The sequence below is a fragment of the Hordeum vulgare genome, chromosome 3H (genome assembly GCF_904849725.1).
Source record: "Hordeum vulgare subsp. vulgare chromosome 3H, MorexV3_pseudomolecules_assembly, whole genome shotgun sequence".
In the NCBI taxonomy this organism is placed as follows: Eukaryota; Viridiplantae; Streptophyta; class Magnoliopsida; order Poales; family Poaceae; genus Hordeum; species Hordeum vulgare.
This window is the reverse complement of record NC_058520.1, coordinates 532533587-532605675: the sequence shown is the minus strand read 5'-3', so window position 1 is coordinate 532605675 and position 72089 is coordinate 532533587. Positions and strand designations below refer to the sequence as shown.

Genomic DNA, 72089 nt, shown 5'->3' with positions numbered 1-72089 from the left:
ATTCTAGTTGGATTACTTGGTGGAAGAGTTTATGTTCAGATCCTTGATGCTACTCATTACCTCTCCGGTCATGAATATGATTATGCTTTGTGAGTAGTTACTTTTGTTCCTGAGGACATGGGATAAGTCATGCTAATAGTAGTCATGTGAATTTGGTATTCGTTCGATAATTTGATGTGTTGTATGTTGTTTTTCCTCTAGTGGTGTTATGTGAACGTCGACTACATAACACTTCACCATTATTTGGGCCTAGAGGAAGGCATTGAGAAGTAGTAAGTAGAAGATGGGTTGCTAGAGTGATAGAAGCTTAAACCCTAGTTTATGCGTTGCTTCATAAGGGGCTGATTTGGATCCACTAGTTTAATGCTATGGTTAGACTTTGTCTTAATTCTTCTTTCGTAGTTGCGGATGCTTGCGAGAGGGGTTAATCATAAGTGGGATGCTTGTCCAAGTAAGGGCAGTACCCAAGCGTCGGTCCACCCACATATCAAACTATCAAAGTAACGAACGCGAATCATATGAACATGATGAAAACTAGCATGACAGAAATTCCCGTGTGTCCTCGGGAGCGTTTTTCCTCCTATAAGACTTTGTCCAGGCTTGTCCCTTGCTACAAAAGGGATTGGGACACTTTGCTGCACCGTTGCTACTTTTGTTACTTGTTGCTTGCTACGAATCATCTCACCACACAATCATTTGTTACCGATAATTTCAGTGCTTGCAGATATTACCTTGCTGAAAACCACTTGTCAGATCCTTCTGCTCCTCGTTGGGTTCAACACTCTTACTTATCGAAAGGACTATGATAGATCCCCTATACTTGTGGGTCATCAGGCACCAGAACGTGCCCCAGATGGGATCTTGTGGAGACAGAAGCTTGCGGCGGCGGAAAAGTATTTTCGTGGCTCTCTGACGTGGTTTTGGATTTTTCGGGGATTTATAGGCGGAAGAAGTAGGGCAGAGGAGCCACAGGGGGGCCACAAGCCTCCTAGGCACGCCCCCCCCCCCAGGCCGCGACTAGGGGGCTAGTGGCCTCCCCTGGTGCCCTCTGCCTTGGTTCTCAACTCTCCTGCGTGTCTTCTGTTATGGAAAAAATTATTCCCCAGGTTTTATTCCGTTTGGACTCCGTTCAATATTCTCCTCTGAAAAAGGTCAAAAACACGAAAAATACAGGAACTGGCACTTGGCACTGAGTTAATAGGTTAGTCCCCAAAAAGATATAAAATAGCATATTCATGCATACAAAACATCCAAAGATGACAAGATAATAGCATGGAACCATAAAAAATTATAGATACGTTGGAGACGTATCAAGCATCCCCAAGCGTAACTCATGCTCGTCCTCGAGTAGGGAAGTGATAAAGACTGAATTTTTGATGTGGAATGCTACCTAACTTATTTGTCCTTTGTAATTTCTTTCTTGTGGCATGAATGTTCAGATCCGTAAGATTCAAAACAATAGTTTGCTATTGTCATGAAAACAGTAATACTTCAAGCAAACTAGCAAGGTAATCTTGAACTTTTGAAATAACAAGGCCAAAGAAAGTTATCCCTACAAAATCATATAGTCTGGCTATGCTCCATCATCCCCACACAACGAATTTAAATCATGCACAACCCCGGTATTGGCCAAGTAATTGTTTTTGCACTCTTACTTTCTCAAACTTTTTCAACTCTCACGCAATACATGAGCGTGAGCCATGGATATAGCACTATAGGTGGAATAGAGTGTGGTGGAGGTTGTGAAGCAAAAAGGAGGAGATGGTCACATTGACTCGGCATATTAATGAGCTATGGAGATGCCCATCAATAGATATCAATGTGAATGAGTAGGGATTACCATGCAACGGATGCACGAGAGCTCTAAGTATGTGAAAGCTCAAAAGAAGAACTAGTGGGTATGCATACAACTTGCTTGCTCACGAAGACCTAGGGCAAATTTGAGGAAGCCCATCATCGGAATATACAAGCCAAGCTATATAACGAAAATTCCCACTAGTATATGTAAGTGTCAAACCAAGAGACTCTCTATCATGAAGAACATGGTGCTATTTCGAAGCACAAGTGTGGAAAAAGATAGTAGCATTGTCCCTTCTCTCTTTTTCTCTCATTTTTTTGTTTGGGCTCTTTGGCCTCTTTTTTTCTCATTTTTGGTGGGAATCTTTGGCCTCTTTTTTTATTTCCTCGCATGGGACAATGCTCAACTAATGATGATCATCACACTTTTATTTACTCACAACTCAATACTTAGAACAATGATGACTTTATAGGAAATGCCTCCGGCAGTGTACCGGGATGTGCAACGATCTAGCTTGGCGTATGACGTTGAAACATCTCGCTAGCTATCTTACAACCATGAAATGGCAATATGAAAGTGACGGCACATGTCATGAGACAGAACGGTGGGAGTTGCATGGCAATATATCTCAGAATGGCTATGAAAATGCCATAATAGGTAGGTATGGTGGCTGTTTTGAGGAAGGTACATGGTGGGTTTGTGCACCAGCGAAAATTGCACGACACTAGAGAGGCTAGCAATGGTGGAAGGTGAAAGTGCATCTATACCATGGACTCACATTAGTCATGAAGAACTCATATACTTATTGTGAAAGTTTTATTAGTAATCGAAACAAAGTGCTAAACGCATACTCCTAGGGGAAGGGTTGGTAGGTGTTAACCATCACACGATGATGACAATCAATAAATAAATTATGCTTCGACTTCCTAACATAGCGGTTCACCATACGTGCATGCTACGGGAATCACTAACTTCAACACAAGTATTCCTAGATTCACGACACCCTACTAACATAACTCTAATATTACCAAATCCATGTCTCAAAACTAATTGAGAGGAATCAAACTTCTCTTTATAATCAATGCACAAGAATATGGAAGTTTTTAGTATATCCTCTTTGGATGCCTATCATCTTTTGGACTACTTTCATAGCACAAGCCAATTACCAAGTTACTCAGAGAGAGCACTCTGAAAAAGATATAAGTGAAGATCGAGAGTTCTTATTTCTCCAAAATATGACACCGCCGTGCGCTAAAAATATCTAAGTGAAGAACTAGAGCAAAGTTATCTTGCTCAAAAGATATAAGTGAAGCACATGCGAGCTAAATTGCCTAACTCAAAGGATATAAGTGAAGCTCAAAGAGTATTCTAGCAAAATCACGATGAGTGCATGTCTCTCTCAAAAAGGTGTGCAGCAAGGATTATTGTGACACAACAAAAAGAAAAGACTCCTATAATACACGACGCTCCAAGCAAAACACATATCATGTGGTGAATAAAAATATAGCTTCAAGTAATGTTATCGATGGATTGAAGACGAAAGAGGGGATGCCTTCCCGGGGCATCCCCAAGCTTAGGCTTTTTGGTGTCCTTGAATTTGGCTTCGGATGCCTTGGGCATCCCCAAGCTTGAGCTCTTTCCACTCTTTGTCCCATTGTCCATGAGAACATCACCCAAAACTTGAAAACTTCAGAACACAAAACTTAAACAGAAACTCGTGATATCATTAGCATAAGAAAACAAACTACCAACTCTTTAGGTACTGTAGCAAACTTGATTTCTATTTATATTGGTGTTAGATTACTGTATACTCACTTTTCCATGTCTGGTACCCTCCGATACTATCCATCGTTTCATCAAAATAAGCAATCAACACAACAAAAACAGAATCTGTCAAAAACAGACCAGTCTGTAGCAATCTATATACTTCGTATACCTCTGGTATCTCACTAATTCTGAACAATTACGAGAATTTGGGCAATTGGCATATCAACCAGCACCAAAAATAATCAACTCAAAAGCTTTTTCTGGATAAAAATGAAAAATAATTTTGTGAGCGCAAAGTTTCTGTCTTTTTCAGCACGATCAAACAACCATCACCAAAACTGATCATAAAGGTTCTACTTGGCACAAACATAAAAAGAAACATAAAAACACAATCATAACAGAATTATGATGGTGTGGACACAACAAAACAGAAAGCAAAAAGCAAAGATAAATTCATTGGTTTGCCTCTCAACAAGCGGTATTGTTTAACGCCCTTAGCTAGGCATTGATAAATCAGTGATGCTCACATAAAAGACAAGAATTGAAGCACAACGAGAGCATCATAAAGCATGTGAAAATCACATCTAAGTCTAACATACTTCCTATGCATAGGCATTTTATAGGAAAACAAATTGTCAAGACAACCAATAGTTACCATATGCAAGGAAGAAGAAAGAGACAATATCAATCTCAACAAAACGAGAGGTAATTTAGTAACATGAAAGTTTCTACCACAATATTTTCCTCTCTCACAACAATTACATAATCAAATTCAACAATATAGCTATCACATAGGATATTCTTTTCATGATCCACATGCATGCAAAGTTGACGCTCTTCAAAAATAGTGGGATTATCATCAACTGAAGTCATGACTTCTCCAAACCCACTTTCAATATTATTGCAAATACCATATTCATCATGAGGCTTAAACAAATTTTCAAGATCATAAGAAAAATCATTACCCCGATCATGATCATTGCAACAAGTAGTGGGCATAGCAAAACTAGCATACCCAAGCTTAGGGTTTTGCATATTTTTAGCATGACTGACACTAATAGGATTTATAGTGAAACCATTGCAATCATGCTTTTCATTCAAGGAGCCCTCGTGAATCACTTCATAAATTTCTTCATCACAATTTTCAGATTCACGCATCTCAAGCAAAACTTCATAAAGATAGTCAAGTGCACTCAACTCACTAGCAATTGGTTCAACATAATTGGATCTCTTAAAGAGATTAGCAAGTGGATGAGGATCCATATCAATAGATTTTCAGCAAGCGAAGATGCAAGCATATTGAAGGCACATAGCACACAAGCAAAGGAAAGGCAAACGAAAAAGGCAAATATTTTTGTAAATTTTTGTTTTCCAAAAGTGGGGGAGAGGAAAACGAGAGGCAAAAAAAGTAAATGCAAGAGATGAGTTTGCGACAGTTACATGGATAAGCTTCACTTAGAATAGTCCCCGCTGCCAGAAATTGACACGTTGGAGGAAGACTATTCTTGACTTGATACTCCCCGGCAACGGCGCCAGAAATTGGCACGTTGACGGGAGACTATTCTTGACTTGATCCTCCTCCCCGGCAACGGCGCCAAAAATTCTTCTTGCTACCTCTGGAGCTTGCGTTAGTTTTTTCCCTTGAAGAGGAAAGGGTGATGCAGCACAGTAGCAGTAAGTATTTCCCTCTGTTTGAGAACCAAGGTATCAATCAAGTAGGAGTATCAAGCCAAGTCTCCACTGTACCTGCGCAAAAACAGCAAACTTGCACCCAATGCTACAAAGGGGTTGTCAATCCCTTCACGATTGATTGCAAGGTGAGATCTGAAGGCGGAAAGTGCAACAAAGTAAAAGTGTAAGGCTGAAAATATGATGTGAAGTAGACCCGGGGGCCATAGTGTTCACTAGAGGCTTCTCTCATGATAGCAAATATTACGGTGGGTGAACGAATTACTGTCGAGCAATTGATAGAACCACACAAAGTCATGATGATATCTAAGGCAATGATCATATATATAGGCATCACGTCCGAGACAAGTAGATCGATACTTTCCGCATCTACTACTATTACTCCACACATCGACCGCTATCCAACATGCATCTAGTGTATTAAGTTCATGACAAACAGAGTAACGCCTTAAGCAAGATGACATGATGTAGAGGGATACATTCATGCAATAGATATAAACCCCATCTTTTTACCCTTGATGGCAACAACACAATGCGTGCCTCACTACCCCTTCTGTCACTGGGTGAGGTCACCGCACGGTATGAACCCAAAACCAAGCACTTCTCCCATTGCAAGAATCATAGATCAAGTTGGCCAAACAAAACCCACAACTCGAAGAGAATTACAAGGATATGAAATCATGCATAAAGAGATCAGAAGAAACTCAAATAAGATTCATAGATAATTTGATCATAAATCCACAATTCATCGGATCTCGACAAACACACTGCAAAAGAAGATTACATCAGATAGATCTCCATGAAGATCATGGAGAACTTTGTATTGAAGATCCAAGAGAGAGAAGAAGCCATCTAGCTACTAGCTATGGAACCGAAGGTCTATGGTGAACTACTCACGCATCATCGGAGAGGCAATGGTGTTGATTATGAAGCCCTCTGTATCCGAATCCCCCCTCCGGCAGGGCACCAGAAGGTGCCCCAGATGGGATCTTCTGGAGACAGAAGCTTGCGGCGGCGGAAAAGTATTTTCGTGGCTCTCTGGTGTGGTTTTGGATTTTTCGGGGATTTATAGGTGGAAGAAGTAGGGCAGAGGAGCCACAAGGGGCCCACAAGCCTACTAGGCGCGCCCCCCAAGGCCGCGGCTAGGGGGCTTGTGGCCTCCCTTGGTGCCCTCTGCCTTGGTTCTCAAGTCTCCTGCGTGTCTTCTATTATGGAAAAATCATTCCGCGGGTTTTATTCCGTTTGGACTCCGTTCAATATTCTCCTGTGAAAAAGGTCAAAAACATGGAAAAAACAGGAAGTGACACTTGGCACTGAGTTAATAGGTTAGTCCCAAAAAAGATATAAAATAACATATTCATGCATACCAAAACATCCAAAGATGACAAGATAATAGCATGGAACCATAAAAAATTATAGATATGTTGGAGACGTATCAGCCTATGGGTCCATAGTCAATATAGGTAGCAAAAGTTTCACAGAAATAAGCTACTATCTGAGTGTGAAGGCCATATTTGTTGGTAAACTCATGAAAAGGTGAAGTTTCCATAAAGGATTTGACACAATCATGTTGGAATTATGCCCTAGAGGCAATAATAAATGTATAGTTATTATTATAATTCCTGTATCAAGATAATAGTTTATTATCCATGCTATAATTGTATTGAATGAAGACTCATTTACATGTGTGGATACATAGACAAAACACCGTCCCTAGCATGCCTCTAGTTGGCTAGCCAGTTGATCAATGATAGTGAGTGTCTTCTGATTATGAACAAGGTGTTGTTGCTTGATAACTGGATCACGTCATTGGGAGAATCACGTGATGGACTAGACCCAAACTAATAGACGTAGCATGTTGATCGTGTCATTTTGTTGCTACTGTTTTCTGCGTGTCAAGTATTTATTCCTATGACCATGAGATCATATAACTCACTGACACCGGAGGAATGCTTTGTGTGTATCAAACGTCGCAACATAACTCGGTGACTATAAAGATGCTCTACAGGTATCTCCGAAGGTGTTAGTTGAGTTAGTATGGATCAAGACTGGGATTTGTCACTCCGTATGACGGAGAGGTATCTCGGGGCCCACTCGGTAATACAACATCACACACAAGCCTTGCAAGCAATGTAACTTAGTGTAAGTTGCGGGATCTTGTATTACGGAACGAGTAAAGAGACTTGCCGGTAAACGAGATTGAAATAGGTATACGGATACTGACGATCGAATCTCGGGCAAGTAACATACCGAAGGACAAAGGGAATGACATACGGGATTATACGAATCCTTGGCACTGAGGTTCAAACGATAAGATCTTCGTAGAATATGTAGGATCCAATATGGGCATCCAGGTCCCGCTATTGGATATTGACCGAGGAGTCTCTCGGGTCATGTCTACATAGTTCTCGAACCCGCAGGGTCTGCACACTTAAGGTTCGACGTTGTTTTATGCGTATTTGAGTTATATGGTTGGTTACCGAATGTTGTTCGGAGTCCCGGATGAGATCACGGGCGTCACGAGGGTTTCCGGAATGGTCCGGAAACGAAGATTGATATATAGGATGACCTCATTTGATTACCGAAAGGTTTTCGGAGTTACCGGGAATGTACCGGGAATGACGAATGGGTTCCGGGAGTTCACCGGGGGGGCAACCCACCCCGGGGAAGCCCATAGGCTTTGGGGAGACGCACCAGCCCTTAGTGGGCTGGTGGGACAGCCCCAAGGGGGCCTATGCGCCAAGAGAAGGAAATCAAAGGAAAAGAAAAAAAAAGAGGGAAGAAGTGGGAAGGGAGGGGGACTCCTCCCACCAAACCAAGTCCAACTCGGTTTGGGGGGGGGAGTCCTCCCCCCCTTGGCTCGGCCGACCCCTTGAGGGTCCCTTGGACCCCAAGGCAAGGTCCCCCTCCCTCCTCCTATATATATGGGGCTTTTAGGGCAGATTTGAGACGACTTTCTCACGGCTGCCCGACCACATACCTCCATAGTTTTTCCTCTAGATCGCGTTTCTGCGGAGCTCGGGCGGAGCCCTGCTGAGACAAGATCATCACCAACCTCCGGAGCACCGTCACGCTGCTGGAGAACTCTTCTACCTCTCCGTCTCTCTTGCTGGATCAAGAAGGCCGAGATCATCGTCGAGCTGTACGTGTGCTGAACGCGGAGGTGCCGTCCGTTCGGTACTAGATCGTGGGACTGATCGCGGGATTGATCGCGGGGCGGATCGAGGGACGTGAGGACGTTCCACTACATCAACCGCGTTCTCTAACGCTTCTGCTGTACGATCTACAAGGGTACGTAGATCACTCATCCCCTCTCGTAGATGGACATCACCATGATAGGTCTTCGTGCGCGTAGGAAATTTTTTGTTTCCCATGCGACGTTCCCCAACAGTGGCATCATGAGCTAGGTTCATGCGTAGATGTCTTCTCGAGTAGAACACAAAAGGTTTTGTGGGCGGTGATGTGCGTTTTGCTGCCCTCCTTAGTCTTTTCTTGATTCTGCGATATTGTTGGATTGAAGCGGCTTGGACCGACATTACTCGTACGCTTACGAGAGACTGGTTTCATCGTTACGAGTACCCCCTTTGCTCAAAGATGACTGGCAAGTGACGGTTTCTCCAACTTTAGTTGAATCGGATTTGACCGAGGAGGTCCTTGGATGAGGTTAAATAGCAACTCATAGATCTCCGTTGTGGTGTTTGCGTAAGTAAGATGCGATCCTACTAGATACCCTTGGTCACCACGTAAAACATGCAACAACAAAATTAGAGGACGTCTAACTTGTTTTTGCAGGGTATGATTGTGATGTGATATGGCCAATGATGTGATGTGATATATTGGATGTATGAGATGATCATGTTGTAATAGAAATATCGACTTGCACGTCGATGGTACGGCAACCGGCAGGAGCCATAGGGTTGTCTTTATACTAACTTATGTGCTTGCAGATGCGTTTACTATTTTGCTAGGATGTAGCTTTAGTAGTAATAGCATAAGTAGCATGACAACCCCGATGGCAAAACGTTGATGGATGATCATGGTGTGGCGTCGGTGACAAGAAGATCGTGCCGGTGCTTTGGTGATGGAGATCAAGAAGCACGTGATGATGGCCATATCATGTCACTTATGAATTGCATGTGATGTTAATCCTTTTATGCACCTTATTTTGCTTAGAACGACGGTAGCATTATGAGGTGATCTCTCACTAAAATTTCAAGACGAAATTGTGTTCTCCCCGACTGTGCACCGTTGCTACAGTTCGTCGTTTCGAGACACCACGTGATGATCGGGTGTGATAGACTCAACGTTCACATACAACGGGTGCAAAACAGTTGCGCACACGGAACACTCGGGTTAAGCTTGAAGAGCCTAGCATGTGCAGACATGGCCTTGGAACACATGAGACCGAAAGGTCGATCATGAATCATATAGTTGATATGATTAGCATAGGGATGCTTACCACTGAAACTACTCTCGACTCACGTGATGATCGGACTTGGGATAGTGTAAGTGGATCATGAACCACTCAAATGACTAGAGAGATGTACTTTTTGAGTGGGAGTTTAGCATATAATTTGATTAAGTTGAACTCTAATTATCTTGAACATAGTCTAAGTCCACTTTGAATATATTTGTGTTGTAGATCATGGCTCACGCAAGTGTCATCCTGAATTTTAATACGTTCCTAGAGAAAGCTAAGTTGAAAGATGATGGAAGCAACTTTGTAGACTGGGCTCGTAATCTTAAGCTAATCTTACAAGCTGGGAAGAAGGATTATGTCCTTAATGCTGCGCTAGGAGATGAACCACCCGCTACGGCTGATCAGGATGTTAAGAACGCTTGGTTAGCGCGTAAGGAGGACTACTCAATAGTTCAATGTGCAGTCTTGTATGGCTTAGAACCGGGACTTCAACGTCACTTTGAGCGTCATGGAGCATTTGAGATGTTCCAGGAGTTGAAGTTTATCTTTCAGAAGAACGCCCGGATCGAGAGGTATGAGACCTCCGATAAATTCTATGCTTGCAAGATGGAGGAAAATTCGTGTGTCAGTGAACATGTGCTCAAAATGTGTGGGTACTCAAACCGTCTAGCTGAACTGGGGATTGAACTCCCACAAGAAGCTATCACTGACAGAATCCTTCAATCACTGCCGCCAAGCTATAAAGGCTTTGTGTTGAACTACAACATGCAAGGGATGAACAAGTCTCCCGGCGAGTTGTTTGCGATGCTGAAAGTCGCAGAGTCTGAACTCCGTAAAGAGCATCAAGTGTTGATGGTAAGCAAGACCACTAGTTTCAAGAGAAACGGCAAAGGCAAGAAGGGCAATTCGAAGAAGAGCGGCAAGCCTGTTGCCAATCCGCCGAAGAAACCCAAGGCTGGACCTAAGCCTGAAACATAGTGCTTCTATTGCAAGGGTATGGGTCACTGGAAGCGCAATTGCCCCAAGTATCTGGCAGATAAGAAGGCGGGCAAAGAAAAATCAGGTATATTTGATATACATGTTATTGATGTGTACTTAACCGGCTCTCGTAGTAGTGCCTGGGTATTTGATACCGGTTCTGTTGCTCATATTTGCAACTCGAAACAGGAACTGCGGAATAGACGAAGGCTAGCGAAAGACGAAGTGACGATGCGCGTAGGAAACGGTTCCAAGGTTGATGCAATCGCCGTCGGCACAGTGTCACTTCAACTACCATCGGAATTAGTGATGAACTTAAATCATTGTTATTTAGTGCCTGCGTTGAGCATGATCATTATATCTGGATCTTGTTTATTGCGAGACGGTTACTCTTTTAAGTCAGAGAATAATGGTTGTTCTATTTCTATGAGTAACATCTTTTATGGTCATGCACCGAATGTGAGAGGATTGTTCATATTGAATCTTGATAGCGATACGCATATACATAACATTGAGACCAAAAGAGTTAGAGTAAACAATGATAGCGCCATATTTTTGTGGCACTGCCGCTTGGGTCATATTGGTGTAAAGCGCATGAAGAAACTCCATGCTGATGGACTTTTGGAGTCACTTGACTTTGATTCACTTGACACGTGCGAACCATGCCTCATGGGCAAGATGACTAAGACTCCGTTCTCCGGAACAATGGAGCGTGCAAGTGACTTGTTGGAAATCATACATACCGATGTGTGTGGTCCAATGAGCGTGGAGGCACGTGGCGGATATCGTTATTTTCTCACCTTCACTGACGACTTAAGTAGATATGGTTATGTCTACTTGATGAAGCACAAGTCTGAAACATTTGAAAAGTTCAAGCAATTTCAGAGTGAAGTGGAAAATCATCATAACAAGAAGATCAAGTTCCTACGGTCTGATCGTGGGGGTGAATATCTGAGTTTCGAGTTTGGTACTCACTTAAGACAATGTGGAATTGTTTCGCAGTTAACACCGCCTGGAACACCACAGCGTAATGGTGTGTCCGAACGTCGTAATCGTACTTTGTTAGAGATGGTGCGATCTATGATGTCTCTTACTGATTTGCCGTTATCATTTTGGGGTTATGCATTAGAAACAGCTGCATTCACTTTAAATAGGGCACCATCGAAATCCGTTGAGATGACACCATACGAACTGTGGTATGGCAAAAGGCCAAAGTTGTCGTTTCTTAAAGTTTGGGGATGTGATGCTTATGTCAAAAAGCTTCAGCCTGAAAAGCTGGAACCCAAAGCGGAAAAGTGCGTCTTCATAGGTTACCCAAAAGAGACAGTTGGGTACACCTTCTATCTCAAATCCGAGGGCAAAGTGTTTGTTGCTAAGAACGGAACTTTTCTCGAGAAGGAGTTTCTCTCGAGAGAATTGAGTGGGAGGAAGATAGAACTTGACGAGGTTGTCGAACCTATTATCCCTCTGGATGGTGGCGCAGGGCAAGGGGAAACCTCTGTCATTGCGACGCCGGTTGAGGAGGAAGTTAATGATGATGATCATGAAACTCCAGTTCAAATTTCTGTTGAACCACGCAGGTCGACGAGATCACGCGCTGCTCCAGAGTGGTACGGTAATCCCGTCTAATCAATCATGTTGTTAGACAACAATGAACCTGCAAATTATGAACAAGCAATGGTGGGCCCAGATTCCAACAAATGGCTAGAAGCCATGAAATCCGAGATAGGATCCATGTATGAGAACAAAGTGTGGACTTTGGAGATGCTACCTGAGGGCCGCAAGGCTATTCAGAACAAATGGATCTTTAAGAAGAAGACGGACGCTGACGGTAATGTGACCGTTTATAAAGCTCGACTTGTGGCAAAGGGTTTTTCACAAGTTCCAGGAGTTGACTACGATGAGACCTTCTCACTCGTTGTGATGCTTAAGTCTGTCAGAATCATGTTAGCAATAGCTGCATTTTTCGATTATGAAATCTGGCAGATGGATGTCAAAACGGCGTTCCTTAATGGTTTCCTTAAGGAAGAGTTGTATATGATGCAACCCGAAGGTTTTGTCGATCCTAAAAATGCTGACAAGGTGTGCAAGCTCCAGCGATCCATTTATGGACTGGTGCAAGCATCTCGGAGTTGGAACAAACGCTTTGATGAGGTGATCAAAGCATTTGGGTTTATACAAGTGGTTGGTGAATCTTGTATTTACAAGAAAGTGAGTGGGAGCTCTGTGGCGTTTCTAATATTATATGTGGATGACATATTACTGATTGGAAACAACGTAGAGCTTTTGGAGAGCATAAAAGGTTACTTGAATAAGAGTTTCTCTATGAAGGACCTAGGAGAAGCTGCTTACATTCTAGGCATTAAGATCTATAGGGATAGATCAAAACGCCTGATAGGACTTTCACAAAGCACATACCTTGATAAAGTTTTGAAGAGGTTCAAAATGGAACAGTCCAAGAAAGGGTTCTTGCCAGTGTTACAAGGTACGAGATTGAGTAAGACTCAGTGCCCAGCAACTGATGAAGATAGAGAGCATATGCGCTCCGTCCCCTATGCTTCAGCCATAGGCTCTATCATGTATGCGATGTTGTGCACTAGACCGGATGTTAGCCTGGCCATAAGTATGGCAGGTAGGTTCCAGAGTAATCCAGGAGTGGATCACTGGACAGCGGTCAAGAATATCCTGAAGTACCTGAAAAGGACTAAGGAGATGTTTCTCGTGTATGGAGGTGACGAAGAGCTCGCCGTAAAAGGTTACGTCAATGCAAGCTTTGACACAGATCCGGACGACTCTAAGTCGCAAACCGGATACGTATTTATTCTTAATGGGGGTGCAGTAAGCTGGTGCAGTTCCAAGCAAAGCGTCGTAGCAGATTCTACATGTGAAGCAGAGTACATGGCTGCCTCAGAGGCGGCTAAGGAGGGTGTCTGGTTGAAGAAGTTCATGACGGATCTTGGAGTGGTGCCAAGTGCACTGGATCCAATAACCTTGTTCTGTGATAACACTGGTGCCATTGCCTTAGCAAAGGAACCAAGGTTTCACAAGAAGACCAGACACATCAAACGATGCTTCAACCTCATCCGCGACTACGTCGAGGAGGAGGACGTAAATATATGCAAGGTGCACACGGATCTCAAAGTAGCAGACCCGCTGACTAAACCTCTTCCACGGCCAAAACATGATCGACACCAGAACTGTATGGGTGTTAGATTTATTACAATGTAATTCACATGGTGATGTGAGGGCTAGATTATTGACTCTAGTGCAAGTGGGAGACTGTTGGAATTATGCCCTAGAGGCAATAATAAATGTATAGTTATTATTATAATTCCTGTATCAAGATAATAGTTTATTATCCATGCTATAATTGTATTGAATGAAGACTCATTTACATGTGTGGATACATAGACAAAACACCGTCCCTAGCATGCCTCTAGTTGGCTAGCCAGTTGATCAATGATAGTCAGTGTCTTCTGATTATGAACAAGGTGTTGTTGCTTGATAACTGGATCACGTCATTGGGAGAATCACGTGATGGACTAGACCCAAACTAATAGACGTAGCATGTTGATCGTGTCATTTTGTTGCTACTATTTTCTGCGTGTCAAGTATTTATTCCTATGAACATGAGATCATATAACTCACTGACACCGGAGGAATGCTTTGTGTGTATCAAACGTCGCAACGTAACTGGGTGACTATAAAGATGCTCTACAGGTATCTCCGAAGGTGTTAGTTGATTTAGTATGGATCAAGACTGGGATTTGTCACTCTGTATGACGGAGAGGTATCTCGGGGCCCACTCGGTAATACAACATCACACACAAGCCTTGCAAGCAATGTAACTTAGTGTAAGTTGCGGGATCTTGTATTACGGAACGAGTAAAGAGACTTGCCGGTAAACGAGATTGAAATAGGTATACGGATACTGACGATCGAATCTCGGGCAAGTAACATACCGAAGGACAAAGGGAATGACATACGGGATTATACGAATCCTTGGCACTGAGGTTCAAACGATAAGATCTTCGTAGAATATGTAGGATCCAATATGGGCATCCAGGTCCCGCTATTGGATATTGACCGAGGAGTCTCTCGGGTCATGTCTACATAGTTCTCGAACCCGCAGGGTCTGCACACTTAAGGTTCGACGTTGTTTTATGCGTATTTGAGTTATATGGTTGGTTACCGAATGTTGTTCGGAGTCCCGGATGAGATCACGGGCGTCACGAGGGTTTCCGGAATGGTCCGGAAACGAAGATTGATATATAGGATGACCTCATTTGATTACCGGAAGGTTTTCGGAGTTACTGGGAATGTACCGGGAATGACGAATGGGTTCCGGGAGTTCACCGGGGGGGGCAACCCACCCCGGGGAAGCCCATAGGCTTTGGGGAGACGCACCAGCCCTTAGTGGGCTGGTGGGACAGCCCCAAGGGGGCCTATGCGCCAAGAGAAGGAAATCAAAGGAAAAGAAAAAAAAAGAGGGAAGAAGTGGGAAGGGAGGGGGACTCCTCCCACCAAACCAAGTCCAACTCGGTTTGGGGGGGGGGGAGTCCTCCCCCCCTTGGCTCGGCCGACCCCTTGAGGGTCCCTTGGACCCCAAGGCAAGGTCCCCCTCCCTCCTCCTATATATATGGGGCTTTTAGGGCAGATTTGAGACGACTTTCTCACGGCTGCCCGACCACATACCTCCATAGTTTTTCCTCTAGATCGCGTTTCTGCGGAGCTCGGGCGGAGCCCTGCTGAGACAAGATCATCACCAACCTCCGGAGCGCCGTCACGCTGCCGGAGAACTCTTCTACCTCTCCGTCTCTCTTGATGGATCAAGAAGGCCGAGATCATCGTCGAGCTGTACGTGTGCTGAACGCGGAGGTGCCGTCCGTTCGGTACTAGATCGTGGGACTGATCGCGGGATTGTTCGCGGGGCGGATCGAGGGACGTGAGGACGTTCCACTACATCAACCGCATTCTCTAACGCTTCTGCTGTATGATCTACAAGGGTACGTAGATCACTCATCCCCTCTCGTAGATGGACATCACCATGATAGGTCTTCGTGCGCGTAGGAAATTTTTTGTTTCCCATGCGACGTTCCCCAACAAATCAAAATTAAGCTCTATACATGACTCTTTACCTTGATCAATTTCCCAATCTTCAACACTGCGTTTAATCTTTTCCAGAAGATCCCACCTGAATTCAATAGTCTTCATCATATAAGAACTGACAACACAAGCATCAAGTAATGTTTGATCATCATGAGAAAGCCGAGCATAAAAATTATGTATAATAAATTTCTTTGAGAGCTCATGATTGGGGAAGGTGTGCATCATGGATTTAAGCCTCCCCAAGCTTGAGTGATGCTTTCTCCTTCACGAGGCCAACAATTATAAACAAAATTCCGATTACGATGGATTAGATGCGTAGGATAAAACTTTTGATGAAATTCTAGCTTCAAGCGATTCCAATCCCATGATTCGATATCATCCAATAGACTGTACCACATTAGTGCTTTTCCTTCCAAAGATAAATGGAAAACTTTCTTCTTAACTTTTTCTCCTGGTAAAACTGAAAGCTTAAACAATCCACAAATCTCATTGACATATATCAAATGGTAATCAAGATGAGTTGAACTCTTATAAGGATTAGCTAGCAGTTTCTCCACCATACTCGAAGGGATCTCATACTAAATATTTTTAGTAGGTTCAAATGGTTGAGGAACAATTTCCTCAACTTCCATTCGAGGCGAAGATGCCCCGAACAAGCCACTCAAAGAGTGACCGTTCATACTGACAAGCAATAGTAAATTTCAGCACGTACCAAAAATGTTTCCTTACCAATTCCCACTTACCAAAGGCGCTTGACTCCATGTCAACGATGCTAGAAAGAGTCTTGATGACCCACAAGTATAGGAGACTGATACCCCACAAGTATAGGGGATCGTGTGTAGCCTTTTCGATAAGTAAGAGTGTCGAACCCAACGAGGAGCTAAAGGTGGGATAAATATTCTCTCAAGTTCTATCAACCACTAACATAACTCTACGCACACTAAACGTTTTGCAATATCTAGGAAATAAAACTAGAGTGACAATACGGGTATGAGAGAAAGCTTTGCAAGATAATATATACAAGAAAGTAAATGTTAGTGTTGCAGGGATAAAATATACTAAGTAACCATAAACTAACAGTACCATGAGTGTGGAAAAGTGGTGGTAATTGTGATGGATTTATCCATGATCAAATAGTCAAATACAAGGTTGATATTCCTCTTTTATGTGGGAAAGGCAAAGCTAACAAGCTCTCACTATCCAATGATTGCAAGTACTTATGATTGGAACTCTACTAAACATTCGTAAATACAAGAAGATATATTAAGGTAAAAATACCCAACCATAGCATTAAGATCAAAAGGTCCTGTTTATTGCATATGCTTTGATCACTAGATTAGGGTTCATGTTTCTGTCACTCAAGCAGCCCACCCTCTAGCTTTCTCCACATACTACAAACCCTATGATGTGATCCATGCGTGCATAAACATATGATGGGCACCATAGGACTGTAACAAATTCAATATATAGCTCAAACCATCCATGGAGATTCAATAATCAATCATATGACAAAAGGGAACTACACAAACATGACATAGATGCAATAGATCATCTACAAATAATTTATAACATCAAACACCATGTTTACATAGGAGATTACAGAGGTTTCTGGGAGAGTGGAACGTTGTACCTATGAAGGAGATGGTGATGGAGGTGTTGGTGAAGGCGGCATCATGACGGAGAGGATGAAGAAGGGGCAACACGTGAGGTGCAGGCCGACGGCGGCCGACGGCGGCGCAGGGGGCTCCTCCTGCGCCGTCCGGCCATCATGGGGGCCATGACTTCTTGGTGCTTTAGATGAGCCCTCCGCCATGGAGATGAGGCCATGGGGGAGGCAAAATCTGTGGCTTTTTGGTGGCTGCCCAGAAATCAGGGTTTCCTCTCCTTATATGAGTTGGACGATCATCCTTGCACCTTTGATGGATGCCCTTTGATCCAAGGGCTCTTGGGCACCTCTAGAACCTTACTAGGTACCCCTCTCAGCCCTAATGAGGTCCCAAAGTCGTGGCTTGGCCGAATCCATCAAATATGGTAAGAGTTGGACTCAATCACGCCACCGATTCTCGTAATCCCGTAATCAGATATTTGTCCTCCAGTAAAATGGGCTTTCCTGGAGCGTCTGAACTCCAAATGAGCCTAATTATATGTCTAGAATTATTAGCATAAAATTCCCCACACTTTTGTCTTGTGTGAGATTTCCGTTTGAGGCCTTCTTCGACCCGTAACGTGGCAATCTTTGAAAAGAGTTTTCAAACAGATTTCAGGAAAGTCCCAATTCGACTCCAACAAGGTTTCCTCTTCTATTTTTGATAGTTCCTACACATAAAAGTGTAAAACAAGAACATTGTGCACTTTTGCAACTATTAATAGGTTAGTCCAAATAAATCATAAACTTAATATAAAAAACAATTATAAAAAGCATAAAAGTAGCATGATACCATCAAAAATTATAGATACGTTTTGGAAGTATCAGGGACCAATCGTAGTCCTTTCAATAAGTAAGAGTGTCGAACCCAACAAGGAGCAGAAGCAAATGATAAGTAGTTTTCAGCAAGGGATTCTGTGCAAGTGCTGTAAGTAACAGTGGTATATAGTTTTGTAGCAAGATAATTCATAACAAGTGACAAGTAACAATAATAGCAAAGTTGGAGCAAGGTAGCCCAATCCTTTTTATAGCAAAGGACACGCGTGGAAGTTCTCTTATATAAATCAAGCACTCTCGAGGACACATGGGAATTTCTCTCTAGTCATGTTCATCATATTAAGTTGATTCACGTTTGCTACTTTGATGATTTGATGTGTGGGTGGACCAGTGTTAAGGTGATGTTCTTACTTGAACTAACAACTTACTTATGATTACCCCCTCTCGCAAGCATCTGCAACTATGAAACAAGAATTAAGAATAATTTAACCATAGCATGAAACATGTGGATCCAAATCAGCCCCTTATGGAGCAACACATAAATTGGGTTTAAGCTTCTATCACTCTCGCACCCCATCATCTATTTGTTACTCCACAATGACTTCCCTTATGCCCATAACATGGTGAAGTGTCATGTAGTTCACGTTCACGTGACACCACTAAGAGAAGTAACAACATCCATGTCATCAAAATATCGAACGAATACCAACTTTACATGATTACTTATAACAAGACTTCTCCCATGTTTTCAGGAATAATAATTAATACTCACACAAAATCAACATGCTCAAGATCAGAGGTGTAATAATAATAATTAAGGATATGAACATGATGTATTCCAACAAGTAATCCAAAAAGCATCAACTACAAGATGTAATCAACACTACTAGCAATCCGCAAGTACCAATCTGAGGTTTTGAGACAAAAATTGAATACACGTGACGAACCAGGGTTGGATATGAGATGGTGCTGGTGAAGATTTTGATGAAGATTAGTCCTCCCATGAAGGAGCAAGCATTGGTGATGATGATGGCTTCGATTTCCCCCTCCCGGAGAGGAATTTCCGAGGCAGAATCTCTTTGCCGAAGAGCGAAAGGGCCACTGCCAAGGTTTCCGCTTCGAGACGATGGCGCTTCGTCCTGAAAGATAACTTATCATTTTTCTAGGTTAAAACAAACCATATAGGAGAAGATGGTTGCTAGAAGGCCAGCTGGGGCCCTATAAGCTATCAAGGCACGACCAGGGGTGCTTGATGGCTTGTGCCCAACTGGTGGCCCCTCTCCGGTATATTTTTGGCCCAGAAATTCTTAAATATTTCAGAAAAAACATCCGTAAAGTTTCAGGTCATTTGGAGCAAGTTGATTTTTCTGTCTTTTTCTCGGTTTATCGGTCCAAAATTCCACGTCCCAGTTATTTCCCTCTAAGCGATGAACCTTGCATATTCAGAAAGAAAAGGCATAATAATTGTATGATAATAATGGATAATGGACAATATCAATACAAATATCAATAGTAATTCATGATGCAAAACGAGCGTATCACGCAGTGCATGAGGTTTGATTGACGAGGAGCTCATGCTCTGCTCTAGTGGTGCGGTTGTTGTCTAGGAGGTGCACCATGATGTGTGGGAGGTAGTTGTGGAGATGGCATGGTCGGTGGTGGTCTCAGCTGCCAGAATTTTGGTCGGAGTTGGCTCGGATAGAGGCGAGAGTGGTGGGTGATCGTGGTGGCAGCCTAGCGATGATGTCAATGAGAGCTTGGGGCAAATATTGGGAGGGGTCGCGGGGGATTTAAAGGGAAAGCTCATGGGACACACATGGGAAGGTGGAGAGCATGCATTTTGAGGCACGACGTGTGTGTAGACCGTGCTGGCGTGAAAATCGACTCGAGGTTGACGACTAGCATACTGATAGACGAGTCCCACTGCCAGCGAGATAGATGAACGAGAGAGAGGGGGAGAGGGAGAGAGAGAGATGAGGCGTGTGTTGGTCGTCGGATTTCAATTCGACAGTTGCAATATAACCTGCTCATGCCGATTTGGTTAACATATGGGTTACGTGCGTTGTTGGGCTGAATGTCTGACCTAGCCTTTTTTCTTTTCTCTTTTTTCCACTTGAATTTCAAATTGAGTCAAAGATATAACTTGCTCTAATTTCAGTTTGAAAAAATAACAAGAGGTCAACTTAACATTTAGAACCTTCTAAAAATGATTTGGCGCCAAATTAAAATTTTATAGCCCATTTTTGAAATAATTCCCTTTCAATTTTTAAAATGATTCAAAAACTAAATTCACTCCAATCCTTTTGGGAAAGATAACACACAAACATTCTATTATTTGGGACTCATGAAAAATAAGTTCATGCCCAACTTAAGTATTTAAATTGTCACCCAATTTTGGAACATAAATTTACTCCCTCAATCCTTTTAGGGTTCAGTTTGATTTCCAATTGACTTTACGGTTTCCAATAAATACTAGAGATGTATGGAAATTATGTCAAACCCAAATATTGCATACATGGCCACACATATATTATAAGTCAAATTTGGTTTTATAAACAATCTATAAATGGCAAATTTGGGTTCTAAATAATTTTAAATCTTTATTTGAGCCACATTTTCAATAAATCAAATAATCCCTAATCTAATTATAGCTAATACCAAGCAACCACAACCAAATTTGGAAAGTTTTAATTCCTTTGATTTATTTTACAATTCAAATTTAAGGGGAATTTGAGATGTGACACCTACTCTGTCTCATCGGGGACGGGGGCGGAGAGGCGATAGGTGGATGGTCGATCAACGACCTCCACTAACGGGTGGGCCCTTTGGCGATATTAATGTCTCTAGTAAACGATGTCACCCCTTTGCCACATGAGCACCTTGCCATGTCAAAATGCAGGTCATGCGATTTTAGTGCTATTTACCAACGATTAATTACGTTTGGTGCATTTTGGGAGCAACACAAAGAGTTTTTGTATGGTAATAGGGTCATAACTGTGATGGTTTTATGGACTTTACACCCGTTGTTCCGCATCAAATGGAAGTCTACCTTTGTTATTGCTAGTTCGTTAGCTTGTCATTGTCTCTCTTCAACCTCCACATCGAAGGCCCGCTTTGCATCATCTTTCTAATTTTGATGTTGTCGTTGTTGGGCCTATTGTTACTGCGACAACAGACCTTCGCTGGTACGGCGCCTGGAATCCTGCTGCTACGGCTACGCCTTTAGGGACTTCCTCAGCAAATGTGCAAAGGATCTCCCCGCGTCCTTGGAGCCTTGCGTTGGTGTTCCCTTGAAGAGGAAAGGGTGATGTAGCACAGCGGCGGTAAGTATTTCCCTCAGTTTTGAGAACCAAGGTATCGAACCAGTAGAAGATCTCATCAAGACACAAGTACCAGCACAAACACAAAGAGCTTGCACCCAACGCTATGAAGGGGTTGTCAATCCCTTATAGATTGTTTGCAAAGTGAGAATTGAAAGCAACAAAGAGTAAACAGAGCAAAGTAAAAGTGAAAGTGGAAACGATAGGTATGAATAGACCCGGGGGCCGTAGTGTTCACTAGTGGCTTCTCTCATGAAAGCAAGTAGACGGTGGGTGAACGAATTACTGTCGAGCAATTGATAGAACCACGCAAAGTCGTGACATTATCTAAGGCAATGATTATATCTATATGCATCACGTCCAAAACAAGTAGACCGATACTTTCTGCATCTACTACTATTACTCCACACGTCGACCGCTATCCAGCATGCATCTAGTGTATTGAGTCCAAAAGAAGAGAGTAACACCTTAAGCAAGATGACATGATGTAGATGGACAATCTCATATCTACGATAAAAGCCCATCTTGTTACCCTTGATGGCAACAACATGATGCGTGCCTTGCTGCCCCTTCCGTCACTCGGAAAGGTCACCACACGGTATGAACCCAAAACCAAGCACTTCTCCCATTGCAAGAATCATAGATCTAGTTGGCCAAACAAAACCCAAGACTCGGAGAGACTTACAAGGATATCAAATCATGCATATAAGAAATCAGCAAAGACTCAAATATAATTCATAGATAATCTGATCACAAATCCACAATTCACCGGATCTCGACAAACACATCGCCAAAGAGGATTACATCGGATAGATCTCCATGAAGATCATGGAGAACTTTGTATTGAAGATCCAAGAGAGAGAAGAAGCCATCTAGATACTAACTACGGACCCGTAGGTCTGAAGTGAACTACTCACAAGTCATTGGAGGGGCGATGATGTTGATGAAGAAATCCTCCAACTCCAAAGTCCCCTCCGGCAAGGCACCGGGAAGGGTCTCCAGATGAGATCTCGCGGAAACGGAAGCTTGCGGCGGCGGAAAAGTGTTTTCGTGGATGCCCTGATTTTTTCTAGATTTTTAGGGAATTTATAGGCCAAAGACCTAGGGCAGGGGAGCGCCAGGGGGGCCACAAGATTGGTTGTCGCGGCCTCCCCCCTGGTCGCGGCAACAGGGCTTGTGGGCCCACTTGCTTGGCCCTCAAGCCTCCCGATCTTCTTCCGTTCTGGAAAAATTTCAGGGATTTTATTCCGTTTGGACTCCGTTCCAAAATCAGATCTGAAAAGAGTCAAAAAAACAGAAAAAACAGGAACTCGCACTTGGCACTGGATTAATAAGTTAGTCCCAAAAAAGATACAAAAGGTAAACAAAACATCCAAAGTTGACAAGATAACAGCGTGAAACCATCAAAAATTATAGATACGTTTGAGACGTATCACCTATCTATCGAGTTATTTGCCCAATCCATGGGCGTTCAATTAATCGAGTTAAAGCAAGAGGAAATCCAATATATTTGGCTTCATCTACTTCAACATCCAGATCTCTTTTTGAAAGATCAAGCGAAGGCCCGAGTCCTGATTCGAATCCTCATTTGCTGGTGGTGGCTGGAGTCCACCTCCGATCAGCAACGAGGTGCATGACAAACACGTGTGCAACCAGGCAGGCTGCATGGCATCCCGAGAAGGAGTTTCTTTACACGTGTCTTCATCTTTAGGCACATTAGCCCACATCCTTTGAAAGGGTGATGCTATTTTTAATTTTATTTACCCTTCTATGTAGCGAGTGGATACTAATTCTCAGTGAGGGCATGTTTGGTCCCACTTAGTGTTAACGAAAACAAGTTTTTATGTTAAAAAACAAGACATTCCAAGGTGTATGTAACTTCTCGTCCTTGCCCAGCTCACGGCGTCGGAGTGAGATCCAATGACTTGCTGTACACAAGTCACTGGTGAACAGTACGGTGACTGGCTCCCTTCTCTAGACCATTGGATCTCAGATCAATAGACGGATTCGAACCCCAACTACAGTAACATCATCTACAGATGTTGTCTACGGTATTTTTGCTACAGTACAAGCCACAGTGTTTTGCTACCATTTTTTATCTAGGCTGCACATCCTTCATCTGACGGCTGGCTGGCCGCCAGTCATGGCGCAACTGGCCAGAGGCCAGTCACTGGATCTGTGTCCCACGACGTCATCTTTGTTTTCGGCCAACTTCGACCACTAGACCACGACGATGGACACCACTGTAAACTTGTTTCCGCTTTACACTCATCTTGCCGCCACCTATAGCATGCATCTCGCCATCCTACGCGACACCCATCATTGTTGCGCCACGGGAGCTCATCGTTGACTTGCCTCCGACTCCGTTTACCATCTCCTTTTCTTGCCGGTGAGGCGAGAAGTATATATTTTTGGTTTAACTACATTCCTCTTTGTTTCTCGCTAAAATTCTACAGAAGTTTCAGGAAATAATTTTGAAACAATTGCAGCAAAGCCATCGAAGTATGGTCGCTAACTGCGCTTTGCCGCTCTCCCAGGTGAAAACCTGGCGACCGGCCACCGGAGTATTGATCCCTCCGCAGAAATCCTCCGTTCTCCCCCTCCTCCTCCACCGCAGAGTGAGAGCAATGCAAAGCCCTCGAGGCACCGCGGTCTCGCGGAGGAAGATCTGTTGGGTCTCCTGGAGATCCGGAAGAAAATGGGGGTCGCTGCCCGCTCCCTGTTGGCTAGGAGGAAGGCTCGGGAGGGATTTTTCGTCAGAATCAGTGGGATTCGGAATGGATCATGCTGGCAAGATCATGGAGCGACTGCGAGCAGGTATGGACCGTATTCGTTTATCATTCGAGGGGAACATCTCAGATCCACAACCTAGTTATGGCGGCCTGGATTGGAGCCTGGTGTCTGGGCAAGATCAGGCAAGTGAGCCCCTAGTTAGGATGCCAAATCTCAAATTGATGGACAACCTAGCGCCTATGGAACACGAATCCCTTCCTGTATGGAGGGATCAGGGAGTTAAGGAGGGAAATCAGATCGTGAGATAGAGATCGATTCAGCAGTGTGTCTGTTGCCTGACCAGGAGATTTAGTATACGATACAATCAGGGGTTGTTCCAAAACAAGGCCATACAGGCAAAAAAGTAAAAGTTCAGCATAGATAGGAAGGTCCGGACCTGCTGGGCGGAGAAAGGGACAAAATGAGCTGGGAAATCAATTTTACCCCAAACGGGTGATCCCCCAGACAAAACCAGTGATTGGGATAAAGGAAACACTGTTATTCTTCCTCTGAATAACCAAGGTGAGGGGGCTATAAGAACAGCGGAGGATCAGGGGGGCCAACAGCTCGCATCAAACAAACACACCATCCACCCACAAAATGGAGAACAAGGGCGATCGCAAGCTGAAGAAGATGGTTGCGGCGAGCATGCTCGAGGCCCTCCCTCTTGGGGGTGACGAGCGTGGTAGCCGGAGGGTGGAAAGAGGCTCCCCATCCCATAGGGGGGGCAAGGACACCGCCATGGCAGCTTGCCAGGTGGTTCGGAGCACGGTTCAAGGGGAGAACCGTGGCACGGCAGCGGTGGAGCTAGACCTGTCAAGGGCCAGGGCAGCGATGGCAACCCGATGGCTCGCCGTGGGATACTTCTTCTCGGTGCTCCCGTTCAGCATGGTGGGCCTGTTCGGCGAGCTGAAGAGCAAGTTGGGGCTACGCGTCCGGCTCAGCTACACACCCCTCCGCAACAACCGCTTCATGCTGGAGTTCGAGCGCGAGGGTGACCGTCGGCATGTCCTAGAGAACGGCCCCTGGACTCACCGTAAGGATGCCTTCCTCATTGTTTCCCTTTGACAGACAGGGTAAAGCGTCAAACGTAGAGGTGAACACCATGCCTATTTGGGCACGCATCTATGATGTACCTCCACTAATGCTCTCGGAGGAGATTGGTTGGAAACTCGGGGGCCTGTTGGGGGAAGTTATGAGGGTAGATGTTGATAAGTTTGGTAATATTTTCTCTGAGTTTCTCCGTGTACGTGTAAAACATGATGTAAACACCCCTCTCCTGCGTGAGATCAGATGTAGGGGTTTAGGAGAGGATGAGTGGATGGACTTAGAGGTCAAATATGAGAGAGCTCCTAGGTTTTGTATGTACTGTGGGCATATAGGGCATGGGGAGAGAGACTGTAGACTCCCGGTGGATGACCAAACGGTGAGGTTCACTGGCTCTATGAGAGCCTCACCGTTCAAGATGAGCAAGAACAAAGGTGGGTTCTTAGCGCCGGATGCCTGCAGTGCAAGGCGTTTCCTGCACTTTGGCTCGGAGGTGCATGCGGAGGCATGGACTGCGCCGGCTAAGATGGCTTGGGAAAGTCTTGGGAAGGAAAAAGAAAAAGAGGACACAAACTGCTCTCAGGAGATGGTGAGATGCAGGAGAGTCCCTGATGAGGTCCTCCTTGATCCTATTGTACAGGCGGCGATTGCTGCAGTGAGCAAGCTGAAGGTCAGCGATGGGCCAGAACATGGAGATACAAGAAAGCTGAGCGTCGGGGAAAATTCTATGAAGCCCCTGGAAAACATCCCACAGACCGTGGCTTCTACTCCAGCTGTAGCCACGACCACCACTGGCACTATCTCAACTCCACCTGCGGAGGCCGTAATCGGAAACGACATCGACACTACCACTGATGCACACACCGTCCTAGAGGCTGCGACCCCTCCTTTTCCACCAGGGTTCGGCCCGGATGTTGTGTTCAAGGCCTCACCAAATGATGTAGTCTACATGGTGGTTGGGGAAGATATAGGAAAGGAACCGCGGAAAGGGAACAGAGCAGAGGTGGTAAACCTCGCAGTACAGGGTATGGTCGCTAGTGGGCACACTTGTGCTCCTGTGATGATCCGGGAAGGCACTAACAAGGACAAGCTCAAGACAAAATTTCATGTACCAGTTTAAAGGAAGAAAAGGTGTTGGTAAAGGGGACTCTATCCTGGGTAAGAGAAATGGTGTTGATACTTCTGTAATAGAGGCGGAAATAGGGAGTGAGCATGTTGCTAGTAGTGATATGTGTAAGAAAAAGAGAGCTGATGTGAAGGAGGAGGGAGAGAGCAACAAGGAAGAGCTGGTGGAAAGGAAGCAACCGGTGCTGGGGCTGCCGGGGAACTGATGGGTGCGATAGATAGCACCCGTCAGGAGGAATGACGATGATGTGCTGGAACTGTCGGGGTCTGGGCCACCCCGGGACAGTTAGGGAACTAGTGTGCCTAGTGCGCACTTACCGCCCCACTGTCGTGTTCATCTCAGAGACTCGGCAGTGCAAAGAGAACTGAAGCGAATAAGAGGAAGAATAGGTCTTAAAAATTGTATCACCCATGATGGGATAGGCAAAGGTGCCGGCATCGCCCTCTTTTGGGATGATAGCATTGAAATAAATTTGCTTTCTTGTGGGCCGTGTTATATTGATGTCCATATCCGGAATGTTCAGAATGGTCCTTTGTGGCGGGGCACCTTTGTGTATGGAGAACCCAAAGCTCATGAACGACACAACATGTGGAGCCTATTAAAAAGAATCAAGCACAGATTAGGAGAACCGTGGATGATGATAGGCGATTTCAATGAGACTTTGTGGCAAGGGGAACATTTCTCGGCTCCAAAACGATCTGAAAGCAATATGAGTAACTTTAGAGAATGTCTGGGGTGGTGTGACCTCTATGATATGGGTTTTAAAGGGCCGGAATGGACTTTTGATAATAAACAAAGCGAGAGGAACAATGTAAGAGCCCGCTTGGACAGAGGAGTAGCTTCACCTGCCTGGAGCGATATGTTTCCCCAGGCACAAATACTACATGTGGTGACATCGAGATCAGACCACTTCCCTTTGGTGTTGACACTGGTCAATGAGCATAACGGTTCCAGTAAAAAATATTTTAGGTACGAAATGATGTGGGAGAGAGTACAGTCTTTAGAGCCCACTATTAGAGAAGCTTGGAGTAGCAACGGAGCAATACACAGCCTAGAAGATGTAGGTCACCAACTGAAGAAGGTTCAGGAATCCCTTGTGTCGTGGGCTAGGAAGGATTTTGGGTCTGTAAATTCAAACATCAAAAAGCCGAGACATCGGCTAAAGTTTCTGACGGAGAACCCAAACCATAGGAATAATGAAGGACAAATTAAGAAAATTGCGGCTGATCTGGATGAACTACTCGTTACGGAGGAGGTCATGTGGCGCCAGCGCTCGCGTGCCACCTGGATTAGGGAGGGAGACCAAAACACGCGCTATTTCCATCGGAAAGCTACCTGGAGAGAGAGGAAAAGCACAATAAAGAAGCTACAGAACGGAGATGGTGTCTGGGTGGAGGAAAAGCAGGACTTGAGAAATCTGGCCACAGAGTTTTTTAAGGAGCTGTATACAAAAGAGAATGGAGTGAACCCACATGATCTCATTGATCTCCTGCCTAGTAAGGTCTATGAGGGGATGAATGCGAGCCTGATTAAGGAATTCTCAAAGAATGAGATAAGCGATGCTCTCTTCGAGATAGGCCCTCTGAAAGCCCCGGGTCCGGACGGTTTTCCAGTCCGCTTCTTTTAGCAGAACTGGGATATAATGAAAAAGGATGTGATTGAGGCGATCCAAGGTTTTTTTGAGAACGGAAACTTGCCTGAGGGTATAAATGACACGTCCATTGTACTTATTCCGAAAGGAAAGAACCCCAAGAGTCTGAAGGATTTCCGCCCAATAAGCCTTTGCAACGTAATCTATAAGGTGATCTCCAAGTGTTTGGTTAACAGGTTGAGACCCCTACTTGGTGAGCTGATTTCAGAAACTCAAAGTGCTTTCATCCCCGGTAGGATCATCACAGATAATGCCATCATAGCTTTTGAATGCTTTCATAAGATCCAACATAGTAAGAATCCTCGGGACACGCATTGCTTACAAATTGGACCTTGCCAAAGCATATGATAGGGTGGAGTGGTTTTTCCTTGAAGAAGCTATGCAGAAAATGGGGTTTCATGATAGGTGGATTAGCTGGATCATGAAGTGTGTAACGTCTGTTCGGTTCTCGGTAATGTTGAACGGAGAATTATTGGAACAATTCCTACCGACCAGAGGCCTCAGACAAGGGGACCCCCTTAGTCCATACCTGTTCCTCCTTGTCGCTGATGGACTAGCTACAATTTTCAACAGGGAAGTACAGAGTGGAAGCATATCTCCGAACAAAGTAGCTCGAAACAGTCCTGGTATCTCAAACCTTCTATTCGCAGATGACAGTTTGGTGTTTTTCAAGGCTTCTTGCGAACAAGCGAGGTCGGTGAAGAGGGCTCTTCAAATGTTCCAAAGGTGTACAGGACAACTACTAAGCAGTAGCAAATGCTCGATATTATTTAGTGAGTGGTGTCCCATGGATGTACAGGAGGAAATTAAAGATATCCTAGCTTGTGAGTCTTCGACTTTTGAAAGCAAATATCTGGGGCTCCCAACACCGGAGGGTAGAATGAAGGATGCAAATTTTCAACCTATAATGGATAGATTCTTAAAGAAATGTAATGATTGGACTGGCCGTCATATGTCTTTTGCTGCCAAGGAGGTTCATGTCAAATCCATAGTTCAAGCATTGCCCACTTTCGCCATGGGAGTATTCAAATTCTCAGTGGGTTTCTGCGAAAAGTATGAACGCCTAATTAGAGAGTTCTGGTGGGGCGAGGAAGAAGGTATACGGAAAGTTCATTGGATGTCTTGGGAACATATGGCTAAGCCCAAGAGAGCGGGAGGCATCGGTTTCCGAGATATGGAAATATTTAACAAAGCCCTCCTCGCAAGGCAGTGTTGGCGTTTACTGAAATACCCTGACAGTCTATGTGCAAGAGTCCTAAAGTCAAAATATTACCCGAAAGGGGACCTCCTTGATACTATTTTTGCCTCAGATGCTTCCCAGGGGTGGAGGGGCATTGAACATGACCTTGAGCTGCTTAAGAAGGGCCTCATTTGGAGAGTGGGAAATGGTAAGAAAATCCAGATTTGCAGAGATCAGTGGATTCCAAGAAAGAGTGGACTCAGACCCACGGGTTTCAAGAGACGATCAAGACTGAGGTGGGTCAATCAACTGTTGAAAGGAGATACGAAGGAGTGGGATGTGGAACTTATACAACAACTGTTTCACCCCATGATGCAGAAGAGATTTGCAAGATAAAAATCCCTCAATGTGAAGCAGAGGACTGTGCTGCATGGCATGAAGAAAAGTCTGGAGTATTCTCTGTCCGGAGTCCATACATACTAGGTGCTAAAATTAAACAACAGAGCAATGAGCTGGCATCGAGTTCGACAAATGAAGCGAAAAATAGGAGCATCTGGGATCTCATATGGAAGACAAAAGTCCCACAAAAAATGAGGATCTTCGCGTGGCGCGTGGCGACCAAAACTCTCCCAACAAAGGAAAATAAATGGAAAAGAACACTCGAGTTGGACAACACCTGTAGTATTTGTGGACGAGAGGCAGAAGATGAATTCCATGCTACCGTAAGCTGCACAAAAGCCCGGACACTTCGGGAAGGAATAAGAGTACATTGGGCTCTGCCGGATGAAGACAAGTTTCAATTTACTGGAGTAGACTGGTTACAAAACCTATTAGGAAAATGTGATAATGAAACTAGAAGGAGAATATTGCTCATGATGTGGCGTGCTTGGTGGTTGCGAGATGATTGCATTCATGCAGATGGAAAGGCGTTGATTGGACAATCAGTTTGTTTCCTAGTAAAATACGTTGAGGAAACACGCTTGGGAGGTGACGAGTGCGTGGAGCACTCGGAGGGTGGACGCTGGGCTAACCATCAAGAGAATGATCCTGTGAACCAGAGGCGAATGGAAATAAGGGAGGGGAAGAAACCCCAAGGGCAGCGCTCTGGGGAAGATCAGATGATCAGGGGCAGTGGTGCGCTACATACACGTCAAAGCACTCCACTGATCTTGGGACAAAAGCAATATGTGAGTAGCAAGTGGGAACCACCTGACAAAGACTGGTGAAAACTGAACACATATGCCTCTTTCCTAGCCAATACGGGTGACACTACGACAGGAATAATTGTTAGAACGCATGATGGTATGGTGGCTATGCATGTGGACAGCGAATGCACGCATGCACAGATCCAGAACAAGCTGAGTTGGCTGCTGTATTGCACGGGCTCTTAGTCCTTAGCAAATACTACACGGGTCCGGTGAATATGGAATCGAATTGTGCATCTATTGTCTTGCTGCTGAACATTAAGGGGACAAACCAGTCTTGCCACTTCCCACTAATTGCAGATGCCGAGCACATCAAAAAGGAGTTCAAGGAGGTAACTTTCAGATTCATTAACAGATCCAGCAACAAGCTGGCACATGAGCTTGCTGCTCTGGCCACGGGACACGGTGACTACTTCAAATTAGGAGATGTCCCTCCCTCTTTAAGGAATATACTCAGAGAGGATTGTAACTGCCCCCGTCTTAATTTGTAAAGTTGTGGCTGGTCTGTTTTCTCAAAAAAAAAAAATCAAAAAAATCTACAGAAGTTTCAACAGAGCTCATTGATTTTTGACAAAAGAAGAATAACACAACACGTAACAATGCATCAATTTTCGACCCAAAACGACCATTCGCTATTCGCCCTTTCCCCCATTAAGCACCAGGACCATCGGCGGCGCGATTTCAAACCAAATCCCTCCTCCTGAAACCTTTTCACCATCGTCGCTCCTCGCGAATCCCTCGCCGCCAGAACCCTAGGAAGCTTCTAGAACCCCTGCGAGGCCTGCGAGATGATTCTCCGGACTCCACCGCAGCGGAAGCGGCGGGCCGGCTCCGACGCCGACCTCGACGCCGACCTCGACCTGGACCTCGCCGCCGCCGTCGCCGTCGCCACCGGACGGACCCCCGTCTCCGACCGCCGCCTCGTGCCCTACGGCCGCCCCACGGCCCTCGTCTCCGCGTCCGGCCCCGAGGAGCCCTCCGGCGACATGGTCTGCACGTACCACTGCCGTCAGATGGTGAGATCGCGTCGTCCCTGTCTCCAACTGTTTACAGCCTAGCCCTGTGTAAGCATATGAGTTGTGCAATTTGTGTTACTTGAGCAGCTGCCACTCGGCGCCATGTATTACCAAGTTTGTTATACTTAAAGTTATATTTGGTCACACTTGCTAGTTGCTACATTGATGAGCTCTCTGTTGATTGTATTTTAAGGATCTGCAGCGAAGTACACGCTGTAAAATGGAGATCCCTAGTGCGATTAGTTAGATGCCGGTTATAATATACATATTGATCCTTTTTCCATGTGTACATTACTGATAGGTGAAATCGGAGTTCGTGGTGGCACTGGACACTGCAGAGAAGGCGGTTCAGGAGTATCGAGTAATGCTTGACACATTGGAGAAACAGTTATCCAAGAGTGGTATGCTTTTGGTTACATGATTTTATTCTGAGGTTTTTATGAATACAGTTCATTAAGCTGTTAGGTAATTATATCTGTCTTGGAAGCAGGGAATAAGTGTTTGAAATATGCATGGACGTGGAGGCCAAATAACATACTATACTCCAAGTTACAGTATATCATAGTAATAAGTTAACATTTGTTGGGAATAGGAACTCCATTCTAGGAAGAACATGTAGGTTCTGCTTGATGCTCAAAGCTATCTGAGGCTAGAATTTGGATGTTAGCATTATCCTGTTGCAAACCATTTGATGCATTTACTTACAAATTGATAAACTTACTTGTTCTTAATACTTTCAGAGGATGAAAGGAATACATATCATGATAAACTGAACTATGTTGAACAAGACCTAGCAGCAACAAAAGGGCGGGAGAGTGCATTGCAAGAACGATTATTGAAGGAGCTGGGCGAGTATCAGGAGCGATACCGACAGCAAGTCAAGAAGATAGGGGAACTTGAGGTATACATTTTTTCCGCTTTGGCACATGAACTCCATCTCATCGCCGTTGTGACAAGCTAGTCACATGGTCACATTTTTGTGTGCCTTATCATAACCATGTTTATTTATTGACATGACTATTCATAGGCTTGCTGGTGCTGCAGGTTAAACTCAATAAAGAGATTGATTCTCGAATTAGCGCCGAATCATCTTCAGCATCTGCAAAGGAGACGGTTAAGGAGTTGGAACGGGCTATGCAGCGGTCATCAGAAAATTTAGAAAGGGAGAAGAAAGCCCTTCAGAAGGAACTTTCATATATGCAAGATGACTCAAAACTATCCATCTCTAAACTTAATGCTGAGGTTTGTATTGTTAAGTTCTTGTGAACATTGGTTCTTCACTGCATGTTGGCTTATCTATCTGAACATGCCTGGGCGTAGCTTGAAAGAATGAGCCTCAGGGCGCAAAACTCTGAGAAGGAAGCAAAGATGTTAAATGAGCAGTTGGAGGACATGAAAAAACAATTAAATGAGGTAAAGTTATTGATTCACGTGATCATCGCTGATCAATATGTCCCACTCCTTTTTCCTGCCGTGAGAGCCCTCATCAGATGCTCAAACTCGTGCTCATTGGTTTTGGTTTTACATCTTGGTACAACAGATACAATGATTAACATTATTTTCTTTGTCAGTGTCTTCGTGAAAAGAACGAAACCGAGCTCAGACTACTGGATTCTACTCCTTTTTCTGTTCAGCGTAATCCAACAGATGATCAGAAGTTAATAAAACTTCTGCAAGAGGAGCTCCGCAACTATGTGAGCATTTAGCCTTGATGATGATAGCTGATGTTATGTGAATATTTGCTGGCATGCTTGTTTCATTTACTCCTTGATAAGGAAAACCAATTTTATGACCGTCAGAATTATGTAAACACCAGTGTTACACATTGCTGTAAGCTTACAACATGCTTAGTGTTAAGCAATGATCTAGGGAGAGTCTTTTGCTGCCCTATGTGTGGCTCTCTGAACTGCCATAGAAGTAAAGATGTTGAAGGTATGTAGGAAGCTCTGATCTTAACACAAGTGTGTTTGAATGAATGAATGGCTTCTTTTATGGGTGGCTGTACGCCCCTAAGCATTTTGGTAGTGCATTTTGTACCCTTCAATTTAAGACATATCTGAGTTTTTTTCCTGTCATGATACAGCTTTTCAATAATAGCCTGCCATGTAAAATTCCAGAATAATAAAGTTCTGTATCTATATGATTTCTGTATATCCAGGAAAAAGAAGTGCATGAAGCTAGAAGATTAAAATCTTCCTACACAAATTTTGAGCTGCTAAGTGAAAAGCTGTTGGAGGAGCAGAGTCGAAGGAAACGAGCCGAAACAGAACTATCTAAGCTGCAAGAAATCGAAGCTAAAGCACAGAAGTTGGAGCTGGAATTAGCGTCATGTACATCATTACTTGGCAACATGCCTGATGTGTCTTCTTACAGCAACATTGCAGATTTGCAAAGGTATGAGTCCATCATCACTTTACCAAAGAAAAATTCTGCTATAACTCATCGCTATTAAACATTATTCAGAGTACTATCCTTTCCTATGATCATAAACACAACTGCGCAACTAGTACATTTGATAATTTCAGGATGACTTTTGCTTGAAAGTTGTGAGAAAGAATGATATTGTTGGCAAGGACGTATAACTTTTTACTCCTTCTCCCATTAAGATTTATTATTTGAACTGTTGACAGGCAAGCATTGACAGACTTGAATAAATTGGGTGAAGTAACATCACGGTTGAAAGAATTGGAGGTTACGTTGGAATTTGCTGAGATCAGCAAGCAACGTGCAGAAGGTGAAGCCACCTTTGCCAAAGAGAGAGCTGAAAGTGCTAGCAGGGAGGTCAAGCGGCTTGAACTTCTGGTATTGTCTGCTGTCCCCTGCTACAAGTAGAACTAAACTGTGGCCTAGGTTTCCATTTTTTCTGTGTTTGCAATGTATACCATAAATACACTTGCAGCCCCGTGCTCCCATTGAACTAATGCTGCGTAAGCTATCTTATTAAGAGATGCTCCCTCCTTTCTGCTTTATAGGTCCTGCGTGTATCTCTAGGTTGTGAATTTTACTACTGTAATGTGAGTTGTATATCGCAAAAGTTATACCATTTGAAAATATAACATTTGAACTTTATGTTGGTATATATTTTATAATAGATAAAACATATTATATTGGTTAAATTGTCGATCTAGGGATACACGTAGGCCTTACAAACCGGAAAGAGGTAGTACTCGCAGTTATGAATCTTCTATATACATTCTGTATTTACATTAAGCGATCATCCATTTATATGTCAATAATTCACATTGGCATGCTTTACTTTCCCTTTATGACTTATTTCATTTGAACAGCTTACTGCAGTGAGTGAAGAAAGAGATAGATTACGAAAAGATCATAATATGTTATCTAACCAAAAAACTAGGGATGGAGATGACATGTCATCCAAGGTTAGCAGGTTTTATATTCTTAACATTGGTGGTACGTGCCGTTACAACTTTTTTAATTTATAATGCCTCTTCTGAGGAACAATGCAGAAAATGGAGTCAGAATTATCTCAAATGGAAAAGGTAGTAAGAGAACTAGATAACACTCTACACGAGCAGAGAGAACTAATTAGTCAACAACACGCGGAGCTCAATCTAATGAATGAGAAATTGAGCATTGAAGCAAGAAAAGCAAAATCATTGGAGCGAGAGGGAGATCAACTGCGTTCTCAGGTGGCATTACTTGAGTCTAAGGTATGGACTAAGATCAATGTTTACAGAATACGATCAATGTTTAATAGCCAGTGGCCAATCTAGCTTCTCTCCTTAGCAGACCTGAGCTACTCTGGCTCAGGAGCTTGATCATATCCTGCCTGCGAATAAAACACGAGTTTAGGATTGTTATCTAATTTTGAATTTCAATGAAGCAGCGGTGAATGTTATGCTGAATGACTGTTGTGTTCATATGTGTTATTATTTGTTATAGCACGGTGTTGTGCCGCCGAAGTTTTAACTAGGCATGTCATCTTCCTTAACAACAGAGCTAGTTGTGGGTGCAACTATGAATTATGCTATGAAGTGTACTAATTTAACCTATAGTTATTTGCTTTGTGTTTTATGCGTCCATGCCATGAAAATTCTTCTCATATTTGACAGCTGGGTCATGGGGATTACTCTGCCTCAAGCACAAAAGTACTTCGTATGGTGAATACGCTTGCAATGGACAGTGAAGCAAAGGAGACAATAGAAGCACTGCAAGCTGAGTTAAAGAAAACGAAAGAGAGGCTGCAGGCAATCGAAGAACTAAAAGGGCAAGCTGGTAAGTGATCTTATGAATTCTTTTTACTATTACGATCTCCACATGTTGTTTGAGTGTTTGAGGTTATCGTTTGCTTACCAATTTTTCAATTTAAAATTTCACGTGAGAATTAATGTCCACTGAGTAGCATGCAATAGTTAGTTTCGGTTTTTTCCGTAGTAAATTTGTCATTCTACAATTTCTGATAGCTTGCTCTTTGGCGTAGTTGCATTCCTATAAATAGACATCTGCATTTTTCCTGAATAACTTGTTTGTTAATATATCATGTGCTCCGTATGTTCTCTGAGAGACCTTGTCTGGTTTTGCTTTGAATGCATTTATGCTGGAATATTTATTTTACTTGCAGATGCTGGAACTGTGGTAGATGCAAATGTTGCTGAAAAGCTAGCACAGCTTAAAAATCAAGTTGCCACACTAGAGAAACGTGAAGAAAGGTAGTCTAGTTTATTAATTTATATCTGTATAAGATTATGTATACTGATTTGTTTGAGAGGACCTTACACCTCCCTGGAAACAGATACAAGGCAGTGTTTCTGGAGAGGATCTCAGTCTTCCGAAAGGCTTGTTGCTCGCTTTTTGGTTATCAGGTGTGATGCGTTCAACTCTATTATTTTTTCCTGTTAGCTGTCTGAATCTCAAGAAGTTATGCGTACTTGTCAGTAGCCTTAGAGCTTTATTTTAGCAGCTGAGACATCTTACTGTTCAAGCTACTTTTAGTAGCAGTATTTTTGCATGTACTGTTCCCAAATCAAGTCAACTGTTCTCCAGTTGTGAGTTTCTCTTAATAGACTAGCAGCTTTTCGATAAAGGAAGCTACATATCTCATCATATGCCAACTACACTATTATGCCACAATTCTCATTATTTCCGGCTTCAACATTTCGTCCAATTTCACCTTGTTACTTGGTTCTAAGTTCTAACTATTCTCAGCTGTTAAACATCATTTTTCTTATTTTGTGTTTTTAGATAGTGATGAATGATGAGCAGCAGCCAAATGGGATCCATGTAACACGATTTACTCTGCAATCAGTATATGCCCAAACCGATGATGAAAAACTCGAGTTTCTCTATGAATCAGGAAGCACCAATATAGTGGTAGGTTCATTACATTGTTGAAATGTTCTTTTGTATAGTATGAGGGAGCATTTATTTGATATCAAATACAGGTCAATGGCTACACTTCTCAACATGAGATTGCTCAGCAGGTATTCAACCTATCCATTACAATGAAGCGTTTCCTTTCTGAAATGTTCTACAAATAACCTGTAGTGCTGTTACAGTTTATAAGAGTGTGTAAGAGGCTTAACAGATTTAGTCCAGTTGGTGTATTTAGATCTCAAGCGTTATTAAATTGCGCACCAAAGTTTGGTGTGTGATACAAATTACTGTGTAATAAACTAATCTGGGTATTAGATAGAAAGTATCCAGTCATACAGTTATGGGTACGGCGATGTTAAAACTCTTGCAAGTATAATCAAGTAAAGGAAAGAACGAATTGTTTTTAGTTTGATATTGAACCATAGTTTGATTTACTGATCTTGATTATCTAACCATAATTTTCAGGTCGATGTTTTCATAAGAAAGATGAAATCCATCCCAGCCTTCACTGCTAACCTGACAATGGAATCCTTCAACAAGAGAAGTATATGCTAAGGGCCAAAATGAGTGAGAAATCATATTCCTCTATTTTATTGTAGGTATGTTTCCATCTAAAAAGTGTTTGTAGGTATGATGCTTTATCAGTAGATGGAACAGAATATCCCCTTGGAAGCTTATGTATTATCTTTGCATTCTCGCAGCATGCCCGCCAAATCGCAACGTATTGGCAGTTAACAGAATGTGCTCATGAAACCTATCCAGGTTGCCCAATCCTCATGAATATTTTCAGCTATTTTAAGATTACCTGCGCTCCTCTTTTTTGCATGGAGAGATTACTTGCAGTCGTATGTTGAATGGTTCTTTCAAATTCCAGCAGATGAACAAGTGGAGTGAAAGGCTGGTGCTGAGTATGGTACTATCAGATGGATGCCATTTTAGTTCCAACAATGTAAATATGAGCGCATACATTGTAACCGAGAGCCGAAACCTGCGAGTTTTGTGAACTAGCGACCTTGATAATATCATATCTTTTGTGTGGGGAGAAAGCATCAAACGTGCCATGCATTTGCTATGCAAATAATGACCGTTTTCAGATGCAAACGGGCTCTTACTTGAATGAATCGCTATCAATTGAGCTAGTTTTATCCGTGGCGTATGCTACGGTCGTCCACAGTTGCTTATGCGTGTTGGAGCAGCCTTTGTAACTCTTTGCTCTATTGAAAGCATGGTTCCTATCCTTCCAAGAAAAAAAAAGCACGGCTATCTTGACGCACGACTTAGCCATGCCTATCACCATAAGCAGGCAGCCGTAACGTAAACCCGTGCTTCCTGGCCAAGAACTCCCAACAGTTCCGGCACAGTTTGAAGTGCAACCCAGAGGCGTGGCGTTCTTACCGCGAACTGGGCGAGCCAGCCGACCTCGTTCTCACACTGTCGGCATGAGGCGCGTCACGCAAACTGAACCCCTCGCGGTGCATCCGCAGGTGCCTCGGGCCAGGCAACGGGCAGATACCCGGCGTCTTTCGTAACGCGGCTCCGCTGCAACACAAATCACCTCCTTCAACGGGTGCCCAGCCCAAGCCGCTCCTCTCCGGCTGGGAGTTTCGAGCGGCCTGCTGCTTCCGGTGCAATGATGGTGCGTGCCCGAATGCCCGATCCTATCATAGTTGCTGGAGCAACGCTGGTTCCGCGCGGCGATCGGAACTGATCCGCGGGTGTGAAATTTTGATGCAGCCGCAGCCGCAGCTGGAGAAGAAGGCGCCCCCGCGGGCGAGGCCGCCGCTGGCGGGGAAGGCCGTGGCCGCGCTCTGCGTCGCCAGCTTCGCCGTCGGCTTGCTGCTCAGCGGTATCGGCTGGATGCCGCTCCTGTCGGCGCCGATCAGCAAGGTGAACAAGGCCTCTGCTCACCCCGGCTGCGACGGCAGCCGCGTAAGCAAGGAGTTGGCCGGGGAGAGGCACGACCCCAAGGGTATCATGAGCGAGGTGTCCAGGACGCACCACGCTATCCAGTAAGTGCACTTGTTTCTCACGAACCACCATGCATGTACTATGTACCACGACTGCACTGCACGTACGTCACGTTGCTGACGAAAACGCACCTCCCCAGGTCGCTGGACAAGGCGGTGTCTTCTCTGGAGATGGAGCTGGCCGTGGAGCGCGCGCGGGGCGGTGACGCCGGCGCGGCCAAGGGCCTGCAGAAGGCCTTCGTCGTGATCGGCATCAACACGGCCTTCAGCAGCAAGAAGCGCCGCGACTCCCTCCGCGAGACCTGGGTGCCCTCAGGTAGCATGTCATGTCATGTCATGCACGCGCTTGGCGCCGGCACCGGCGCATGCAATGCAGCGACGAGATCATTATATCATGTTCTAATCAATTGATTAATTTGTTGGTGGTATCGCGCGCGCGGGTGCAGGGGAGAAGCTGAGGAGGCTGGAGAAGGAGAAGGGGATCGTGGTCCGGTTCGTGATCGGCCGGAGCGGGACGGCGGAGGGCGGCGGGGCGGCGGACCGCGCCCTGGACGCGGAGGAGGCGGAGAACAAGGACTTCCTGCGGCTGGACCACGTGGAGGGCTACCACCAGCTGTCCTCCAAGACCAGGATCTACTTCGCCACCGCCGTCGCCACCTGGGACGCCGACTTCTACGTCAAGGTCGACGACGACGTCCACCTCAACCTCGGTACGTCGTACGCACACGTGGTTTTTTTGTGTGTGTTCCTTATCGAGTTGAGCATTTCTGACCGTCCCTGCTCTTTTAATTTGGCAGGGATGCTTGCAACTAGGCTTGCCAAGTACAGGGCGCGGCCCAGGGTGTACGTCGGCTGCATGAAGTCTGGCCCTGTTCTCTCACAAAGGTATAATAATCCGAGCGAAATCACGTGCGAAAAACTCGCAAAACCCAGTGAGCATTGCTGCTGAATTTGCTTCCATCCGTCTTGTTCTCGTTGGTCGCAGAGGAGTGAAGTACCACGAGCCAGAGTACTGGAAGTTCGGGGACGTCGGCAACAAGTACTTCCGGCACGCCACCGGCCAGATCTACGCCGTCTCCAAGGACCTCGCCGCCTACATCTCCGTCAACCAGTAAGCTTTCTTCTTCTTCTTTTCTTTGGAAGGCCATCCGTGAGACACTACCATTCTGACGAAAATGATAGATGCTCCTATAATTCTGATGATGTTTGCATTTACGGTGAACTATTTCCAGGCCGATCCTGCACAGGTTCGCGAACGAGGACGTCTCCGTGGGCGCGTGGCTGATCGGGCTGGAGGTGGAGCACGTCGACGACCGGAGCATGTGCTGCGCCACGCCTCCAGGTCCGTACGAACGCACCGATCTCCCTTCGCCCCTGCGAGTTCGTCTGACCGGAACAACGGCCGTGCGTTTTGCAGACTGCGAGTGGAAGAAGCGGGCCGGGAACGTGTGCGTGGCGTCCTTCGACTGGTCCTGCAGCGGGGTCTGCAGGTCCGTGGACAGGATGAAGCTCATCCACGACGCCTGCGGCGAAGACCAGGCGGCGGTCTGGGGCATCGCGACGTGATCTCAAGTAGTGCTAGTGCTAGTGCTGGTGCATCGACCGGCCGGGCGTGCTGTTAACGTAGCTAGCTAGAGCTTGATTGGAATCCTATCACTTGGTCCAACGCTATGCATGGAGTGAACTCTGCTGATCACACTGCTGTAGTGGCATCATCTTGCGTGACCATATGGGATTATACTATATTTGCAGTTGATGTCGCCATCTTTATCATTGTTTTGATGCCGGAAATCGGGATTAGCTGCTACACGGGAGAGCTTGTCACTTCTTTTGCAATGGAGCAACCTACCTATGCTCATGGAGTCAAACTTGTTTAAATATATTGTGAGTCTTCTTTCATCAATTCGGAGTTCTGAATGAGTTGACAGGTGCATGCATTCAATACGATATCAAAGCCAAAAGGTCTTGAGTTCAAGACTCTACCAGCACAGTATTAATAAAAAGATTCTGCGGCCTACATCAATCCCACGTCTAAGGACTAAAATAGCGTGAACGTGAGGGAGAAATATATTACCTGACTCCTCCATCAGTTCAGACTTTTAAAGCAATTGGTTGGAGCATGAATTTAATAAAACCGTCTCAAGGTTGTAAATCTTGTGAAGAAGGGAGAAATGGATATGTCAGTGCATAGCGCTTCTTATTCATCAGATCAAATCACTCATGGATCAACAAAATTCTCGTATTGCTCACATTTCGCTTAGTTAGAACAATGTAAGTCACTTTTGGTAGGACTACTGGGACGCGGATTTTGTCTAACTCATTGTGGACGTAACCCATATCCTGTCCATCCATCCTACATGCATGTCAAATCAATATTTCTACATGCATGTAATATCAACAGGCTTTATGTACCTTTCTCTTCTCTCTCCCAAACAAACCAATCATTTTATTATCCCTTTGTAAACTTAAAAAGATTATATCTTCTAAACCAATATTTCAAATTTATTTATATATATATATATATATTTGGACTTCTGGAGTAAAGACCTTTACAACAAGACCAATGTTGACTATATTTGAATTAGTTTGAATTTTTTCATTTGAGTTTACCAGAAATACATTCTTTAATATTGTGTGTGGCTTAAAAAAGTTCCGTAAACTTTTCATCAAAGTTCTAGCAAGCTATTTATAAAGTTCTTCAGTTTTAAATACATTTTGTAACAAAGTTCTTTCATATTTCTAACAAAGTGCAGGCTCGGTATTCAGAAAGTTCTTCACTGTTTTAACCAAAAAATTGTTTCAAATGTATCCAAGAATGATCTTGCTCTAAAGAGCTTGGCGTCATGAGTTCAAATATGTAAAAAGTGTGGAAAACGTGTTTTTGGTTTAAAAGATATGAGCCACCAAAATTGTCAAAAAAATATAAAAAGTGATGGAGTTAGAGGGGAGAGGGAAGATAAAGTAGGCATGCATGTGTCAGTGTCTACACAGCAAGAGGGAGAGAGAAGAATCATGCACATGCAAAGGGCTCGCATCCATGGGAAGGAGCAACGATGGGGATTGGAGTTGCGCGCGCAACCAGTTAGGCATAGACATATTCGGGACTACTGGCCGCACCATGGGACGGTTAGGATCTGGACATGATGAGGTTGTTAAGCTCTGTAATTTGGTGGTAGCATTGCTATGTGAGTAATGCAAAGTAATTGCCAATCGATTGGTTCACGTGAGACGAGAAACTGGCGCGTGAGACGCGTCAATGTGATAGTGGAAGAAGGAAGGTGTGTGAGTGGTCACTCGGAGCTATGTACTCATTGTTATATCTTATATGCAAAGTTGTTATACTCCAAGGTTGCTAGGTTATGCAAATGCTTCATCCTTTGCAACAAAGAGCTCCAAGTCCCCAAACCCTAAACCGAAACCTAGACTTAACTATTACTTCACAAGGCATTCTTATGACGGGTTCCACTATTATTCATCGGAGTAACATAACAAACAAAGTTCTCTATTTGTGACAGAGTATTAGAGTGAGGCAAATATAGAAGACAGAAAAGGTTTAAAATAACTCGAAGTGTCGCCTACTACTAGCATCAACATAGAGGCAATTTGTACACGTTTTTCAAGCAAGCACAAGAAAGTGTGAATACCACCCAATACAACGGACAATCGTATTCAACTAGAGCCCACTTTAGTAACAACCCCCATCCACCCACCCACCCAAAAATGAAATGACCGATGGACAATATCATTAGCTCATTCAACATTGTTAGCAGGAACACTGACATTCTTCACCAATCACCATCCCTTGTTGTCATATCGTCTTGAGCATCTTCGATCAACAAGTGTACATGAGGAAGTGTCCACCGATGTTGCACCAAGTTTATGTGCATCTTCCTTGGTAACACATTTAATTGCTTCCTTGACTTCCCAACCAATAGGAAATGCAAGAACATGAATAACATGTTATAAGCTCGGTAACACACTTAATTGCTTCCTTGACTTCCCGAGAAATAGAAAATATAAGAACATGAATAGCATATTATCAGCTCCTCAAGAGATTTCATTAAACTTCTCTGCCCTGAGGTGGTTGGGAGGGGGCAAGGGTTGACGCCACGGCCCCCGATATCTCGAGGCCCCGCGCAGCTATGATGTATGCATGCACACATAGCCCATGACCAGCCAGCAGGACACAACTACACAGTAGCAGCCCCGTTTCCCTTATTTAAGCAAGCATTCCAACCAGTATGCACCCTATGCAGATAGCCCACAAGCCTCATCAAAGTGGTCATTGCAATTATAGATGAATGATTAATATAACACACTTATGAATCCAAACTAGAGTTCAATATTACAAAGAAAGAAACGAGGTGTTGGTGACGAGGATGTGGATGATGACGATGATGATAAAGATCGATGTTGAAGTCTCCTTCATCGGGCTGACGACATGGTACATCCCTTCTATTGATACCCCTTTCGGATCTTTAAATAACCTTCTCCTTTGGCATCCTTGAGAAATCAGACAAAAATGGTGTACGACCCGCATTATATTTTGGGTATCCATTGGCTTATCCATGGGTGCAATTCATACCCTACCCATATATTTTGCGGGTATGGATACTCATTACCCATGGGTACAATATCTTACCGAGTCCTACCCATGACCGTTGTTTTTGGGTAGGGTACTCGCGCGTACCCATACCCATGGGAAAAACTGACATCCTTAACTCGGGGGTAAACAAAATCGGTGGTGGTGGCGCTTATCTAGCGATGACGGTGGTGAGAGAAGGTTAGTGCTAGGTTTTTGGTCAAGGTGTGGGCGATGGCCCGCAAGACATGGAGTAGCATAGCACCTTCGTGCAAGTATCCCAATAGCTATCGTTCCCAACGAAGAGTGGAGGAGAGTATTGTGATTGGCGTTTCGGTCACACACTAGTTGTCACCGGTCTTATGCATAATAAGTATCCCAATTCTGAAAATCTGTATAGGATATTACTGTCCCGTGAAACAAATATACCAGGGCGGTGGAAAGATTTGATTGTTACATCAATAATAATAATGACTTAGAAGTAAATAACATAAAGTAAAAAACTAAAAGTAAAAAAAGGTTGTTGCCTGCATTAGAGGTTAGGCATAGAAAACGTTGGATCATGGTTGATACGTCCCAAACGTATCAATAATTTCTGCTTGTTCCATGATTTTTTGGTGACATTGTTATATGTTTTGCTACATTTTTATATATTTTTACACATATTTGGACTAATCTACAAACTCAATGCACCCAGTGCCAGTTTTTGTCTGCTGATGTCTTTTTTGCAGGGGCTTTTACCCAATTTTCCGGAGCCCCAAAAATCCCGAAAAAATTATATAAAAATCAGCGTAACGAAAGCTTCCAGATCACCGAAGATGGGCCAGAGGAGGTCAGGGGCTGCCCAGGCGACCACCCGGCACGGCCTGGCCCCTGGTCGCGCCCACAGGCCGCCTGGGTGGGCCCCACCTCTTCTAACGCCCTCCTTTCGCTTATATTTACTCCTTCAAGAGGAAACCCTTCCATCACATCCAGAATCGCGAATTTCTCCATCGTTCCGCCGCCGCAAAGCTTCCGAGATCAGGAGCATTAGGAGACCTCTTCCCGGCACCCTGCCGGAGGGAGGATTGACCTCAGGGAGCTTCTCCACCGCCATGGACGCTTCCCGGATGTTCCGTGAGTAGTCCTCCTTGGACCATGAGTCCATGACCAGTAGCTATGTGATGTCTTCTCTCCAATCTTGTGCTTCCATGATTAGCCCTTGTGAGCTGCCCTACATGATCAAGGCATCTATGTAATTTTTCTGCTATTGCTATGCTCGGTTTGTTGGGATCCGATGGATTATGAGATTATGTTCACATTTTTATGAGTTATATATTTGATAATCATTTTATATTATGTTCTTTAGTGATTCATGCATGTTCTCCGTTGCTTTGTATTGCTTTGGTCGAGTAGTAGATTGTAACTCCAAGAGGGAGCGTTATGCATGATTGTGGGTTCATGCCCCCTGATGTCTAGCTTGAGTGACAGAAACATGAGACCGGGGGATGTGTTGTTGCCACCAGGGAGAAAACAACGGTTCTTGTGACCACGGTTGCAAGGATTGTTTACCTTACCCATAGTTCGTTAATGCAGTTGTCCGTTGCTTTGAGTTTACACTTTGGGTGGGGCTCGCAACTTAATACCAGCGAGATGTTCTGGATAGATATCTCAAGGTGGATGATTAGTAAGTAGATGCTGATGAATAAACGGTCTACTTGTCTTGGCGTACTGCCCATTACTATTGAACCTCTAACTTTCAAGTAGCATAATTAGCATTGCGGTGCGTTCATAATTCTGTCAATTGCCCAGTTGTAATTTGTTTACCCAAGCATAGTTGTTTATCGTCTTTTGGGAGAGAGACATCACTAGTGAACATCATGTGACTCCGTTCCATATCACCATCATTGCTTACACCTCCATCATTACTGCTTTCATTTACTTTTCCGTTGCAATCACTATCACTATTCCCGCTTGTGTTTTGATCCTTCATAAACTACAAGGCTGAAGAGATTGACAACCTCTGTGTACTCGTTGGGAGCAAAGTTATTTGTGTGTGTGTGCAGGTCCACGTCTTCTGCTTGCGCCAGGGCAGGGGACACCTACTTGTTGATCCTCGGAGTCCTCCTGGTTCGATAAACCTTACAGTCTCTATGTAAGGGAAAACTTGCTGCTGACTACATCTGCACCTTCCACTTGGGGTAATGTGATAGCCTGGCTTATTATGGATGATAGACTACTCATATCAATAAGGAATTCCTTCTTTTCCGGGAGCCCATTCGAAGTGAGGACAAAGTGCACAGAAAGACTAGTATTGATATGTGAGGCCAGTCTAGATCCTGCCAGGAGTAACGACCGCCGGCGGGTGTGTCCGGGACGTTACAAGTTTGGTATCAGAGCCGACCCTCGCGGTTACACGGATGTTTGCGGACAGGTGTGCGTTATGTTGTTCATGGCGTTTGTGACCCGTCGTGGCACACGACATGGTACATGTACTGGACTGGATGCACAGACGTTTGTACGAAGAGGGAACGCTCCTGTGGACCAGCGAGGACGTGGGTTCCTTTGAGTGGTGGTGTATGTGATAGCCTGGCTTATTACGGATGATAGACTACTCATATCAATAAGGAATTCCTTCTTTTCCGGGAGCCCATTCGAACAGAACTTCCAGGTTAAGCGTGCTCATCTTGGAGTAGTTCTAGGATGGGTGACCGATGGGGAAGTTGATCCCGGGTGCGCATGAGTGAGGACAAAGTGCGCAGAAAAGACTAGTATGGATATGTGAGGCCAGCCTAGATCCTGCCAGGAGTAACGACCGCCGACGGGTGTGTCCGGGGCGTTACATGTAACCAATGAGGGGTGAGAAGTATATTTATCAACTCGTCATCAAGAAAGTTTTCTAGCGCCATTGTCGGGGACTCCAGTTTTCAAGATAGGGGGGTTGCACGCTATCTTTTACCTTTGCTTTTTAGTCTAGCTAGTTTGCTTTCTAGTTTTTGCTTTAGAGTCTTATACCAAAACCCACAAAAAATTTAGTTGCTTTGTTCTTGCTTGCTGCTGCTGCTATGGGTTCGCCTGAAAACACCAAGTTGTGTGACTTCGCTAGTCACGACAACAATGACTTTATCTGCACTCCTATTGCTGATCCCACCACTGGGGCTACGTCCTATGAGATTAAACCTGCTTTACTGAACCTTGTTATGAAATATCAATTCTCCGGTGCTGGAGATGATGTTGCTTTGCACTTGAACAATTTTTTTGAGCTTTGTGATATGCAAAAATATAAAGAAGTAGATGGTGATGTTGTTAAACTTAAGCTTTTTTCCTTTCTCCTTGAGAGGAGGAGCTAAAGTGTGGTTTCAATATTTGCCTAGGAATAGCATAGATTATTGGGATAAGTGCAAAGATGCTTTTATTGGAAAATATTACCCGCCTGCTAAGATTATCTAGTTAAGAAGTGACATTATGAATTTTAGGCAACTGGATAATGAACACGTTGCTCAAGCTTGGGAACGTATGCAATCTCTTGTTAAGTATTGCCCTACATATGGTTTGACTACTTGGATGGTTATCCAAACTTTCTATGCAGGACTGAACTTTACCTCGCGGAATCTGTTAGACTCGGCCGCGGGAGGAACCTTTATGTCAACTACACTTGGTGCTGCCACAAAGCTATTGGATGATATGATGACAAATTATTCTCAATGGCACACCGAGAGAGCTCCAATAGGTAGAAAGGCAAACTCTGTTGAGGAGATCTCCTCCCTCAATGATAAGGTTGACATGATCATGACTTTACTTACTAAGCAAGCTCCTATTGATCCTCATGATGTTCCTTTAAATTCTTTGGTTGCTCAAGAAAGAGAGCAAGTTGATGTTAATTTCATCTCTAGGAACAACTTTAATAACAATGCTTATAGGAGTAATTTTGGTAGCAATCCTAGACCGTTCCCATCCAACAACTTGGGAACAACAACAATTATCCTAGCACCAAAAACTCCACTTCTGAATTAGAGAGCATGGTTAATGACTTTATAACTTCTCAAAAAGCCTTCAACAAGAGTGTATAAGAGAAATTAGAAAAAATAGTTAGTCTCTCTTTGAAGGTGGACAACATAGCTCATGATGTAGAGATGCTTTAAATTAGAACTTCCCCCCTTGAGGAAAGGAACACCACACCCATGAATGCTATCCAAGTTCAGATTAATGAGAACATAAGATTGGTAGCCAAACTTAAAGAGAGATGGGCTAGAGAAAAAGAAGAGGAAGATAGGATTAAGATCCTTCCTACACACACTACCATTGCTACTATACAATTTGTTGAGGATCTCAAAACTTTTAACACCCATCATACCCCTAGTCCCAATGGACCTATTAATGGTGATGCTAATACCTCAACTATAGGAAAAGGAGGCTACCAAAAGAATGAGCTTATATGACATTACTACCACTTTAATTAATGGTAGTAACCTTGATTTTGACAATTGTAGTCTTTCCGAAGTTATCACCTTTTTGCAAAGAATGGCTAAAGACCCCACACTAGTACACTCAATATTGCCTTCACCGAGCATATTACCAATGTTCTTATAAAAGATAGGGAGCAAAAGCTCAAGCTAGAGACTTCTATTCATAGAAAACTAGAATATGGTCGGGATTCTATGGTCAAGTTTAAATTGAATAATATCTCTTGCTTTGCTTTATGTGATGTTGGAGCTAGTGCCTCCGTTATGCCCAAAAGAATGTATGATATGCTTGATTTGAAACCTTTTGATCAATGTTATTTTGGTGTTTGTCTTGTTGATTCTTCCGTGAAGAAACCTTTAGGGAGAATTAATGATGTTCTTATTGTTGTCAATGATAATTATGTGCCTCTTGATTTTCTTATTATGGACATTGAGTGTGATCCCTCATGTCCAATTATTTTGGGACGTCCTTTTCTATGCATAGTTGGTGCTGTCATTGACATGAAAGAAGGGACCATTAGATTCCAATGTCCCCTTAAAAAGGGAATGGAACACTTCCCTCAAAAGAAGATTAAGTTACCTTATGAGTCCATCATTCGGGCAAGTTATTCTTATGGAGTTGATAATACTTGATCTTTTTTGCATCATGCCTAGCTCAAAGGCATAAAAGAAAGCGCTTGTTGGGAGGCAACCCAATTTGTTTTTTACTTTCAGTTTTAGTGGTCTTGATGCTTGTTACTACTGTAGCAACATCATTGTATTTTTATTTTCAAGCTTTGTGGCAAGTTTTAGCCTTTGAATGCAAGAAAGTTCAAAAGTTGTGACATGCTGTCTAGAAACAGATTTCGTCTGCTTGACGGAAAAATTCGCCAAAAATCACCAGATCATCTTTTTGATCTGAATTTTTTACAGCATGCTCTATATAATTTTATTTCTGGCATCTGTTCTGAGTTTTTTTATTTGAGTTGCATAAGTGCCCCAAAAAAATTATTTACTACCTGCTGTTCTGTTTTTCACAGATTCTGCCACGTTTTGCGTTTTCATCATTTTGCAAATCTTAAGCTTGCTTTTCGTTTGCAAAAACCTTTTGGAAATCATGAGAAACAGTAGCTTTTCATGAAAATCTTTATTTCCATTAGGTAATGAATTATTTTATCATGTGTACTAGCCATTCTAATCAGCTTATGATGAGTTTCGTATGAAGGGAGTTTTCAAGTATGCGATGGAAGATGATGAAAGAAGATCCAGGAGTGTTAAACGCTCAAGCTTGGGTATGCCCCCATGCACCCCCAATAAATATTCAAGGAGACTCAAGCGTCTAAGCTTGGGGATGCCCCCGTGCATCCCCTTCTCTATCAACAATCATCAGTTCGTCCATCTCCACGCTATATTTTTATCACTTCATATGTTATGTGCTATACTTGGAGCGTCCCGCTCTCTACTTTTTAGTTTGTTTTAGTTTTGATTGATGTTCATAACAATTCGGAACCTAGCCTACCTTGTTTGGGAGAGAAACACGCTCCATTCCACTCTAGAACACAACATAGGTTTTCATGCTTATCTTTTTGTGTGTTCTCTATCTTTTCATAGCTGCTGTCATGCTTAGCTCTTAGTTTTCATGCTATATCTTTTTAAGAGCTTTTATTTAGGTTGCTTTTGGAACTATTTTGAGTTATCATGCTTATCTTGTTTAGAGAGTTGGCTCGTTACACTGAGTTGTCTGTTTTGCATGAGTAGGTAATTAAGGGTGCTATTTAAGTATAGTAGTAACTTGCAATGGTTTTGAGGTATTTATCTGAGTAATGGTTGGACTATTGGTGCCAAGATCTTGAGCCTATTAGTGATAGGTGTTGTATTTTGGGAAATCCATGTGTTTCTAAAACTAAAAATTAGTTGAGAACTCTAGCTACTAAATTGATCGCTAACCTCTGGAAGAGTTGGAATATATAGAGTACCCTCACGTTACCATGGGTCGAGGATGCGCAAGGATAACTGCTACTGCGACAAAAGACCTTCCCTGGTACGGCGCCAGGAATCCTTCTGCTACGGCTACGCCTTTAGGGACTTCCTTGGCAAATATGCAAAGGATTTCCCCGCGGCCTTGGAGCCTTGCGTTGGTGTTCCCTTGAAGAGGAAAGGGTGATGTAGCACAGCGGCGGTAAGTATTTCCCTCAGTTTTGAGAACCAAGGTATCGAACCAATGGAAGATCTCGTCAAGTCACAAGTATCTGCACAAACACAAAGAGCTTGCACCCAACGCTATGAAGGGGTTGTCAATCCCTTATAGATTGTTTGCAAAGTGAGAACTGAAAGCAAAGAGTAAACAAGCAAAGTAAAAGTGAAAGTGGAAACGATAGTTGTGAATAGACCCGAGGGCCGTATTGTTCACTAGTGGCTTCTCTCATGAAAGAAAGTAGACGGTGGGTGAACGAATTACTGTCGGGCAATTGATAGAACCGCGCAAAGTCGTGACGTTATCTAAGGCAATGATTATATCTATAGGCATCACGTCCAAAACAAGTAGACCGATACTTTCTGCATCTACCACTATTACTCCACACGTCGACCGCTATCCAGCATGCATCTAGTGTATTAAGTCCAAAAGAACAGAGTAACGCCTTAAGCAAGATGACATGATGTAGATGGACAATCTGATATCTACGATAAAATCCCATCTTGTTACCCTTGATGGCAACAACATGATGCGTGCCTTGCTGCCCCTTCTATCACTGGGAAAGGTCACCACACGGTATGAACCCAAAACCAAGCACTCCTCCCATTGAAAGAATCATAGATCTAGTTGGCCAAACAAAACCCAAGACTCGGAGAGACTTACAAGGATATCAAATCATGCATATAAGAAATCAACAAAGACTCAAATATATATCATAGATAATCTGATCACAAATCCACAATTCATCGGATCTCGACAAACACACCGCCAAAGAGGATTACATCGGATAGATCTCCTTGAAGATCATGGAGAACTTTGTATTGAAGATCCAAGAGAGAGAAGACATCTAGCTACTAACTACGGACCATAGGTCTGAAGTAGACTACTCATGAGTCATTGGAGAGGCGATGATGTTGATGTAGAAGCCCTCCAACTCCAAAGTCCCCTCCGGCAGGGCACTGGGAAGGGTCTCGAGATGAGATCTCGCGGAAACGGAGGTTTGCGGCGGCGGAAAAGTGTTTTCGTGGATGCCTTGATTTTTTCTGGATTTTTAGGGAATTTATAGGCCAAATACCTAGGGCAGGGGAGCGCCAGGGGGGCCACAAGCTTGGTTGCCACGGTCTCCCCCTGGCCGCGGCAACAGGGCTTGTGGGCCCCCTGTGGGCCTACTCCCTTGGCCCTCAAGCCTCCCGATCATCTTCCGTTCTGGAAAAAATTATTTTGGGGATTTTATTCCGTTTGGACTCCGTTCCAAAATCATATCTGAAAAGAGTGAAAAACACAGAAAAAACAGGAACTGACACTTGGCACTGAATTAATAAGTTAGTCCCAAAAAAGATAAAAAAGGTAAACAAAACATCCAAAGTTGACAAGATAACAACGTGAAACCATCAAAAATTATAGATACGTTTGAGACGTATCAAGCATCCCCAAGCTTAACTCTTGCTCGTCCTTGAGTAGGGAAGTGATAAAGAATGAATTTTTGATGCTTTCATGCTGCCTAACATAGATGTCCTTTGTAACTCCTCTTATGTGACGTGAATGTTCAGATCCATTAGATTCAAAACAATAGTTTTCTATTGACGTGGAGACAATAATAATTCAAGCAAACTAGCAAGGTAATCATGAACTTTCAAAATAACAAGGCCAAATAAAGTTATCCCTACAAAATCATATAGTCTGGCTATGCTCTATCATCATTGCAGAACGAATTTAAATCATGCACAACCCCGGTATTGGCCAAGTAATTGTTTTCACACCTTTACTTTCTCAAACTTTTTCGACTCTCACGCAATACATGAGCGTGAGTCATGGTTTTAGCACTATAAGTGGTATGGAGTGTGGTGGAGGTTGCAAGACAAACAAGGAGAAGATGGTCACATTGACTAGGCATATCAATGAGCTATGGAGATGCTCATCAATAGATATCAACGTGAATGAGTAGGGATTGCCATACAAATGATGCACTAGAGCTAAAAGTATGTGAAAATTAGTGGTTGTGCATCCAACTTGCTTGCTCACGAAGACTTAAGGAAAATTTGAGGAAGCCTATCATTGGAATATACAAGCCAAGTTATATAATGAAAATTTCCCACTAGCTATATGGTGGTGACAAAACAAGAGACTCTCAATCATGAAGATCATGGTGCTTAATATGCACAAGTGTGGAAAGGTGGTAGCATTGTCCCTTCTCTCTTTTTCTCTCATATATATATAACTTGGCCTCTTTTTTTTGGTGGGATCTTTGGCCTCTTTTATTTCCTCACATGGGACAATGCTCCATCAATGATGATCATCACACTTACAACTCAAAACTTAGAGCAATGATGACTCTATACGGAATGCCTTCGGTAGTGTACCGTGACAATGATCTAGCATGGCATAGACATCAATGGGAACATCATGCTAGCTATATTATGATCATGCAATGGCAATGTAGAAGTGGTGGCACATGTAATGGTGGTATTTGCATGACAATATATCTCGGAATGGCTTTGAAAAAACCATAGTAGGTAGGTATGGTGGCTGTTTTGAGGGAGGCTAATGGTGGGTTTTGTGCACCGGCGAAAATTGCACGACACTAAAGAAGATACTAATGGTGGAAGGTGAAAGTGCATCTAAACCATGGACTCAACATTAATCATGAAGAACTCATATACTTGTTGCAAAAGTTTCTGGTAATAATCGAAACAAAGCATTCAACACATACTCCTAGGGGAAGGGTTAGTAGGTATAAACCATCGCGCGATCCCGACCGCCACACAAAGGATGACAATCAATAGACTAATCATGCTCAGACTTCATCACATAGCGGTTCATCATACGTGCATGCTACGGGAATCACTAACTTCAACACAAGTATTTCTAGATCCACAACACCTTACTAATATAACTTCAATATTACCATAACCACAACTCAAAACTAATTGAGATGAATCAAACTTCTCTAACTATTCAATGCACATGAAGGTGGAAGTTTTCATATCCCTTTGGATAACTACCCCTTTTGAGACTACTTTCATAGCATAGATCAACTACCAAGCCACGCACCTCCGTGCTCTAAAAGATATAAGTGAAGCACATAGAGCAAAATCAACTAGCTCAAAAGATATAAGTGAAGCACATGTGAGCTGAATTGTCTAACCAAAAGATATAAGTGAAGCTCGACAAAATCACGGTGAGTGCATGTCTCTCTCTCTAGGTGTGCAGCAAGGATGATTGTGACACAAAAAAATAAAAGACTCCTACGATACAAGACGCTCCAAGCAAAACACAAAACATGTGGTGAATAAAAATATAGCCCCAAGTAACGTTATCGATGGATTGAAGACGAAAGAGGGGATGCCTTCCCGGGGCATCCCCAAGCTTAGGCTTTTAAGGCATCCTTGAATAAACTTGGGGTGCCTTGGGCATCCCCAAGCTTGATCTCTTGACACTCTTTATCTTTTTGTCCATAAGAACTTCACCCAAAACTTGAAAACTTCACAACACGAAACTTAAACAGAAACTCGTGATAACATTAGTATAAGAAAGCAAACCACCACTTCCTTAGGTGCTGTAGCAAACTTAAATTCTACTTATGTTGATGTTGGGTTACTGTATTTTCAATCTTCCATGGCTAATACCCCCCGATACTATCCATAATTTGATCAAAATAAGCAACCAACTCAACAAAAACAGAATCTGTTAACAGCAGACCAGTCTGTAGCAATCTGTATACTTTGTATACTTCTGGTACTTCACAAATTCTGAAAACTTACGACAGTCTGAAGAATTTGCGTAGAAATCAGCAGCAAAAAGAATCAACTCAAAATCTCTTACAGAAAAAAATGAAAATTCTTTTCGTGAGCAGAAAGTTTCTGTCTTTTCCAGCATGACCAAATGATCATCCCCAAGACTAATCATAACGGTTTTGCTTGGCATAAACGCAAAAACACACAAAAAACACAATCATAATAGAATTATGGAAGTGTGGAAAACACAAAACATAAAGAAAAAGGATAGATTCGTTGGGTTGCCTCCCAACAAGCGCTATTGTTTAAAGCCCTTAGCTAGGCAAAAGGTGATGGAATCACGTATAGTCATCCTTGGTGCTCAAACCATAAGTAGCCCTTATCATAGATTCATAAGGCAATATTATTTTATTTCTAGGAAAATGCTCCATGCCCTTCTTTAGGAGAAATTGAAATCTAATATTCCCTTCCTTCATATCGATGATAGCACCAATAGTCCTTAGGAAAGGTCTACCAAGAATAATGGGGCATGAAGGATTGCAATCTATGTCAAGTACAATGAAATCCACGGGTACATAGTTCTTATTTGCAACAATAAGAACATCATTGATCCTTCCCATGGGTTTCTTGACAGTAGAATCCGCAAGATGCAAATTAAGAGAACACTCTTCAATCTCATGAAAACCAAGAATATCACATAAAGACTTTGGAATCGCGGAAACACTAGCACCCAAATCACACAAAGCATTGCATTCATAGTTTTTGATCTTGATTTTGATAGTAGGTTCCCACTCATCATGAAGTTTTCTAGGTATAGAGACTTCTAATTCGAGCTTCTCTTCAAGAGATTTCATCATAGCATCTACGATATGAGCGGTAAAGGCTTTGCTTTGGCTATAAGCATGTGGAGAGTTTGCAATGGATTGCATCAAGGAAATGCATTCAAACAAGGAGCAACTATCATAATTGAATTCCTTGAAATCCAAAGTGGGAGTTTCATTACTACCCAAATTTTTTATTTCTTCTACTCCACTCTCCACACCTTTATCATCAAGATAGGTGGGCTCCGAATCATTGGGGCGTTTTTCAACCAAAGTGGATTCATATCCAGCCCCTTCATCAATAGGTTTGACACGCGAAAACAAAGATTCAATAGGAGTCACACCAAGCACTTTAAGATCTTCGTGATTTGCATCACTAGAACGCATCCTTTTAAACCAATCATGCCCAACGCGAATTTGGGCGGTTCTTTCTTTGCTCTCATTCATGGAGACACGCATAGCTTTCAAAGTTTCATCCAAGTTGACCTTGGGAGGAGCACATCTAACTTTCAAAGCATCAATATCACAAGACATCCTATCAACGCTCTTAGCCAAATCGTCTATTTCGAGTAGTTTTTCCTCTATGGACGCATTGAAAATCTTTTGAGAGTTGATGAACTCTTTGATATTACTCTCTAAATCAGAGGGTAATTTGTTATGATTTCCATAAGTGTTGTTGTAGGAATTGCCATAATTGTTAGAGGAGTTACTAGGAAAAGGCCTAGGAACATAGTTTCCTCTAAAAGCATTGTTGTTGCCAAAATTGTTCCTACCAACAAAATTAACGTCCAAACTAGCGTTGCTACTCTCAATCAAGGAAGATAGTGGCATATCATTAGGATCTAAAGGAGCATTTCTACTAGCAACCAAATTCATCAACTCATCCATCTTAGCACTAAGCGAGTTAATTTCTTCTATAGCGTTTACCTTTTTGCTAGCAGGTGACCTTTCAGTGTGCCACTGAGAGTAGTTGGTCATGATATTGTCTAGGAGTATTGTAGCGTCTCCTAACATGATTTCCATGAACGTTCCACCTGAGGCGGAGTCCAAGATATTGCGAGAAGCAAAATTCAAACCAGCGTAAAAGATTTGTATAATCATCCACAAACTCAAGCCATGAGCGGGACAATTTCTAATCATTAACTTCATCCTCTCGCAAGATTGTGCAACGTGTTCATGATCAAGTTGCTTGAAATTCATGATATCGTTACGTAAGGAGATAATCTTAGCCGGCAGAAAATACTTGGATATGTAAGCATCTTTGCACTTATCCCAAGAATCGATACTATTTTTAGGCAAAGAAGAAAACCAAGTTTTTGCGCGATCTCGCAACGAGAAAGGAAAAAGCTTCAACTTAATCACGTCATTATCCACATCTCTTTTCTTTTGCATATGGAAAAGCTCAATGAAGGTATTGAGATGGGATGCGACATCTTCACTAGGAAGTCCAGAGAATTGCTCTTTCATAACAAGATTCAGCAAAGCTGCGTTGGTTTCATACGATTCCGCACTAGTGGCGGGAATAATCGGAGTACTAATAAAATCATTATTATTGGTACTCGAGAAGTCGCAAAGTTTGGTGTTTTCAGCCATGATGACTTCAACAAACAAACAAGCACACAAGCAAGCAAGAAAACCGGCAAAGGAAAACAGCAAAGGGCAAAAGAAAGCGGCAAATGAAAGCGGCAAAAAGGCAAATGAAAACGACAAATGTGAAGTGGGGGAGAGGAAAGCGAGAGGCAACTCGCAAAAAAGGGAAATGCAAGAGATGGGTTTGTGACACCTACTTGGATAGATGACTCGATCTCTCCTCCTTGCGCCAGAAATCGGCACGTTGAAGAGAGACTATTCTTGACTCGATCCTCCCCGGCAACGGCGCCAGAAATCCTTCTGCTACTGCGACAACAGACCTTCCCTGGTACGGCGCCAGGAATCCTGCTGCTACGGCTACGCCTTTAGGGACTTCCTTGGCAAATATGCAAAGGATTTCCCCGCGGTTTTGGAGCCTTGCGTTGGTGTTCCCTTGAAGAGGAAAGGGTGATGTAGCACAGTGGCGATAAGTATTTCCCTCAGTTTTGAGAACCAAGGCATCGAACCAATGGAAGATCTCGTCAAGTCACAAGTACCTGCACAAACACAAAGAGCTTGCACTCAACGCTATGAAGGGGTTGTCAATCCCTTATAGATTGTTTGCAAAGTGAGAACTGAAAGCAAAGACCAAACAAGCAAAGTAAAAGTGAAAGTGGAAACGATAGTTGTGAATAGACCCGGGGGCCGTAGTGTTCACTAGTGGCTTCTCTCATGAAAGCACGTAGACGGTGGGTGAACGAATTACTGTCGAGCAATTGATAGAACCACGCAAAGTCGTGACGTTATCTAAGGCAATGATTATATCTATAGGCATCACGTCCAAAACAAGTAGACCGATACTTTCTGCATCTACTACTATTACTCCACACGTCGACCGCTATCCAACATGCATCTAGTGTATTAAGTCCAAAAGAACAGAGTAACGCCTTAAGCAAGATGACATGATGTAGATGGACAATCTCATATCTACGATAAAATCCCATCTTGTTACCCTTGATGGCAACAACACGATGCGTGCCTTGCTGCCCCTTCTGTCACTTGGAAAGGTCACCACACGGTATGAACCCAAAACCAAGCATTTCTCCCATTGCAAGAATCATAGATCTAGTTGGCCAAACAAAACCGAAGACTCGGAGAGACTTACAAGGATATCAAATCATGCATATTAGAAATTAGCAAAGACTCAAATATATATCATAGATAATCTGATCACAAATCCACAATTCATCGGATCTCGACAAACACACCGCCAAAGAGGATTACATCAGATAGATCTCCATGAAGATCATGGAGAACTTTGTATTGAAGATCCAAGAGAGAGAAGAAGCCATCTAGCTAGTAACTACGGACACGTAGGTCTGAAGTAGAATACTCACGAGTCATTGGAGAGGCGATGTTGTTGATGTAGAAGCCCTCCAACTCCAAAGTCCCCTCCGGTAGGGCACCGGGAAGGGTCTCCAGATGAGATCTCGCGGAAACGGAAGCTTGCGGCGGCGGAAAAGTGTTTTCGTGGATGCCTTGATTTTTTCTGGATTTTTAGGGAATTTATAGGCCAAAGACCTAGGGCAGGGGAGCGCCAGGGAGGCCACAAGCTTGGTTGCCGCGGCCTCCCCCTGGCCGCGGCAACAGGGCTTGTGGGCCCACTGCCTTGGCCCTCAAGCCTCCTGATCTTGTTCCGTTCTGGAAAAAATTATTTCGGGGATTTTATTCCGTTTGGACTCCGTTCCAAAATCATATATGAAAAGAGTCAAAAACACAGAAAAAAGAGGAACTGGCACTTGGCACTAAATTAATAAGTTAGTCCCAAAAAAGATAAAAAAGTTAAACAAAACATCCAAAGTTGACAAGATAACAGCGTGAAACCATCAAAAATTATAGATACGTTTGAGACGTATCAATAACCAAACCCCCAAACACTCCTCCTCGGAGTGCTTGTATCTTTGTGAATTTCCTAACTAGATAGATAGTTACCGATAATAAGTGTATGAGTTCTTCGGACTAATGTGAGTATTCTATTGTTGTTACTTCCACCATCCATATTATGCTAGCCTTTTCGGTACCGTGCATTTCCCTTTCTCATCTTGAGAGTTGGTGCAAACTTCCCCAATGCATCCAAACCCTTGGCATGATACGCTCTGTCATCATAAGCCTCATTATATGTTTCCTCAAAATAGCCACCATACCTACCTATTAAGGAATTTTCATAGCCTTTCCAAGATACATTGCCATGCAACATCCACCATCTCATGAGTTGATCTTCATGTCATACATGCTTTTGCTTGATCGAGGAGCCGCATGCTAGTTGGGCCTTGCCCATATTATTGCTACATGACGCGCTAGTTTCATTGCATATCCTGCTACACTGGCAGATGCATACGTTTGCATACATCATGATAGTTTTCATTTGTCTTTATGTTGAGTACTTCTTATAAAGTGTGATGATCTTCTTTTTATTCTTGTACAACATGGAGTGTTGCCCTTAAGTGATGAAAAGATCCCAAAGAGGACAAATTAAAAGATCCCAAAGAGGACAAATCAAAAGATCCCAAAGAGGACAAATGAAAGATAAAAAGAAAGAGCCAAAGAGGCCACAAAAAAAGAGGAAAAAAATAAAAAACAAGAAAAAAAGAGAGAGAAGGGGGCAACACTACTATTCCTTTTGAAAGATCCACACTCGTACTCCATTGCTATATTTGTACTACATAGAGATTATCATTCATGCATAACTATGTGGGGATCCTTACACTATAGAACTTGGCTTGCATATTCCAATGATGAGCCTCCTCAAATGAGCTCTAGGTCGTCATGAGCAAGCAAGTTGGATGCACCCCACTAGTTCCATTGGAGAGCTTACCTTAGCTCATATGTGCACCCGTTGCATGGCAATCCCTACTCCTCACATCATATATATCATTTGGCTTTCTCTCGCCTATGGTTGTCCACATTGATGTGAGCCTTTCACACCTTTTTTTATTCCTTCCCCATCATTATTCTATTTGCCATCCTAAGTGCCAACATATCTTGCTTGCGCTCATCCATTGCATGAGTGCTCGAAGTCGAAAGGGAGAGGATCATTTTGACTTGTGCCTGACTAGTGGTCTGGGGATGAGTCAAAATAAGATTCCGAAGGAGACCAAGTGTGAGGTTTAGTAGATCGAGTTCTCAATTAAAAATATATTTTATTCTCTAAACCCATCTCCCACTTCTTGCACGCAAACACCATTTGGAGACATTCGAGTCACGGACATCGAGAGCTCTTGCACCTTTATGTTCTTACTTTGCTAAACTCAATATTAAATATAGACTCTTGCTTGTTATTGTCTTGACTTGAATTGCATATCTTACTTGCTTTACTTTGAAGTTCTTATATGTGTGTTAGCATGTCACCACCGAAATTATTTGTGTTATCATTTCCTACTCAAGGACGAGCAGGAATTAAGCTTGGGGATGTTGATATGTCCCAAATGTATCTATAATTTCTGCTTGTTCCATGATCTTTTGGGTAACATTGTTATATGTTTTGCTACACTTTTATATCTTTTTACACATATTTGGACTAACCTACAAACTCAATGCACCCAGTGCCAGTTTCCGTCTGCTGATGTCTTCTTTGCAGGGGCTTTTACCCAATTTTCCGGAGCCCCAAAAATCCCAAAAAATATATATAAAAATCAGCGTAACGAAAGATTCTAGATCACCGAAGATGGGCCAGAGGGGGGCCATGGGCTGCCCAGGCGACCACCCGGCGTGGCCTGGCCCCTGGTCGCGCCCACACGCCACTTGGGTGGGCCTCACCTCTTCTGACGCCCTCCTTTGGCTTATATTACTCCTCCGAGAGGAAACCCTTCCATCACATCCAGAATCGTGAATTTCTCCATCGTTCCGCCACCGCAAAGCTTCTGAGATCGGGAGCGTCAGGAGACCTCTTCCCGGCACCCTGCCGGTGGGAGGATTGACCTTCGGGAGCTTCTCCACCGCCATGGACGCTTCCCGGACGTTCCGTGAGTAGTCCTCCTTGGACCATGAGTCCATGACCACTAACTATGTGATGTCTTCTCTCCAATCTTGTGCTTCCATGATTAGCACTTGTGAGCTGCCCTACATGATCAAGGCATCTATGTAATTTTCCTGCTATTGCTATGCTCGGTTTGTTGGGATCCGAAGGATTATGAGATTATGTTCAGATTGTTATGCGTTATATATTTGATTATCATTTTATATTATGTTCTTTAGTGATTCATGCATGTTCTCCGTTGCTTTGTATTGCTTTGACCGAGTAGTAGATTGTAACTCCAAGAGGGAGCGTTATGCATGATTGTGGGTTCATGCCCCCTGATGTCTAGCCTGAGTGACAGAAACGTGAGACTAGGGGATGTGCTGTTGCCACCAGGGAGAAAACAATGGTGCTTGTGACCACGGTTGCAAGGATTGTTTACCTTACCCATAGTTCGTTAATGCAGTTGTCCGTTGCTTTGAGTTTACACTTTGGGTGGGGCTCGCAACTTAATACCAGCGAGATGTTCTGGATAGATATCTCAAGGTGGATGATTAGTAATTAGATTTTGATGAATAAACGGTCTACTTGTCTTGGCGTACTGCCCATTACTATTGAGCCTCTAACTTTCAAGTAGCATATTTAGCATTGCGGTGCGTCCATATTCTGTCAATTGCCCAACTGTAATTTGTTTACCCAAGCATAGTTGTTTATCGTCTTTTGGGAGAGAGACATCACTAGTGATCATCATGTGACTCCGGTCCATATCACCATCATTGTTTACACCTCCATCATTTATCGCTTTCATTTACTTTTCCGTTGCAATCACGATTACTATTCCCGCTTGTGTTTTGATCCTTTGCAAACTACAAGGCCAGAGAGATTGACAACCTCTCTGTACTCGTTGGGAGCAAAGTTATTTGTGTGTGTGCAGGTCCACGTCTTCTGCTTGCGCCAGGGAAGGGGACACCTACTTGTTGATCCTCGGAGTCCTCCTGGTTCGTTAAACCTTACAGTCTCCGTGTAAGGGCAAACTTGCTGCTGACTACGTATCCACCTTCCACTTGGGGTAACCAACGAGGGGCGAGAAGTATATTCATCAACTCGTCATCAATGGTGCACATCAAGTATGCCAATGTGATGGTAATACCAATTACCTAGTATTGCAACTCTAGTAAGTAGATTGTTTGTTCAATATATGGATCATCCTTGAGTGGTTGAACCCCCACACGCTAGATTCATACTTCCTTGCATTCCTGCTTCGATGTTGCTATTACATGGTCGTTTAGGCAATTAAGGTTATGAGACTAGAAGATTGCATTAGATTTGGAGGATCATCGTTATCTCATATTATCTTCGCTCCTAATAGATATCAACACCTGTCACCTAGAGGTCACAGATTCGTGAAACAATATATGTTACCTGTGTAGATCTTTGGATCATGCTGCCTTGACCCTTAAATTGGATAACAATTATTACGTGCACCAAAGATAAAGAACATACTAAACAATCATAAAACTATAATAACAAATGATGACATATAAAATATACAAAAATGAACCTTGATGCTTGTGATCTGCGTTGGGTTTTCCGTGAAGAGGAACGGGTGATGCATCATAATATAGGTAAGTATTTCCCTCAGTAGATAATCAAGGTTTATCGAACCAATAGTAGTAACGACCAGCCCCCGTCTTCAACGACTGCACACAAAAGAAACAAACACTTGCACCCAATGCGGGCAAGAGGGTTGTCAATCCAGTTGGACTTGTTATTTGCAAGCAAGTAAAGTGTGTAGATAAAATTTTCAAAGTGATAAGTTAATAAAAAGTAAATTAAAGCAGCAGGTATTGTAGCCTTTGTAAAATTACAAGTGAATAGACCCCGTGGCCGTAGTTTCCCCTAATGGCATCTCTCATGTAGTAGGCATACAGTGGGTAAACAAATTACTGTTGGGCAATTGATAGAAAGTCATATAGTTATGTGATATTCACGACAATGATTATATGTAGACATGCATCACGTCCATAAGAAAATAGGCCGACTCCTGCCTGCACCTATTACTATTACTTCACTTCAAGAGCGCTTCTATTCTTGCCTCTCTACGTATTAAGCTCATGACAAACAGAGTAATGCTTGGAGAATGATGACATGATGTAGACAAAGAGAACTCAATCAATATGAATTAACTCCACCATTTTATCCTTAGTGGCAACAATACAAAAAAACGTATCTTGTCCCCTTCTGTCACTGGGATGTAGAAACCCGTCAGATTGAACCCACTACAACGCGTCCCTCTCACTGAAGAAATCTCATTCGTTGGTCAAACTATTTCAATAGATCGGAGAGATCTACGAATCTATGATAATTATGCAAATAAGAATCATAATTAGAATTCATAGAAGACTCATATATTTATCATGAATAATCTAAACATAAACCCACAATTCATCGGATCCCAACAAACGCACCGCAAAAAAGGATTACATCGGATAAATCAAAGCAAAGATGTGATGATCATTATATTGAAGATCAAGAGAGAGAGAGAGAGAGATAGATAGATAGATAGAGAGAGAGAGAAATAGAGAGAGATCTCCATCTAGGTACTAGCTACAAACCCGTAGGTTTGTGGTAAACTACTCACACATCACCATGGGAGCAGCAAGGCTGATGTAGAGGTCCTCCATGATCGATCCCCCTCTGGAAGGGCATCGAAAAAGGGCTCCAGATGGTCTCACGGCAGAACCGAGACTTGCGGCGGCAGAAAAAGTGTTTCGGGTGGTTCCCTCGGGTTTTTGGGGGTATTTGAGAATTTATAGGACGAAGAGGTGTGCCAGGGGCCACAAAGGGGGCCAACACACATCAAGGCGCGCCCTCTTGTGTGATGCCTCCCTTGTGAAGCGTATGGTCTCCTCCTTATGCTTCTAGGTCTTCTTTTGGTCCATAAAAATCATAAAAAAGTTTTGGGGCAATTGGACTTCATTTGGTACTGTAAACATGAAAAGCCTAAAACATGCAGAAAACAACAACTGGCACTGGGAACTCGCCTAATAGGTTAGTGCTCAAAAATATATTAATTGTTATAAAAACACCCACAAATTATCCTAGGATGATAATATTATAGCATGGAACAATAAAAATATTATAGATACATTAGAGATGTACCAGCATCCCCAAGCTTAATTCCTGCTCGTCCTCGAGTAGGTAAATGATAAAAACATAATTTTTTATGTGACATGCTACCCAACATGTAATATATTATAGGTTTGATCATTGAAAATGATTAATCAATAAACATTAACATAGTAATATTCATAAACATAAGATACACAATCACCAAGTTTTAGAATATACGATCCTTAAAGAATGTTCACCCTCTATTCATTTTATCATATAAGTACAACATGGCTCCGTCCTAACCACATAAATACAAATTTTAAGCACCACAGTGTCAAGTCAGGCAATTGGATCATACTTTTTAACGTGCTTCACCTTTATATTACTCACTCAATATATGAGCATGAACCATGGATATAGCATAGGGGTGGAATACAATATGGTGGTAGGTTTCAAAGGAGTGAAAGTGGAGAAGAAAGTCTCGCATCAACTAGGCGTATCAACCGGCTATGGAGATGCCCATAAATATATATATCAATGCGAGGAGTAGGGATTGCCATGTAACACATGCACTAGAGCTGTAAGTGTATGAAAGCTCAACTGAAGCTAAGTAGGTGTGTATCCAAGTTGCTTGCTCATGAAGACCTCGGGCATTTGAGGAAGCCCGTCATTGTAATATAGAAGCCAAGTTCTATAATGAAAATTCCCACTAGCATATGGAAGTGACAAGACAAGAGACTCTCTATATGAAGAACTGGTGCCACTTTGAGGGACATGTGTGGAAAAAGAGGTAGTAGCACTGTCCCTTCTCTCTTTTTTCTCATTTATTTTTTTTCTTTATTTTTTTTTATTTTCTTTATTCCCCTTTTTTCTATTATTTTATTTTATTTTCTCCCTTTCCCTCTTTTTCTGTAGAGAGTCTCATCCCGACTTGTGGGGGAATCATTGTCTCCATCATCCTTTCCTCACTGAGACAGTGCTCTAATAATGATGATCATCACACTTCTATTTACTTACAACTCAACATAAAACTGTAGTATGACTCTATATGAACGCCTCTGCCAGTGTACCAGGATGTGCAATGATCAAGCGTAACATGTATAAAAATGATGAACGGTGGCTTTGCCACAAATACTATGTCAGCTTATATGATCATACAAAGCATTATGACAATGGAAGTAATAGTCATATAATGTGACGGTGGAAGTTGCATGGCAGTACATCTCGGAATGGCTATGAAAATGACATGACAGAGAGGTATGTGGCTGTTTTGAGGAAGATATAATGAGGTTTATGTGCAACATAGCGTATCATGCCACAGGTTTTGGATGCAACGACGAAGGTTGCACCGATCATCGACGTGAGACTGGGCAGTGCACGGTTGATACGTCCATTTTGCATCATATTTTGTTACTTTTATTTTTAGTGTTTTTATGCATTATACCACTTTGTGGAGTAATTCTAATGCCTTTTGGCTCATAATATGCAAGGTTTACATCAAGAGGGAGAATGCCGACACATGAATTTTTTGACCTGAAAAAGCTATGTCAAAGATATCTATTCTGCACATCTCTAAATGGGCTGAAACTTCTCGTACATTTATTTTGGAATAAATGTAAAATACTGGAGGAAAGAAGTACTATGGGGGCTACCATGTGCCCACTAGACACCAGGGCACGCGAGCCCCCCTGGCGCAGCCTGGTGGTTAGTCCCCCTGGCTCACGTGTGGCGACCATATTCTCGTATAAGTTCTCTTTTAACCTGAAAAAAGGAGAGGAATTTTGGGACGAAGCGCCGCTGTATCGAGGCAGAACATGGGCAGGAGCACTTTTGCCCTCCGGCGGAGCGATTCCACAATGCTCATGCAGCGGCTAGAAATGATGTGGAGAGAGCTTTTGGGATTTTGCAAGCCCAATTTGTTGTTATGAGAGGACCGGCTAGATTTTGGGATCAAAAGATGCTTTGGTACATCATGCACGCTTATGTGATCATGCACAACATGATCATCAAGAATGAGTGTGGCCAAGATTTAGACTACTCTCACTATGAGCTCTTGAGACATCCCGTGTGAGTGCGACTGAGGGCTGAAAGGGTGGCCCGTTTTGTTGCCTCCTATCATGCCATTCTGCGTTTTGTGCGAGAGCGCGCGCTCTGCATTTTAGCGCACGTGCTGAAGCTACGTGCGCGCCCTAAAGTTTACAGCGGTCGCGGGAGCCAGCGCTCCCTGCTGCGCCAAAAAAGGCGATCGGCGCGCTGCAAACGCATTTTTAGCGCGCCACACGTTGGGCGGCTGTTGAAGATGCTCTTAGACGTTGTTACCTTTAGCTTAATTTTATTCCACATTCTCTTGTTAAGACTTTTCAGTAGGATTGTAATATACTTCAGTGATCAATAAGGTCAAGGATCAATAAAGCTTAATGATTCACAAAAAATATACTCCCTCCGTTTCATAATATTTGTGTTAGATATGTCTAGATATGGAGATACATCGTGTCTACACAAATCTAAGACAAGTAATCCATGTCGAAATATATTTTCCGCCTTTCTCCATCAGTTCGGGCTTTTGGATGAAAATAAACAATTGTGCAGCCTACATCGATCCCATGTCAAAAGACTAAATAAACATGAAGTGTTGAAATATATAGTTCACCTCCCTCCATTAGTTTGAATTTTTGGATGAGTTAGTTGGCGCATGAATTTAGTACTCCCTGTGCCACTAAATATAAGTTCTTTTTGTCGGGGAACGTTGCATGGGAAACAAAAAAATTCCTACGCACACGAAGACCTATCATGGTGATGTCCATCTACTAGAGGAGATTAGATCTACGTACCCTTGTAGATCGCTCAGCGGGAAGCATTAAGAAACGCGGTTGATGTAGTCGTACAGCTTCGTGATTCAAATCACCGTCGTCCCACGATCCTTTCCACGAACGGTTTCGATCTAGCACCGAACGGACGACACCTCCGCCTTCAGCACACGTACAACTCGACGATGATCTCGGCCTTCTTGATCCAGCAAGCAAGACGGAGAAGTAGATGAGTTCTCCGGTAGCATGACGGCGCTCCGGTGGTGGTGACGATCTACTCCTGCAGGGCTCCGCCAGAGCTCCGCATAAATCCGATCTAGAGGTAAAACTATGTGGAATAACCTTGAGTTGCACGTGGCAAAGTTGTGTCTCAAAAAACCCTAAACCACCAATATATATAGGAGGAGGGGAGGGGCTAGCCTTGGGGCACAAGGGCCCCAAGGTGCGCCGGCCACCAGGAGGAGGAGGGCTCCTCCTCCAATTCGGTTTGGGAAGGAGTCCTCCTCTTCCTTCCCACCTCCCTTTTTCCTTTTTTTTTCTTTTTCCTTTTGTATTTTTACATGTTGCGACATAGCCCTCTTGGGATGACTCCACCAGCCCAATAAGGACTTGGTGCGCCACCCTAGGGCCTTGGGCTCACTCCTGGGTGGGTGGGCCCCTCCCGGTAAACACCCGGAACCCATTCGTCACTCCCGGTACACTGTCGGAATTGTCCAAAACTTTCCGGTGATCAAATAAAACCATCCTATATATCAATCTTCGTTTCCGGACCATTCTGGAAACCCTCGTGACGTCCTTGATCTCATCCGAGACTCCGAACAACATTAGGTAACCACACATATAACTCAACTATACTAAAACATCATCGAACCTTAAGTGTGCAGACCCTGCGGGTTCGGGAACTATGTAGACATGACCCGAGACACTCCTCGGTCAATATCCAATAGCGAGACCTTGATGCCCATATTGGATCCTACATATTCTACGAAGATCTTATCGGTTGAACCTCAGTGCCAAGGATTCATATAATCCTGTATGTCATTCCCTTTGTCCTTCGGTATGTTACTTGTCCGAGATTCGATTGTCGTTATCCGCATACCTATTTCAATCTCGTTACCGGCAAGTCTCTTTACTCGTTCCGTAATACAAGATCCCGTGACTTACACTTAGTCACGTTGCTTGCAGGACTTGTCTCTGATGTTGTATTACCGAGTGGGCCCCGAGATACCTCTCCGTCACACGGAGTGACAAATCCCAGTCTCGATTCATACTAACTCAACGGACACCTTTAGAGATACCTGTAGAGCACCTTTATAGTCACCCAATTACGTTATGACGTTTGATACACACAAGGTATTCCTCCGGTGTCAGTGAGTTATATGATCTCATGGTCATAGGAATAAAATACTTGACACATAGAAAACAATAGCAATAAAATGACACGATCAATATGCTACGTTCATAGTTTGGGTCTAGTCCATCACATGATTCTCCTAATGACATGATCCAGTTATCAAGTGACAACACTTGCACATAGCGAGAAAACTTTGACTATCCTGGATCAACTGGCTAGCCAACTAGAGGCTTGCTATGGACATTGTTTTGTCTATGTATCCACACATGTATCTATCTTTTCATTCAATACAATTATAGCATGGATAATAAACGATTATCTTGTAACAAGAAATATAATAATAACTATTTATCATTGCCTCTAGGGCTTATTTCCAACACTTCTATAGATTATAATATAAATTATGTAAAGAACAAAATAAATGAATCTACACTCTAAAATATGTAATATACATATGTATGTAGTTGAGTGCGCACGAATTTTCTAACCCGATTTGTCTTTTTTCTAAAAGCTGCTCAGATGCTCAAAGAAGATGAAATTTGGATCGAACCTCACGCATCAAATTATCTATCATATAATTTTTTTGGAATTATTTGAATTTATTTAGCATTTGTTTTGATTTTTTTCGTGAGCGGGAGCATCTGAGCTCGTGCTCAGAAGAGGATTTTCGACTCTTGTGACGAAAGACACAAGTGTTTCTCCCATCCAATTTACCAGCTATACATATTTTAAGGGAATTTATTAGAAATACATTATACACACGCGGATTCTCTAGAGTTAAGATTATCCTCCCCTTAAAAGGAATGTCAAGCGAGTCTAGTGCTACAGAATCAGATCATTGCTTTATTGTGATTGAACTCAAGAACTCTATGAATATCTCAGGGCAGCGGGTTCGAAAACAGTTTCAATACGAACACGTGTGGCATACCCATGTTGATTATGAGTTTATGAAAAATTGGTAGCCAATACGTGGGTTCACAACCTAGGCAACCAAGGTCTGCAGGGGGTTGTCAACGCTCTCAGTTGGGAGAGGTCTGTCCGAGTAAGAGAAACATATGCTGAAAAATTGCATGAAGCGCTTAAAGAAGAAGAGATCTCGATGAGACACAGATCCCGAGTTTCCTGGCTTAGGCCTTGTTCGGTTAATCCTTCTCCGAGGAAGATTGAAAATGATTGAAAGAAATTTTAACTTGTTTGGGATTTAATCCGCTAAATTCCTGTCAAATCCCTTCCATTTTCGTGCCAACCGAACAAGGCCTTAGGAGGAGTGAAATGCACGGTTGGTCCATTAACTCGAATTGAAAGCACAATTTAAGCCATAAACTTGAAATCTGCACAGATTAGGACGTTAACTCAATTAAGAGCACATTTTTGGGGGAAAAACGCTTCGTCGGGCCGCATCCTGCATACGTGGATGCCAACTCTGCTCAGCCTGGACCGCAAGTAGGAGTTATAGCTTCCCCAAGGGTCCTTTTGCAAAATAGCCTAAAACTGAATGTCGCGCGAACCACGCCGGCTGGATCAAAACGGTTTCACATCGCTTCCTTAGAGCATGGTTGATAGTACAGCCAGCTGCTGGCTATATGATGTTGACACGTCATCTATAGCCAAGCTTATAGCCCGCAAATACAATAGGTAGATGTAAATGAGTACTACTTTATTGATACAAGGCCCACCATTCTCTCTCACAAAGTGTCTAGGAGCACGTGTTACAGCCGGCTGTTAGTTTGTAGCCCGCTTCTCTTCTCTCTCTTCCAACTCATCATAAATATATCACTTTAAGTCTTACAGCCCGCCTACGTCATCCTATTGTACTTGCTCTTAGACAAACTCTAGCAGACCCCGCATCCCGCCGGCCCGCAGAACGCGTTTGTAGGTCGCGCTAAACAGCTTTTGCGGGCTGGTCTGGGCTGACACAGATGCAGACCCCCCAAACGGATCCGTAAAAAAATATATTCGCAGAATATTTCTTTTTACGGGTCGGCTTTGCAGGGTCTGCTCTTTGCACCGCTGCTTCCCGCATATCATCAGCCCGCAAATATCAAATACAACATAATTCAACAGCCGAAAACAAACTGAATTATTCCATCGCAAGCTTGAACAATTTTCACAAAGAGGGATCGGCGCATTCGGTACCTTCTCCGAAAGAGGTGTGGAGGATATGTAGGATTCTCCGCGAAATAGTCTTGCATCAACATCTCGTTCCCCAGATGGCGATTCCGAGGAATGCACAAACGCCCGACAGTCGATCCTCGCCTCCTCTTCCGGTTCTCGTCTTCATGCTCCTTCACGGCAAGCGTCATGACTAATGTTTGCTGACGAAAGGTCGCAAGCATGGTCTCAACATCCGAGCCGTCCGAATCGAAACTTCTCGCACGGGGTCAACTCCATCTTCTCGGGCAGTTGGCGGGAGGATAGTAGGAACCACAAAAAGGTACTAACCGGCGGCGGCGACGAGGTGGTGGTCGATCCTCGGCGGCGGCGGCGGCTGAAGGCGGCTCTTGTCGCCGGATCCGGAGGGGCGGTGCAGCGGCTCGCCTGCATATATGGCCGGAATCGTCGGCGGCGGGCGGGCGGAAGCAAGGACGGGGCGGCGGCGGGAGGGAGGGGAAAATAGCGCGGGCTGAAATGTCCCTTCCACCAACAGGCTCTCTGTTATGCAGGGCACCGTAGCCGCGAGGGGGAAACCCGTGTTTTTTCAGGTTGGGGTCGGAAATTTGCCGCGCCCCCTAAAATTTTTTGCGGACCGGGATGGGATGCGGGGTCTGATCGGACAGACTTTTCTGTCCCAACCCGCATTTTGACGGTTACTTTGCGGGTCGGAGACGGATGCGGGATCTGCTAGAGTTGCTCTTATTATGATCGTCTCTCTGCCTCCTACCCCATCGCTGCCGTGACCTGAGAAAGCGGCTGGACGTTGACGAGCCGCGGATGGATGCGTGGCTGCGTCAAGAAAAATGACCCCCCGCCCTTATACCGTATGTTTTCCTTATCTTCTTCTCTCTGCCTCCCCTGTCCCCTTTGAGTGGGTATGGTTTTTTGCCCATCTATGATCTATATGTAAATGAGAAGATGCATTGCAGTCAATGAGAAGACAATCACACTTATGAAGGAAGAGATCCCGCGATCTTTGAAAATTCATCCGTGTAGAAGTGTGTGTATTGAAACACTTGATCTGCACATGAATGCAAAAAATTCCTTTTTTGCAAGTGCACGAGTTCAGTTTTTTCAAGTGCAATACCTTTAAGTTAAAAAACTGAGCATTTAGTATTTGTAAGTGTAAGAAAAAAAAAATCCATTTTCTTAAGAAGTGCAAGAACTGAACATGTATGCTCTCTGTGTGTGCACAAACTGAACCTTTACTTTGTTTAACTGAAAGAACTTTCACTGTACAAACACAAATCTTCCTTTCTTTAAGTTCACAAACTAAACTTTTGCTTTATTTAAGAGAAAACTAAACATTTGCTTTGCTTATTGCGCATTGCAGGTTTGGATGATGGGGTGTTCACTATTTATTTTCATCATAGTGGATTTTTTTGTGGTTTGGGAAGCAACAAAACATATATTGATGATAAAATTGACTTCTTTGACTATTGTGATGTTGAGAAGTGGTCAGTAGAGAGATGTACATCACAGAAAGAGATGCATAGCAATTGGACATAGGAAACATCACACTGTCCAAATAATCCCTTCATCACACTAAGTAACTGAACAAAACCAGAAAAATAAAGACATTCCTAATGTCATTTAGGACACTGACTAGCTGCACTAGCATCTCATCATGGACATCACAAGCACTATTCCTCGCATCACTACAAGCTCCAGTTTTCTCTATGACATGAGGACTAGCAACTTCTCCACGAATAGCAATGAGATTGACAGGGGCAACTTCTCCACGATGGGTACACTTGATGGCCACATCAACTCTACAAAGAAATTGCTTGTACTTCATTCATCTCAGTTTATAAGTCCGGCACATGTATCTACGTCATCAATTTGACCAACTTAATGATAAACATATACTCCCTCCATCACGGTTTAGAAGGCACAGTTAAACTTACGTGCGTTTCTAAAATAGACAAGGTTTAAGGCGCGAAAGCAATTACTTCTATTAATTAGTAATAGTATTACTCATGCATGCGCCCTTCTAATTTGCTGCTCACGCATTAGTATTAGTATTTTCTCAATTGATTAGGCACATTAACATCTACACCTACTACATCTCACAACCAATCGGTGACTACCTTGGTCCCAGAGATTTTCCAAACGTGCCTTTTAAACCGTGACCGAGAGAGTATTACAAAAAATATATCATTAAAAATTTTAAATGTTCTATTTTTTAATGATATAATTTTTATATTAAACAATAGATTTTATATAAGTTAAATTGACGACCTAGGTACACGTGCGTGCTTTTTAAACTGTGACGGAGGTAGTACCTGTGTTCCCATTTTCAAAAATTGCAAGGATTTTTGCCAACCTGAACAACAACATACAACAGAAAATTCACATACTTGCATAACAACAGAAACGGGACATAGATAGGAGTGCAGAGGGAAAGAAGAGAGGAGAAATACACCACCTCGACACCGTCCTTGCTCATGCCACACACTAGCCTTTCGTCAAGCCACCAGCCTCCATTGTTAGAATAAATCCGAGGCACTTCGTCGATCA

The 72089-nt window shown here is 43.3% G+C and overlaps 2 protein-coding genes across 7 annotated transcripts; both read left to right on the top strand.

Moving 5' to 3' along the window:
* The first annotated feature begins 31098 nt into the window (after positions 1–31098).
* On the top strand, positions 31099–37883 carry LOC123444745 (mitotic spindle checkpoint protein MAD1). Of its 6 annotated transcripts, none has more exons than XM_045121572.1 (18): positions 31099–31500; positions 31802–31901; positions 32241–32401; positions 32545–32742; positions 32821–32913; positions 33072–33194; positions 33659–33894; positions 34131–34302; positions 34788–34883; positions 34971–35174; positions 35577–35739; positions 36086–36173; positions 36257–36326; positions 36706–36834; positions 36906–36944; positions 37303–37404; positions 37539–37599; positions 37715–37883. In XM_045121572.1, the coding sequence occupies exons 1-16, from the start codon at positions 31273–31275 to the stop codon at positions 37390–37392; spliced, it is 2190 nt and encodes a 729-aa protein (XP_044977507.1). In that variant the 5' UTR covers positions 31099–31272; the 3' UTR covers positions 37393–37404; positions 37539–37599; positions 37715–37883. The 6 variants fall into 6 exon arrangements, with proteins under 6 accessions (XP_044977507.1, XP_044977510.1, XP_044977506.1 ...); XM_045121575.1 differs by having other exon boundaries at positions 37712–37883; XM_045121571.1 differs by having other exon boundaries at positions 31100–31500; positions 37303–37432.
* Positions 37884–38440: 557 nt separating this feature from the next.
* On the top strand, positions 38441–40595 carry LOC123444746 (probable beta-1,3-galactosyltransferase 8). Its single transcript, XM_045121576.1, has 8 exons — positions 38441–38473; positions 38572–38846; positions 38945–39120; positions 39251–39514; positions 39602–39689; positions 39790–39915; positions 40037–40146; positions 40222–40595. The coding sequence occupies exons 1-8, from the start codon at positions 38468–38470 to the stop codon at positions 40368–40370; spliced, it is 1194 nt and encodes a 397-aa protein (XP_044977511.1). The 5' UTR covers positions 38441–38467; the 3' UTR covers positions 40371–40595.
* The last annotated feature ends 31494 nt before the right edge of the window (positions 40596–72089 follow it).

Coding starts and splice junctions, on each gene's coding strand:
- LOC123444746 (XM_045121576.1), top strand. Junction 39,121..39,250: donor CGAGACCTGGGTGCCCTCAG/GTAGCATGTCAT, acceptor GCGCGGGTGCAG/GGGAGAAGCTGAGGAGGCTG. Junction 39,515..39,601: donor CGACGTCCACCTCAACCTCG/GTACGTCGTACG, acceptor TTAATTTGGCAG/GGATGCTTGCAACTAGGCTT.
- LOC123444745 (XM_045121572.1), top strand. CDS start 31,273: ATGATTCTCCGGACTCCACCGCAGCGGAAGCGGCGGGCCGGCTCCGAC. Junction 31,902..32,240: donor GAAACAGTTATCCAAGAGTG/GTATGCTTTTGG, acceptor TAATACTTTCAG/AGGATGAAAGGAATACATAT. Junction 36,945..37,302: donor AACATGAGATTGCTCAGCAG/GTATTCAACCTA, acceptor CATAATTTTCAG/GTCGATGTTTTCATAAGAAA.